This window comes from Lampris incognitus, chromosome 13 (genome assembly GCF_029633865.1).
Source record: "Lampris incognitus isolate fLamInc1 chromosome 13, fLamInc1.hap2, whole genome shotgun sequence".
Taxonomy (NCBI): Eukaryota; Metazoa; Chordata; class Actinopteri; order Lampriformes; family Lampridae; genus Lampris; species Lampris incognitus.
This window is the reverse complement of record NC_079223.1, coordinates 16,933,050-17,005,138: the sequence shown is the minus strand read 5'-3', so window position 1 is coordinate 17,005,138 and position 72,089 is coordinate 16,933,050. Positions and strand designations below refer to the sequence as shown.

Here is a 72,089-nt window from a genome sequence, read left to right as displayed (position 1 = left end):
ATAGTGGGCAGCAGTAGATCAGAGGTAGAGCAGGTATTCTGGTAACTGGAGGGTTGCCGGTTTGATCCTCGGCTCCTCCTGGCAAAAATGTCAAGGTGTCCATGAGCAAGACACCTAACCCCCAACCGCTCCCAACGAGCCTGCTGTTACCTTGCATGGTTGACATAAGTGTGTGTGTGTGTGTGGCATTAATTGTAAAGTGCTTTGGAAAGAAGTGTTATATTAATGCAGTCCATTTACCATAGTTTTTTGTATTTTGATGTGTATACATTCTATGACACTATTCTATTCTATTCTGCTATCACAGGCACAGTATTGATGCAGCAGATTTAGATCACAGATGCTGTTCACCATGTTCAGGTGGACTCATTGCAGGATGCCACTGTTACCGGTCTCAAAAAGAAAGTAGCACCTGAGCAAACAAATGGAAGTCCGACACATGCAGATGTGTAGAATGTTCTGGCTTCAATTAAACAGGTAAAATCAAATATGACAGGTGGCCTAGCGGCCTGTCCAGGATGTCTCCCTGCCTGCCGCCCAATGACTGCTGGGATAGGTTCCCGGCCTCCCTGCGACCCTGAGTAAGGATAAGTGGTTTGGATAATGGATGGATGAAAGTATTTATAAGAAAGGTCTATTAGGTTCTGCTTCAGGTGTGGGAAGATGGCTGCACAAATTCACGTTTGCAGTGGCCTCACCCAATACCGGTGTGGGAAGATGGTGGTGCAAATTCAGGTTTGCAGGGGCCTCACCCAGTACTGTCCATGAAGTGTCTTTGTCCACATCTGCATCTAAGTTTGTCTTCGTTTGATGGTTGGGAGAGCTTGGTCTGCTGCGTCCTGTGGGCCCAGGGACCACGGCCCAGCCTGGAGCTGTGCCCGAAGAGGCAACACTGAGGGTGGTCTGACAGGACGCGGAAGCGGGGCAGGCTAAGCTAACCACTGGCCCATGCAGACCAGCAGTTCCAATAACACCAAGGGCGATCTGGCGGCGGCCTCGCCTAGCCTTGACTGTGTTTTTAGTGTTGTCGTGTGAAGTGCGGGGAGCTGTGTCGATGGTGTCTGGCTGGGAGAGGTAGCGTTGGATCGGCTGAGGGAGTTTTATCTGTTGCATCCTGTGGGCCCAAGGACCACGGCCCTGACCGGAGCTGTGTCCAAAGAGGAAACACCAAGTGCAGTCTGACAGGACGCGGAAGCGGGGCAGGCTAAACTAACTGCTCGCCCATGCAGACCGGCAGTTCCAACAGTCATCCTGGTTAACTAACTGTCTCTTCCTATGTTACTGCTTTTGTCAATGAGTCCCTGGTAGTGTGTGTAGAAAAACACTGTGGACTCGCCTTTTGTCATAATTGAGCTCTGACCCACTCTGCTGAGATGCAAAGAGTACTCTCTCTTTTAACCCCATGGTTGGGTACACAAACTGCTGTGGAGTGTCTCTGTCCTGCTGTTCAGCCTTACTGAGCTCCTGAAAAAGCTCTGTGCTTCTTTTATCTCTAAATGTGACTGGTTTTATAATTTTCAATGAGTGAATGATTTCTGATTCTGAAAACCTCTCTTTCAAACCCTCGCCAATTTGCTTGAAAACACTGCTGTAACTCACACCTGAACCTGAATCTAAGATTACATCACCATGCATTTTGAATTCTCTGCGAGGCACTAGTGCTGCAACATCTGAGTTTAACCAACCCAGGTACCTGTTCTGTAACTGATGGTTCAACAACACTCATCTCTCTTTCATTGCTCACTGTGTCCAAGGCTGGTGTGTCGTCCCTGTTGACCTTCAGGCTGGCTATCGTTTCTCAGATGTTAAGGAGGTAGGCAGTCCCTCATCTTCGAGGCTTGTTAGCTGGCCACTTTTCACGTTGTCGACAATGTATTCAAACAGTTCAGGTTCGTTGCTGCCTGTGACTGCTGGAATGTCCATGTCTCTTCCATCTTCCAGTGATGCTGCAAGCTTGAAGAGCTGCTGTTCATCGAGAAGGTGCAATTGCTTCTGGCTGTCCCACAGTAACACACGACGAGGATTTGAAGACGTCATCTCCACTGGATACCCGAAGCCTCTCAATTCACAGGATGGGTAACTCTCGCAGCCATCCTGGTCACTCTCACCTCAGGTCCACATGGTTCTGGGATCAGTAATCATCCAGTAGGAGAAGCTGAATCCCGGACGAGCCTCCAAAATATTACCGATCTTAAAAAGGAAAGTGGCACCTGAGCAAACAAAACATGAAAGTCCAAAACATGCAGATGTGTAGAATGTTCTGGATTTAATTAAACAGGTAATGTCAAATATGACAGGTAAGTTACGTATTTATGAGAAAGGTCTATTAATGAATAAACATCATCTTAAATGATCAAACTTAAATGTATTGGAAATAAACAAAATATATCGTGTAAAACATTAGTAGCCATTTATCTCTCCTTTATCATGACAGTTACTTAAATGAACAAACAAACGCATTAGAAATTAACCACACATAAACAGAAAGAATTAACCACACACATACACATTAGCAGCCTCATGCTTCGTATGTGTCTCTTACTGAGCTAAACGCGATCAAAATACACGTGACGTATGTTGTACGTCTGATGGCGACGCGCCACTTCGTGCCGGCCACCAAGGAAACGGAGTTTAGCTAGCGGCATAACAGTATACCAGTTAGCAATCTAAAAAAATCCAAACGATGCTTCCAACACTCTCAACATTGTATTTCTACAACTTACAACTACAGCTACACCATTATGCCACGTAATGGCTAATTTCCGAGCATACTTTGCTAGTAACACCGTTAGCTAGCCAGCATACTGAAATTAGTGCCTTAGCTCACCGAATAAACACATTTTACCACTGTTCACTTCACTAAACAGTTTCTACAATCACCACAATAGCTTCTGAATTAGTCTGGATAACACGTGAACGATTATAAGTGAGTTTCACAGTTCACGAACCTGAGCAAATAAATGGAAGTCCGACACATGCAGATTTTCTACCTACTGAACCAGAACCAGAGGCAGTCCATTTGTGGGCGTAGTCTGCCATCTACAGGACTAACTGTGTAATAGCACCTAAACTAGACTGCAGATCTAACCAGTGAATTGTGAAACTGAATTTGGTAAATAAATAAACATACATTAAGAAAGGAAGATAGAAAAAAAGGAAATAGAGGGGTGTCTGTTTTTATAAACTAATATTTTACAGTCCTCTGCACCACCAGCAGAGCGAGAGTTCCTTGGCTGGAGGCACAAACGGTAGACAACCCTTTTCAACAGAGGCCTGATATCTGACTATTTCGCACACATGTCCCCAGACATGTGGTCCCATGGTGTTAAAGCAAAGAGAATTAAGGTAATTTGAAATTTCACTGGAGGAAAAATAGCTTCGGGATCAGTACCATGGCTAGACTGCAATAATGTTGCTGTCTCTCAGCAATAGGGTCCTGATTTTATACAACCCCTTTCATACTCCTTGCATCTTTGCATGGGTTTCATTTAGCTGCTCTAATTTCCTTCCAAAGTCTAAGGATGTGTACTCTTCTAAATGGCCTATAAGTAATGCTTGGGCGTGTGAATAATGTGTGTGTGTGTGTGTGTGTGTGGGGGGGGGGGGGTCAGACATATGATAAACTTGTGATCTGTCCAGACACAGATAAAGGAACTGAAAAGGTTTCGTGTCTCTTAAATAAAGACGACGCTGATCCGGAATCCATCCACATAACTTATAACTAGTGATGTTTTTCACACATTGTCTTGGTGATCCTCCTGCTAATCTGTTACTTATGGGTTATGGCACAAAATAAAGATTGTAAATTTAAATCAAACCATGTCGAATTTATGTTGTTATTCCTGCCCTGTAAATCATAATTATAATGTATGCACTACAATAGACTTAAAGCCAGCTGTTATTGTACTGTGATACTCAGGTACTGTGTGTGATCAGAATCAGAATCAGAATCATGTTTATTGGCCATGTAGGTGTGCACATACATGGAATTTGACTCCAGATCTGTGGCTCTCTCTACTTAACATAGAATAACAACACAACAATGTTCAGATATATGCACAAGATTAACTATGTACAGGTGAAGTAAGAGGCGATAAGGTGCAGTGGTGCAGAGAATATATCAGAGATGCTGAAATAGATGTTAGCAGGTTACTGACATACTACATGCCTGAGGTAGATGGACATGACAGAGCATAGCAGTATACATACATTGTACAGTACAGTATTGTATAAATGAAATGTTTGGATTTATTTGAAAGTGTTCAGCATTCATTTGAATGGCAGCACGTTGAAAGACATTTTTATATCTGGTTGTTTTGGGGTACAGTGCTCTGTAGCGCCTACCAGAGGGGAGTCAAATAAGGTAGAATCAGTTCACCTGGATACAACGTTTATTGACAGTTTTCTGTCAATAAACGTTGTATCCAGGTGAGCTGATTCAACCTTCTTTGATTTTCTTACCTGGATTATTGAGCATGCTTCAAGATACCAGAGGGGAAGAGTTGGAACAGGTTGTGACCAGGGTGTGATGGGTCTACAGTGATGCCGCCTGCCCATTTCCCGAGTCTGGAGGTAAATAAGTTCTGAACAGAGGGCCGGTTGGCACCAATGACTTTCTCTGCAGACCTAACTGTCCGTTGTAGTCTGTCCCTGTCCTGTTTGGTGGCCGATCCAAACCAGACCAGTGACGGATGTGCAGAGGACAGACTGGATTATTGTGGATTATTGCAGTGCAGAACTGAAACTGATAAGGAATCCCGAAGACATCCCGATGTCCCTTTATCTCTTTGCCTCCAGTTTGCTCCTGCTGGAAACACCAGTGAGCTTTGATGAGTATTTTTCAGCGATTTCTGGATTGGCGAAGGTGAGAAACAGCAGTTTATCAATTTCCCCTTATTCTTCCTAGTTTCTCTTATATTTTGAGCAGTTGTGCCAAACATTTGCCATTCGGCCGCACTAATGCTTGGAGGAATGTATTTCCAAAGCGGAGCTTGTGGGTTGAATTTGATGTTTTGCTAAAACCTTTGATGCTTTCAGAAGCTTTCCCGTGAAATATGATGTCTTGCATGGTCCTTGTTATGGAATTATAATAACAGAGTGAGTTTAATTCAACCTTTTCCTCACAAGTCTTATTAACATACACAATGGAGCAATTTGTCCCGAGCAGCTAATACCTATTGTACTCATGTAAAAGTGTACTCATGGTGAAGTTTATCTCCGTCCGATACCTCCATAAACCATGTCAGCCACAAAACGAATTTTACGCAAAAAGTAACGAGTTAAGATTGGTTCAAAGCGGTATAATCCATGAGGAATGAGAGCATATGTGAAAACTAAACAGGGAATACATCTGTTTACACTGTACAAGAAAAAAAATCTATGATAACATGCTGGTTTACCTCTCTGGTCCTTTATTTGGTCTTTATTAGCATCATTGTGAAGTCAATTAATGAAAGCTTTAGAAAACTTCAAGCTTTTCATAAATGTTAGTTTAGGAATAAGATGTTGCATTTGTGTGTGTGTGTGTGTGTGTGTGTGTGTGTGTGTGTGTGTGTGTGTGTGTGTGTGTGTGGAGAAAATCCACCGCACACATGGGGAGAACATGCAAACTCCACACAGAGGACGACCTGGAGTGACCCTCCCCTCCCCCACAAGGTTGGACAACCACAGGATTCAAACCCAGGTCCTTCCTGCTGTGAGGCGACAGCACTAACCTCTGGGCCACCGTGCTGCCAATAATAATAATAATAATAATAATAATAATACATATAGCGCTTTTCAAGACACCCAAAGTGCTTAACATTGAAGTGGGAAACACACTTCAACCACCACCAATGTGTAGCACCCACCTGGGTGATGCACGGCAGCCATTTTGTGCGAGAGCGTTTACCACACATCAGCTTGAGGTGGTGGCCAGGTGGAGACAGCCAGGTTGGGAATTTTGCCAGGACACCGGGGAACCCCCTACTCTGTGCAATAAGTTCCATGGGATCTTTAATGACCACAGTGATTCAGGACCTCAGTTTAACGTCTCATCTGAAGGACGGATGGACTTGACTCCGAAGGACTTGACTTTAAATGAGGTCATTCTTTACTGCGGTGTTGAGTTAAGGTTTGGTTTGACTTTGATATAATGTCACAAAGCTGCTGTGTGATAATGACAGTAATGTTTCGCGGGTACCGCTCATTCCACACAACTAATAATAGATGCTGGTGTACTGGCTGCAAAGTCTTGGATAAAGAAGCATACTGTACTGTGACCATGAAAAAAAATGGCTGTGAGCAAAACAGCAGCTTACTTACGATGAAGTAGTAATTCATTATTACTTAAATGAGTAATGATGCAATTATAGTAACCTTGTAACCAAAAGCAGTGGGCCTCTGCCACCACATGAGGATTTTTAGCATTGTTGAAACCCAATTCCCAGTTGACCAATCAACTTATGACTGCAAACACTCGAGCTATTTTACAAAGTACATAATGTGGCAAAAAAACCAAACGCTTAGGTCCTGCCAAAGAGCATGCAGAGGAAGTTGTGAGAAGTTGTAAGGATTTTTGCATTTCTGGGAAAAACATCTGAGAGATGATGAGATGAGGCCATCGATCAAGTCGTGGACATGTCCACCTTCAGCAACATGAAGACAAACCCCGAGGCGAACTATAATGACTTAGCTGACATCCACTGCTGCACCAGAGAAACCATGCGGAGAGGTGAGCTGCACAATTCTGCTCCATCAAACCGAATTCACATTGTGTGTGTATGTGGGGGGGGGGGGTCTATTGTAGAAGTGTCTGTTGTTTGACATGTAGAATGGAGGTATTGCATTAAAATCAAGGTCCTAAATGAACTTATAAGGATAACTTTAAGTAACATTTTAAAGTGCTGGTGAGGATATAGCACAGTAATGCCACATTACTCTGGCTTCGTGTCTTGTGCTTCCTACTTTTAAGCCAGGCTTTACAAAGCAGGTGGAAGTCTTAGTGTGTGTGTTTTCTCTCTGCGAATGTGTCACAAGAGGCTGGGAGAACTACCTCACAGTGGCCCAGAATGAACGGTTTGATCGAGTGTTCAAGGAGAAGATGAGTGGCTTACCTCTCCCCTTCACCTGGGACATTAAACAGTAGCTTCAATGGAGACCTCCTTACATGATGTGCAACCACCAAAACTCAATTTATTAACATTACGATTTAAGCCATTTGGATTTACTCGATCCTAGCTATGAATCCACATTACTATTGCTCTCGGTAGGGGTCGCCACAGGGGATCATCCATTTCCATCTTTTCCTGTCCTCTGCATCTTCCTCTGTCACACCAGCCACCTGCATGTCCTCCCTCACCACATCCATAAACCTCCTCTTTGGCCTTCCTCTTTTCCTCTTCCCTGGCAGCTCCATATTCAGCATCCTTCTCCCAATATACTCAGCATCTCTCCTCCACACATGTCCAAGCCATCTCAATCTTGTCTCTCTTGCTTTGTCTCCAAACCATCCAACCTGAGCTGTCCCTCTAATATAGTCATTCCTAATCCTGTCCTTCTTCATCACTCCCAATGAAATTCTTAGCATCTTCAATTTTGCCACCTCCAACTCCACCTCCTGTCTCTTTTGTCAGTGCCACTGTCTCCAAACCATATAACATAGCTGGTCTCACAACACCTTCCCTTAAACTCTTGCTGGTACCCTTCTGTCGCAAATCACCCCTGACACTCTTCTCCACCCACTCCACCCCTGCCTGCACTCTCTTCTGCACTCCCCGTTACTTTGAACGGCTGACCCCAAGTATTGAAACTCATACGCCTTCGTCACCTGTACTCTTTGCATCCTGACCATTCCACTGTCCTCCCTCTCATTCACACATATGTACTGCATTTTGTTCCAACTGACTTTCATTCCTCTTCTCTCCAGTGCATACCTCCACCTCTCCAGGGAGAAGAAATTCTCCCACATTTAATCGGCAAGCCAGCCAGGAGAGGTTTGTGGGAGGCTGGACATTTGGATGGTGCGAGCTACAGGTCAGAACAGCAGTGGCCACCAAAAAGAGGTAAAGCAGAGCCTATTTACAAAATCTGAATTACTGGTTGTTTCTGAGAGGCAGTGCGTGGCCGCCTGGCTTAAAGCTACTTGGCCTCTCTCCTAAAAAGAACCAAAAATTATAATTATGTTATCCTCTTTCAATGTTGTATTCTGTAAATTGTGTAAACGCAACATCCATTGTATGTCTCTCCGTCTTGGGAGAGAGATCCCTCCTCTGTTGCTCTCCTTGAGGTTTCTTCTTATTTTTCTCCCTGTTAAAGGTTTTTTTTTTTACGGAGTTGCTCCTTATCCAATGCGAGGGTCTAAGGACAGGATGTTGTGTTGCTGTAAAGCCCCTTGAGGCAAATTTGTAATTTGTGATATTGGGCTATACAAATAAACTTGACTTGACTTGACTTAAAATTGCTAAAGAAAATTGCTAAAGTTGCTGAAGAGTCTGATGTGATGTGTGCATGAGGGGAAGAGAGAGTCAATGTCAACGCCAGAGCACCTTCAGGTGAAGGGGGGGTGGGGGGTGGAAAGATATCAGTGGCGGCTGCTGACCAAAATTTTTGGTGAAGTAACCCCCCAAGCAACCCCCCCCCGCCATTATATTTTTAAAACATCCCTCACTGATTTCAAATGAGCAGCCAGAACATCATCATAGTGGGGCAACACTTGTACCGTCTCTCTGTAGTTTCCTTTAACATCGGACTTTTCACTCCCATCATGCCCCTAAATGCTGCTCCTGACGACCCAATAATGACACCGAATCAATCAACCTTTTCAGAATGTCACGGTTTTCCCGGGCCGCGTCGTTATGCTTTGCCAACTGGAGACGCTTGCCTTCATCAGTCAGAGTATCAATCCTCACATTTCCCAACAGACTTAATGCATTGACATGAAACGTTTAACTTTGACTTGATTTTTTTTTAATTATATAAATAGATTGAAAAATGTTAAGGTACAATCTGGAAGCTCATTGTTTTTAACTCTGCCTGTGACAGAAAGTACCAAAAAGGACCAACGTAAATCTTCAAAATTGTAGTTTTACATGCATCCGGGTAGCGTAGCGGTCTATTCTGTTACCTACCAACACAGGGATGGCCAGTTCGAATCCCCGTGTTACCTCCGGCTTGGTTGGGCGTCCCTACAGACACAATTGGCCGTGTCTGCGGGTGGGAAGCCGGATGTGGGTGTGTGTCCTGGTCGCTGCACAAAACTTCTCGTCAGTGCTAACTGACCTTGGAAAAGTGCAGTTAATGCAAGCATGCATCTCACAAGGAGTTCGTGGCCTTAAAGACATACAAGCAGACGAGCATACAAGTAAGAACACACACACACACACACACACACACACACACACACACACACACACACACACACACAATTCCCAAGTAGTACATCATGACAGTACTTGAGTATAGATGAATCATTGCTTTGTTCATTGCCACATACCTTGCCACCACGGATGTGTTTATTTGGTGGGCGGCCAACATGAAAATGAGAAATCTGGGATGAAGACAAAATGGCAGTTGGTAGACAACAACAAAAGTCTAGAAACAAACATTGAGAGAGAAGGGATAATCCACCACCAACTGTCAAACAAACTGAAGATATTAAGAAAGGGGATTTATGAGGGAGCAAAGCCTAAAACACATCTGCAATGCCACAACAAAATTGAAATCCTCCACCTGAAAATTAAAATCACTGTCTTCTCTGTGAACCAGGGATGGGCAACATGACCCAGAAAGGGCCGGTGTGGGTGCAGGTCTTTGTTCCAACCAGGCAGTTACACACCTGATTCTGTTAGTCAACCAATAGTCTTTGCTGAGGACCTTGATTTGAAGACACAACTGTGTAACTGCTTGGTTGGAACAAAGACCTGCACCTACACCGGCCCTTTCTGGATCATGTAGCCCATCCCTGGTGGACTTAAAGCAGGCAAACCAAGCACAGACTGACCCACCTCAGAGACAACTTGCAGGTGCTGCCAAACCGACTGGGAAGAAGCTCCAAAGTTAAAACCCCACTGCTCTGCCGACTGGTTCACACAGACAGACAGACAGACAGACAGACAGACAGACAGACAGACAGACAGACAGACAAGTGGGCATTCAGACTAACAAGCAAGCAGGACAGTAGATATTTACAATCATATCATGCTTGCGGAAGGAGATAATATTACATAAGTAAGCTCTGATGTTAAAAATTGAAAGTCAATAGCGTGGCAAGAGAGGCAGAGATGGAGGGAGGATGGATGGAGGGATGGATGGTACGGAGGCGGAGAGACCTGGGAGCCATCCAGCCAGGATGGCTCCCCATCTGCACCAATTTACCTCTCCTCTATTAATCAATACACAGTAAGCTGGGGAGGACTGCCTTTGGTTATGAATGCCAGGTTATGGTGCTCAAAGGAGATGAAAGGACAATCATTGGGGTGTGCCATACTTGGCGCTGCCCATTTCCATCTGCAGCGGGTACCTACAGGTGCCGACAGAAGTTAGTACGCTTTTAGTTTTGTCAATAACTGTATTTTTTCTGCCCAATGACAGCTGGGATAGGCTCCAGCATCCCCGCAACCCTGAGAGCAGGATAAGCAGTTTGGATAATGAATGAATGTATTTTTTTCTATTGGTCGATCAGTAGAGAGAATCAAAATAGCAAGTCAGTGTATTTCCTTTTTATTGATTATAATATCCACTCAACAGAGTGAATTCCAAACTACTAATGTAAGGAATATATATGTGTGTCGTTGTGATCTGTTTACATCATAGTTCTGTTAGCGTGGTGACACGCGTTTCTGTGTTATATTGAATGTGATTAAAATGTCAAGTCATCATCAGTATTATTTCTTATTTACAATCTGTTGTACTGCAAATTTGTGTACTTATCATAAACTTATATTCTGTCTGGACCTGGATTCATCGTCACTTGACACGTTCTCTAACAGGAGTTACTATATCTGAGGGTTATTCAGCCAAAATACCTAAAAAGCCAGGAGGTTACCTGCCTCCATCACAGAAACACAGGCAAATTTGAGAAAATAGTAGTATGAAGCTTAGCAGTACCTATTCCTTCTGTCCTTCTGTCCCTCTGCCTCAATGAATTCCCTCTTTTCAAACCAATTCGATTCAAATGTTTGTTCTATACTATCGTGTTATTACTATTACTTAATCTGTATATTATTTATACAATTAATTATTCGATATGTGTTACCTCTGGATGCGGAGTGGTCCCTTGGATGTGAGTGTGACCATGGGAAACTGATCTTGGTGGTTCAGGTATAGCACATTTGGGGGTCAGGCTCCAACCAGGTATGCAGATGTACCGGCTCTGTCATTCCCACTTTTTGGAGTAATTTTTAACAAACAGCTATTGATAACTTTTTTTATGGGACATAAAACTGTTCAATTTGACATATCTGTGTGTTTATAATTATCAAGAATAATGATCTAATCATATGATCGGAGATTTGCAATTTAGCATCATATACTGAATTTACCAAGCATCACATACTGAATTTATGGTGAGTTGTATGACAGGTTAGACACTGAGGAAGGAGAAAAGGACTTGTACCGACTGGCTAGACAGAGGGACCGAGCTGCGAAGGATGTGCAGCAAGTTAGGAGGATCAAGGATAGAGATGGAAATGTGCTGACAAGCGAGGAGAGTGTGCTGAGAAGGTGGAAGGAGTACTTTGAGGGGCTGATGAATGACGAAAATGAGAGAGAGAAGGTTGGATGATGTAGGGATAGTGAATCAGGAAGTTCAGTGGATTAGCAAGGAGGAAGTGAGGGCAGTTATGAAGAGGATGAAGAGTGGAAAGGCAGTTGGCCCTGATGACATACCTGTGGAGGCATGGAGATGTTTAGGAGAGATGGCAGTGGGGTTTTTAACTAGATTGTTTAACACAATCTTGGAAAGTGAGAGGATGCCTGAGGAGTGGAGAAGAAGCATGCTCAAGAACAAGGGCGATGTGAAGAACTGTAACAACTACAGAGGTATAAAGTTGATCAGCCACAGCATGAAGATTTGGGAAAGAGCAATAGAAGCTAGGTTAAGAGGAGAGGTGATGATCAGCGAGCAGCAGTATGGTTTCATGCCACGAAAGAGTACCACAGATGCGATGTTTGCTTTGAGAATGTTGATTGAGAAGTATGGAGAAGGCCAAAAAGAGTTGCATTGTGTTTTTGTAGATTTAGAGAAAGCATACGACAGGGTGCCGAGAGAGGAGGTGTGGTATCGTATGAGGAAGTCGGGAGTAGCAGAGAAGTATGTAGGAGTGGTGCAGGATATGTATGAGGGAAGTGTGACAATGGTGAGGTGTGCGGTTGGAATGACAGATGGGTTCAAGGGGGAGGTGGGATTACATCAAGGATCTGCTCTGAGCCCTTTCTTGTTTGCAATGATGATGGACAGGTTGACGGACAAGATCGGGCAGGAGTCTCCATGGACGATGATGTTCGCGGATGATATTGTGATCTGTAGCAATAGTAGGGTGCAGGTTGAGGAGAGCCTGGAGAGGTGGAGGTATGCACTGGAGAGAAGAAAGTCAGTAGGAGCAAGACGGAATACCTATGCGTGAATGAGAGGGAGGACAGTGGAATGGTCAGGATGCAAGAAGTGGAGGTGACAAAGGCATATGAGTTTAAATACTTGGGTCAACTGTCCAAAGTAACGGGGAGTGCAGAAGAGAGGTGAAAAAGAGAGTGCAGGCAGGGTGGAGTGGGTGGAGAAGAGTGTCAGGAGTGATTTGCAACAGAAGGGTACCAGCAAGAGTTTAAGGGAAGGTTTACAAGATGGTTGTGAGACCAGCTATGTTATATGGTTTGGAGACAGTGGCACTGACGAAAAGACAGGAGGCAGAGCTGAAGGTGGCAGAGTTGAAGATGCTAAGATTTTCATTGGGAGTGACAAAGAAGGACAGGATTAGGAATTATATTAGAGAGACCGCTCAAGTTGGACGGTTTGGAGACAAAGCAAGAGAGGCAAGATTGAGATGGCTTGGACATGTGTGGAGGAGAGATGCTGAGTATATTGGGAGAAGGATGCTGAATATGGAGCTGCCAGGGAAGAGGAAAAGAGGAAGGCCAAAGAGGAGGTTTATGGACATGCAGGTGGCTGGTGTGACAGAGGATAATGCAGAACAAAGGAAGAAATTGAAATGGATGATCTGCTGTGGCGACCCCTAACGGGAGCAGCCGAAAGTAGTAGTAGTAGATACTGAATTTACCAAGCATTGTCATATAATCTAAAAATATGAAACACCTGAAAATATTTATCTCGATATATATTTATTTAATGATCAAATACCTCTACATACCTCATGCAGGGTAGCTGCATGATAGATGCATGAAGGGGACTTCTATCGTATTACATCTGGCATACCTACCATGAAAATAGCAAAACATTGTTTTCCATCTTCACTATCATGTTACACTGGTGGTCTAGAAAAAAGATAAAAACAAGTGTAAACACACATTCAGGTAAGATAGATGTCCACACACAGCACAGATGTGTACTTACTTTCCTATGGAAGGTCAATTCACACACATCGAGAGGTCTCACCCGGGGTAACTTGATGTATGGAGCTATTCCCAGAGGCCTGGCTCAGGTTCGATGAATTGGCAGGCCGAAGCTCAACTCACTTGTTGTCATTTTGAAAACTGTGCAAGACCGTGTTGTGGCTCCACAGCAGCAGGGCCACTAGCAGATGTAAACAAAAGGCACACAAATGTGAATACTTTACACAGGTACCGTTAGTAATATGGCTGTTCTGAAATGATGAATTAGTCACCTTTGCTTTGAAAAGAGTAAACGAAAAGAAAATATCCATACTTAGAGGTGATTCTAGGAAGTGTATGTGGTAGGGCCCTCTAGGAACATCTTCCAGTCTGTACATAGCAGGGAAGGGCTCCCCAAAGGAAGACACAGGGGCACCTCCTGCTCCAAACTTTGGTCTTTGGTTCCTGACCAATAGAGTGTTCTGGCTGGAAATGACAAAGTAATTCTGGGAGATGACAGGTTGAGACAGGACACTCGAATTGACCTAATAACCCTTTCCCCAGGGGTTACTGTCTCCAAGCACATAAGAGAAAAGGTGGAATAGCTAGCTAGCTAGCTAGCTAGCGAGCTAGATACCCATGACCTATCCCCTTTTGTTGAATTTGCAGGAAAGTGTCTGCATGGAGGACAGCTGGACCTCAGGGTACCGACCCCTGTTATGCAAGCATATGGTCAGGGTGTGCAATCGCTGCAAAATGCAATAGTGAGAAAACCATCAGTCAATACAAACAACTAGCTTTATAAAATCTATTTCCCAATGTCTTATAAAGCAATGCAATTAATCGTTTGGGGAAATAGACATTGTACAGAAATAGGATTGTTAGACATTTGAAAACACTGCAAAATGTGCTAGTTGACGCTTCAACTTTCCAAATCTTGATGCTTTAAAACAAAGTGTACAATACAAAACTAAATCTTATTGTAACAACACATGGACGTTGCAAATAAAGCTTTAAAAAAGAAATAAATATTCATTACTTTTCAAAACAAGATGTGGCAAATGAATCACAGATCACACCAGTTTTTGGAAGGAACCCGCAAAGAGCAAAACAGCTCGTTTCCTATCTACATAGGACATCCACTGAAAATTGGCAAGTTAAATAAACCACAAACCATCTGCTGACCTTTTATCTAATCCCCACACAGCGACTCGGGCTCCAGCACACAATCAAAAGACTCGGTAAAGTTTGATGCGACCCCGGGCGGGGCAGCATGTATTCATTTATTTGCACCACCAGATGGAAGCAGCTAACATGTAAGGGAACTGAGTCACACAGAACCACCACACAGGGGAACAATTTCCTCACTTGGTGCTGAAGCTTCAGATGGCCTCAGCTGGCAAACTCGAGAGAATATTTGAGAAGATTTTCTCTAGCTTTCATCCCGTTGCTGAATAACATAACAAATGCATTAGATTAAAGGCCACTTTAAGAAACAAGATATGGCTAATCCTGGGAAAAAACCCCAACATGTTTAATGTCATGCAAGCAGCAACACAGAGGGTTGTAAAACACATAGATTATTATGGGTGGATCATCGAATGGGCCTACCGGGACCAGGGGCCCCTAAGCCCGAGCCTCTGCATTAAGTCGCTGTTATCAACTATGCATCTCTTGTCGCATAGTCAAAGGGCTTAGTCATTCATGTCAATAACAGAGCCCTAAAAGTCCTACTGAAAAACTGAAGGAAACTGCAGGTTAATGTACATCTTAATTAATATGCTGTTGGCATTTACTGTGTGTGTGTGTGTGTGTGTGTGTGTGTGTGTGTGTGTGTGTGTGTGTGTGAGTGTAGGAGGCGGGGGTGGGGGGGCTTTTTACCCATCCGTGCCCAGGGGCCCTTTTTCTCATAATCCGCCTATGGGTGTTGCTGATTTAAGGATTGTCGTGGCAATTATTTAATTCCACTCTGACATTAAATGAGCGAGACAAAAATCTCTTACAGCATTGTCACACGATTTTACTATATGTTCAGTGAACAGATGCAGCCAAGCCTAGATGCTTGAATGTGCCCCAATCAATACAGTGCAGTTTCTCTTGTAGCGCAGTTGTCTGTTCTTCCCCTCCTTATCTCATGTCTTCCAGCTCTCACCCCACCAAGGCCATTTCTCCAATTAGTGTGTACAGACTTGTTACACTCAGTGAGTCTCCCATACATTCCTCTGCTATCAACCAACAGTTAACAATAGGCCTTTATTTGTGCACCTGGAGAAGACACCTTATAAGACTACCTTTGTTCTGCTACACATGGCCTTTAAGCATCTATCTAAGCAATGTAAAATAAAGTTAAACATGGTATAGGTCATACATGGTGAAAGATTAAAAGTAAGCAAACATCAAATATGAATTGCTGTCACAAGGATCAACAGTCAAAAATCTCCTTCTCCAATCAAAAGAGATTGCTTTAAAATCAAAGTATTTAAGGGTATATTTAGTCATTATCTTAAAAACGTGAAAAACCAACAACTTCACCACGGCACATGGTTTTATATCATTAGAAGAATTGCAATTAAAACCGGTGATATGCTGTAATGCTTAAAAACCTTTTTTGCCTTGAAGGATGTGCTTGGTGGATCCCTGTACAGGGAGAGAAGAGAGGAGCAAGACAGAGATGAAAAGTTAGAACAATGGACGCAACACAACACATACAAACGGCCTGTAATACGCACTGTGATATTGGGTAACGACACAGCAGTATTATAAAAACCGTCAACTACCAACTCAGCAAAATCTTAAAATGCCACCTTTGGGTGAAGCCACCTGCAAAATGCTGGGCAATTTATTTGTGGAATCAGAAAGCGTCTGCATCCTTTTTGCTATCAAAGATGATTTGATGTATTCACCTTAATCCATCTCCTTTGAATACAAATCATAGCATGTCTCAAACCTCAGGCCAAGCTGCTTCTATACTTCTGCATGTAATTGTGGACACTTCTGATCATTTATCCTAACGTCCCACCAAGACCTGCTGAGAACATACTCAGCTCTGTCATTTGATCACCACGTACCAGCAGAGAGTGAAGAAGGAATCCCTGACGTAAAGGAATCTAACCTCTTCTCTCGGTGGCTGCTCATGCAATATTTACATTCACTGTTCAACAAGATGGTGACAAAGGGATCTAAGAGATTCTATCATTCCACACACAACTCATCCTCATCATCACCATCGGCGGTCACTCAGGGTTGAGTATAACTGTCCTCCCTCTGGGTCCTTCAGGGTCTTCAGGTGGGCGTAGAGGCCGATCCTGGAGCCGCATAATGGGAGGACACCTGCGTGTGGCAGCGTTTTACATGGAGTGGCTGATGCGCCTGCAGCCACCACACGGTCCTTGGCAGGGGGTGGCCAGAGTCCAATGGTATGGGGAACAAGATGATTGGGGACCAGCCTCTGTTGCAGCCTTCATCCATCTTCACTGCCGTTGCGACCTGGAGACATCGTCCACGAGTTCCGCCGTTGAGGTCTTTGTTGGATTGCACTTCATCTGGAACCTCCCTCTTGACCGATCTGCCTTGGGTGACCCTACCAGGATCCAAGCTCCGGAGGGCATACCTCTTGGGATCATTGGTACACGCAAGCTTCTCCACCATTGTAAGGTGGTGATCCAGGAGAAACCACACACAACTACTTAACAATTAAAAAGTAATTATTTTTTTAGTAGTGACTAGCATGTGTTGACACAATTACCAGTAACAGTGAATGACAGGCATGTTGCATTAGTCACCATTAAATACCTCCACACTGCTAAAAAACCGGGCTCAGTCAATATGAGCAGAATGCAAGTCAGCATGTGACTGTAAAGCCCTCTGAGACTGAATTATGATCTAGGATTATAGAAATGAAATCTGATCTGACTTGGATAATTGTCTCGATGGCTTATTTATTTATTTGTTTGTTTTGCATACTCCCAGTTATATAAGCCATCCACTCCATCAGGAAGCGTCTCTTTCTGCCAACAAACTCATAACTTTGGTGTCCCAAAACCATAAGACAAGGGACACAAACAGCATAAAAGCAAGATAAGAGAAAACACATGGCAAAGCATTACTGAGGGCATAGGCTTTGAGTACGGTAATTATGTTTGTAGGTTAGTGCTGGCGCGGCTGCATAGCACAATTTGATGATTATTCATGATTTTGTTTACAGATTGACTACATTTATCTTTTATTGCCCAGAGTAATGATGTTCAGTCTTGTTTTAGCATTTTAGCGGGTAAGGCAGATGGCTTCACTTTTGCTTGATCTTTCACTTACTTACCTATTAATATCTCTCTCACACGCACGCACGCCCCCCCCCCCACACACACTTCAGTTAAGGGTGTCAAGTGTCAACGACCGAAGCCGTGGATGCTGTCAAAATATGAGACCATACCTTCAGCCAAGGTGTTTTACGCGTGTGTGTGTCTGTGTGTTTTCAAATAGAGACTAACAATCATTTATTTGACTAAAATGAAAAGCGCTCTGAAGTTACAGATTGCATCATCACTTCTGCCTACATAACTGGGTGGAGTACACGCAGCGGACTCGTTACGCACAAGCCCAATATTTCGGAGAACTTGGCGTTTCAGTGGATGTTCTGAAATCTGCTAAACAGACAAAAGGTCGAGGCCTCGCGCAGGCAGACCCGCGGGGCGAGAAGTGAGCGAGACGAACGCGATTCGCGACTGTGTTGAGTAACGCGGGGCCCCGTGTTTGCGTACGCATTTTACGCGGCGCCTTAACGCCAACAGCCCCCTCTCTCGTTACGGCGATTAAAAACCCAAATTACACGTAAAGTACGCTGGCGAGGGTTTAAAAATATATTCGATTTAACGCCAATTCCGAGCCCACCACCACGTGGTGTGTTCAACAGCAAGACGCGTCGTTGGGCGTGGTCTGCGGGAGAGTACACAGAGGCAGAGGAGCCACGGCCGGGAACGCAGCGCAGACATGTCGGAGAGCGGGAGTCAGGAAGCACCGGCGGCGGCCCCGAACGGCGGCGGCGGCGCAGCAGCGACGGGGAAACGCGGACCGAGACCGGCCGTCGGCAATCAAGTGACCGTGGTGTTGGGCGCCCAGTGGGGCGACGAGGGCAAAGGGAAAGTCGTGGACCTCCTGGCGCAGGACGCGGACATGGTCTGCAGATGTCAGGTTGGTTGGTGCGCGGTCTCCATGCCCACGCTGCGACGGGTCGCTCACTGCGGCTAATCGCCCGGCAGCGCGCGCTTTGCTAGGCTAAAGAAGCTCGCCGCGCAACCGCACACACTTCTCACTGGAAGGTTGTCAACACGCGAACTCGCCGATCACCATTGCCGGTCGCCGTGTTGTGCACTATCTCGCTAATGTCACCTTGAGCTCCGCTTGCTAGCGCCTTAGCTGCCGAGAGCGCTACCGCGGTGATGAGCCGTCTCCTGTCGCGTACACATGTTGGGCCAGCCCCTGTCAAGCTAGCTCAAGGTGCTGACGGCACCGGGGTTATCACGGCGGAATTCCCCCTTTCCGGTGACGGGTCGTTTATCAAGGAGGCTTTGACAAACGGCAGCCCGTTAGCGAAATATCTCGATTGCCGTGCAGCGGGGTTTTGTTTGTTCATCCCGTTTAGACGCGTGTGAAAAGGTTCCGCCAATCGACCCGTGCACTCAGATTCCGTGTTTGCAGTTGACACGTTTTGCCGACTGTGCCGTTTTTGTATTGGATACGCGGGGAACTGCCCGGTGGGCCACCCCCCCCATTCCCCCCCATCGTCGTCATCATCATCAATTTTGGACAGCAAGGAGGGGTGACTGCCCGATAGGCGTGGAGAAAAATGTGCCATGGTGTATGTTAAACTCCGTTAACAACCTCAAAACTGAATGTGAATCTGAAGAGACTTAATGACGCCCCCCACCCCCGTTGGAACATCAACATGTGTCCTGCCTACTTATGATTGGAGGTGCCCGCAGATTGTAGTTATGTAACTTAAGTTTGGAAATCCTCTAAAGCAGTGGTTCTCAACCTTGTTGGGGTCCTGGACCCCCTATGTATTTTTGATCTACCCTGAGGACCCCTCCACCTGATCTTGGGGGAGGGGGGTTGCAATTTGATAGAAACAGTAGAAACTGCATTTTAAATTGCATTATAGCATTTATTCACTCTTTGGGGCAAAAATAAGAGCTTTCAGTTGTAACTTGAATATAGTTAACAAAACAGAATATGTATTCAGTAACTTTCAGATATATGTAACAACAGAATTTTTATGCAGTAACTTTTAACAATGCAAACGGGAGCGAGATCTCTTATTAAAATACAATAAATTACACTTGTGAAACAGATGTAATTAGAGAAAAAAGCCCTGTTACCCTTTATAGTTTAGGTAGATAAAGGTCTCAGTCACATTTGAGTAAAATAATCCTATTTCTATAAATGTCATAGGATCTTTTTTTTAAAGATATTTTATTTTCACGGACCCCTTGCAATTACACCACGGACCACTAGGGGTCCGCGGACCCCCGGTTGAGAAACACTGCTCTAAAGGGCTCCTGATCACTTGATGGATACAGTTTTTAAGGGGTCCCTGGGGTGCTGGAAATTTAGACTTGTAATCAATCCGTGGAAAAGGATAAGATTGATCTAATGTCCCGGAAATATTATTGAAGTCATGGAAAATGTATAAAATTAGTTTATGCAATTGTATATTTGCCAGCTGAGAAATCATATTCTTGGCATATTTTTTTAGCTGTGATCACATGTTTTTAGCTGCTGAGATTGCAAATTAGTGCCTGAAGTTGGGGCATATGTTTTGTGTCCAGTTTAAAGTTACACAGTCTATTTAGAGATTGTTGAGGCTTCCACTGATGGTTAATACTGAATAATATGACCTTAACATGAGCAATGGCTGTCACGTATATCCAAATAAAAGTAATGGAAATTGACTTCCTAAAAAGAGTCGGAACTCCAGTTTTGTATGTGTTGTTGTTCCGATTAGAGGCTGTGTAACTACTGTATTTCAGCTAATCAAATGCATTGTAACTGATATTATCTGAAAAGTCATAATTTCAATAACAGTTAGCTTAACTATCTCTGCCAGGCGGTATCCTGGAGAGGGTTATGCGTGTGTATCTGTCTGCAGGTAATCTTGCATACTACACCTATCAGCCTAAAGTTTTATTTTCACAGTTATGACTGTATGATCGAGAACCTCTCGTTGTTGCGGTGATTCAAAACCTTTGAAAAATGTTTGTTCTCACTACCACTGCTGCTCTCTTCGGGCAGCGACAAAGAACAGCATTGGTCAAGTGAGTTACAGAGTGAATGAAGAGAGGGAGCAGCGGTAGCGAGAGCAAACGTTTTTCAAAGTTTTTGAATCACCCCAACCATGAGAGGTTCTTGGTCATACAATAATAACTGCAACATTTTTTTAAATTTCAGGCTGATAGCTGTGTGAGTCGTGAAGGTAAACGAGAAGTCGATTCGTATTTCACAAGTCAGCAAATCATTCACTGCTAATCTTAGCACAGCGGAAATGGTGGAAAACTGGACGAAACAAAAATAATAACCTCTGTCTTTATTTTCATAATATAAAAAGCTGGGTAAACCGTTTACGTGACTTAAATCTACGGTTGACTCAGATTGGGCAGCAACATGATCAAAAGTTGTTAAAAGGATTTTGATAGTCCAAAAAATGCGAACATTGTAAAGGCACAACTTCCTCTGGATTGCAGTCATAAACGGTTTACCCAGCTTTATTATATTATGGAAATGAAGACAGGGTTAAGGTTAGACCAAAATGGTCGCATAGCAAACCCTTTCTTTTTGGAAAGTGCGAGTTCGGTCGCATTCGTGCGAGGATCCGCCTAGAAGGCTGTGTATCCACTGACTGACAAACAAAACGTTTTATTAATTAGATTTTTTAGCTTGGGCTCTGTATATTAAAAACTTTTTTTTCCATATTTCCCATTCAATTGCCTTGGGCACTGGGCAAAAGTCTTATAATAGCAGGAAAAACATTGGTTTTTCTGTCTGTATGCATGTATCCATCCACTGCTAATCTCACATACTACTGGGCCTGTCAGCCTGCATAGTTATGATCAAGGACCTCTCATGGTTGCAGTGATTCAAAACCTTTGAAAAACATTTGTTCTCGCTACTGCCACTCCCTCTCTTCATCCATGCCCCAGCTTGCTTGACCAACGCTGCTCTCTGTCGCAAGTCTGAGCTCCGGAGAAGGGGACATACACCTGGCGGAGATCTGCACTGATTGCACTCTTCTAGTTTGAAGCGGTTTTTGTAGTGAGACCGGGTTGTAGGCAAGGCAGTGAAAGAAAGGCATCCAGTTGTACAAGGACAGAAAATACTCCCCTGCCTTAACAGGTACATGGAGCAAGACACCACACATCCTCTTGTGGAGCTGCTCATTGGCTGCCAGTAGAGGACTGTGATTGTACTGGACAGTTCTCAGTTTGAGAGTCTGTACCTGTCACAGTGGAGAAGCCAAGACATGAAGTGTACTCAGAGTTCACCTACCCAAATTGAAGATAATTGTGAAAACAATACTAGTTTAAACTCTACTTATTTACTTTTGGAAAAACTTTGTTCTGCATTTTGGCTTGAGGTTTACAACTTTTGTAGTATACACCTTCATGTCAAGACAAAAAAGCAATCATTATGTCAAGTCTGTGATTTCCATGTGATGTTTTTTACTGTGCTTGAAGACTGTCTTTTTCGATTGTTGATGATGCTTCTTGTCTGGTGGCAAATGAATTAGACTTTAAAACTTTGCATCTTTGTGGCTCTTGGCAATTCCTTTTCCTTCCTTGACACTATGTTTGGTATTGATAACATGCTAACATAGCTAGGATTCTCCTGAGCCAGGGAGCTGCCATGCTTCTGGTATGCTTTCCAAGGCTAGAGGCATGTAAAAATAAACCACTTATTAGCAATATTGCAACACAGCACCCGCCCATAATGCACACACACCCCCTTCGTGGTTTGGGTGTGGGGGCTGGGTATGTGTGTGTGTGTGTGTGTGTGTGTACATTGAAATGTGTTGTTGGCTTGATTTTAGCCTGTGTGCATGTGTTGGTGTGTGGAGGGGAGTGGTGGGTGTGTGTTGAAGCAGATAGTTTTCATCTTTTTATAAAAATGCTTTGCAAGCACTTTTGTTTGGTGTTCCTTACATTACGCACCTCTCAGAACTGAGAGGACACGGCGTGTGTTGAGGTGGTTGAAGTGTAAGGTGATGTGGATGGGTGAGTTGGGCAAATCTTATGAAACACAACTCAGGAGTATCAATATGTGGAGTTTGAGGTAGTTGCTGGTGCGAAAACTTGCTGATGCGGAAACTGTTTTCCTTCCTTTACTGATGAGGTAGGCGTAAATATTGCAGATAATAATCACTCATTAGCCAGCTGATTTCATGCCACTTCCTGGCTTCTGTTGCTAAGCTTGGATCCCTGGGGTGGGTCCCATGTCCCCACTACATGTTGCATTTCGGTCTTCAAAACCATTTTTTAACCCCTAGCTTTTAGCTACTAACTTAAACCCCTTATCTGCCTGTATGACCAGTACATGTCTGAGCCAGCTGCTGTACCATGTTTCACGAGAGTCCCCCACGTTATCTGTCAGCACCTTCATGACTGGAGAGGCTCCTTTCGAGGCTCCAAGCCTGCCCCTGTCACCCCCCAGCAACGTCATGACTTCTCCTGTATGTTACCACCCCTCAGTCCATATGATTTGTTGCCTAATTTATGTTGCGCTCTCTGTGCACAGTGATGAGATTTCAGACTGAATGTCTTTATACAGAACAAACAGGCTACGTGGGACAAGTTCCCTCACTTTGGCTTTTTACAGTGCAGAGCCAGGCAAAGGTGGCTTTTACCCAAGTTGATATTTTTTTAACATTAATTTTAGTAAGTGAATGCATCCCCAATGGTATTGTCCTCCATTTCCATAATGGTGGTGCAGGTTATTTGTAGATCATGTTAAAACATCGAGGCCTAATCCCAATTCCCTCTTTGGCCCTACCCCTCTGTTTTGCATGTGGCCACATAATGTAGGGTGTCTTTTTGGGCATCGAGGGGTAGTGGTCATCTATCCCTCCAAACAGCCCTCCAAATGGAGCGATTTCAGATGCAGACTCCAAACAGAGTGGTAGATGAAAATTCCAGAATGCTTTGTGAACTGAGGCAGTGTAACATGGAACATGGCTACCAGTTCAGGGAAAGAAACCCATAAATGTGTATATCTTCGCAAATAATCACCAGAATCAGAATACTTTATTCATCCCCCGAGGGGAAATTGCAAATTTAAAAAAAAAATGTGATGGAGTATCTTAGTTTAATGTAGATGCAAGGGAATATGTAATTGGATCGTTATAACCAGCATTTCAGAAAAATCACTATTCATGATGTCAGTAGAACTTTGTGTAAAGGATTTTGTGAGTGACAGTACAGTTATTTCCATGTCCCATGTATGAAGCTTGAAAAATGATCCAGCAACAAATTTCCAGCACTTTCCAGCTCAATTGATATCAGTGTAGACATTTCTATGGGCAGGACTACACTCAAATAGCTGAAGTGTAAACATGCCTCTTGGCTTTGGGAATCTGTCTTGTTCTGTCCTGCAAATTTGGTCAGATTTGTCACTATGATAGTTAAAAATGGTAGCAAGCAAATGTAGAGTATTGTAATGTTATAACCATGTTGTAACATTCCAGGGACTCCTGAGCAAACCAGGCAAGTCCAAGCAGCAGACTTGGTGATGATGGTGATGACGTAATGAGTGGTGTCCCATTTCCAAGGTGAAGTTTTCAAATCCGACGCCTTGTAGCTCTGTTCTGAAGGGCTGCTACCCTATAGGGGTAATCCAAAACTAGGGGTGGGGGCTAGTGTTCTTTGTAGTGGGTAAAAGCCAGTAACTGTTTTCAATAGGCTAAATTACTCGTATGAACGTGGATCAAGTCTTGAAATGGTTGAATAAAATGAATTTTTAGTTATGTCAAAGCACCACTATAACTAGCAGGGATGTGAAGGTAGTTACCATTCACACTATGTCATATTGCTTTCCTAAGAAGTGGTGACAGTATACAGCCATGGTAATCAGCTGTAAGTTATTCATAAACAATTGAACCCTTGATGAAAGGTTGCACAATTGTCAATTTCACAAGCAACAGGGACTGCATCCCACAAAGTTTTACTCACTTAACTCTATTATCTCAACAGAAGTTTCCAACCCCTATGAATTTTAATTTCTACCCAATACAGAGGACATGGTTCAAGTGTAATATAACACAATTTGGGAAGTAGATGCCCTAGTAGAAAGAGACGCTAGCTAGTAACCAACCAGTAATCCTGGTTGGGGTTGGGCTGACAACTGGAGGGTTGCTTGTATCAAGACCCCAGATACAATCAGTGTACCATAGTGCCCATGGGCAAGGCATGGTCCCAGGAGTTGCTGCTGTATAGCTGACACTGTGCTGCTCTAAGTCTGGCAGCAAAATGATAAATTTCTACTGTCCCAAATTGAACAATTAAGTACAAATAAACTTATGGTAATGCGTTTCTATGTAACAAAGTAACTCCTTTACCCATATGGGTTTGTCCAAAACAATTTGTAACCTAAGGGAAGGACATCAAATAGAGTGGGAAGTAGGTGATATTGTGGTGCATTGGTGTAAAGTAGTGCAAAACCCTTGCATCAAAATGAAGAAGAAGAAAAAAAGCAGCGACCCTCCTTTCTCCTCCTTGAACTTCAAATAATCTTGGCAATACTTTGATGTGTGTTTCGGATAACTGTCCTGCTGGAAAATGAATCCTGTTCCACGTAACCAGAAGGGATTGCATGCGTCTGTAGAGTGGTACTTTGATCGGTGTGTAGTTGATCCTGTGCAAATCACAGACTCTGGAACAGGTGAATCGGCTCCAAACCTGAATGTAACCACCAACATGTTTGACTGTAGGTTTCATGTACTGCTGCTTTAACATCATTTGGCGTTGGCAGTCTGTATGTCCCATGACTGCAATCAAAATGTTCAAATTTCGATTCTTCTTTAAACAAAACTCGGCCTTTTATAAATTAAATTTCAGCATGATTTGGCCCATGCTAACCGTTTAAACTGAGGTCGAAGAAGTGGTTTGGAAACTGCCACTCATCCTGCATCTCGCGAGTTGTTTTTGACTGTGGTTTTGCCGGCTGGGATAGGGTGTTCTTTGTTTAGCTGACTTTGAATTTGGATGCGTTCCTGTTCTGTCTTGTAAATGCGTTATACATATTGATTGATATATTGGTCTTCAGATAGTGTGGTTGCTTTAGGTCTGCTTAATCTTGGTCTGGATGAAAGAGATGTGGTTTTTGAAAGTGTCTGCAGTGTGCGTTGTGCTATCGCCTTAGAAGTGTCAACTTTAGCTGGTATATGAAGTGGGGACAATTTGTCATCACTCAGGAGAACAGGTTTACCTCTAACTACTTCACTGAGCTTAACTGATGCAATTACAACAACAACAATGATAACGTTTGCAAAGCAAGTGTCCCTCTTTTAAAATGAAAGCACCTGCAGTAGAAAGCAGCAGTAACACATATAGGACCGTATTAATTACACCAATGTTCTGTGTTGTTATGAGACCAAAACAACTTGCCCTGTGTATTAGGAGTGTCCATGTATAGAAATTTAAAAGGCTAAATAAGGAGTCAACATTTTAAGGATGTAGTGCACTAACAAAATGTTTAGAGTTTTCATTTTCATACTTTCTTTTCTCAAACATTCACATACTCTTTTTTTTTCATTCACGTCGGTGTATTATGACATTCTTGAATAAAATACTACGTGATTAGTATTTTATGATGGCTGTGCGAATTTACATTTGCAGCGGCCTCACCCTGTACCGGTGTGGGAAGATGGCGGAACGAACTTACGTTTGCGGTGGCCTCACCCAGTACCGTCCGTGCAGTCTTTGTCCACGTCTGTGTTAAGTCTGAGTTGTGTCCAAGGAGGAAACACCAAGGGCGGTCTGACAGGACGTGGAAGCGGGGCAGGCTAAGCTAACTGCTAGCCCATGCAGACTGGCAGTTCCGATAACACCGAGGGCGGTCTGGCGGCTGCCTCGCCTAGCACTGACTGTTTTTGGTGTCGTCGTGTGGAGTGTGGGGGGGTGTGTCGAAGGTGTCTGGCTGGGAGAGCTGGTGTTGGATCAGCTGGGGGAGCCTGGTCTGCCGTGTCTGGTGGGCTCAGGGACCACGGCCCTGCTTGGAGCTGTGCCCGAGGAGGAAACGCCGAGGGCGGTCTGACAGCATGTGGAAAAGCAGCAGGCTAAGCTAACTGCTAGCCCATGCAGACCAGCAGTCCGACAGTCATCCTGATGTCCGCTCTGTTGGACAGTGAAATTGTTTTTTTGGGGTTTTTTTTGTTGGATATTTGTATTTTTGTAGTTTTTTTTGTAGTTTGGATATATGTATCCTTGTAGTTTGGATGTGTTTTTGTCTTTGTGTTGCACTGCTGTGGGCTGGGGGGAAACAATAGTTCATTTCATGTGCGCAGGTGCATGGAATGAATGAAAAATAAATGTTCCTGATTCCTGATGATCAAAAATGTTGTGTTAGTTTTCGATGTAATACACTTGGTTGTAGAATCAGACTTTCGGACTCCACTCTAAGAATAAATGAAAATAAAACTAAATGGCAATTTAGTTGCTTTTAATAATCTTGCACCTTACATCTTTTCATCTGTTTCCCATTTTGTGTGTGTCTATTTTACCTCCTTAAGGCATCTCACCCACTAATCTGCTAGCAGCTAGTGAATCCCATCAAGGTGCAGCCAATAAAAACAGTGGCTCGGCATTCTTACACAGAATTGCAGATCTGGCAAAGTCACAGTTGTTCTGAAATTTGAGGATTTTATTGACATGTTCCCCAAAGGTGCCATGTGTAATATTTCGGCTTTCCTGAATAACTTACTGCACATGCTTACTCTGCAGATTACTGCTCTCACAAAAACACAGGCCAGACTGATTTATCTTTTTTTTCTTTAAAGTCCCGCGGTGCCCTGGCCCAAAGGTAGAGTTGGGTAAAATAAGGAATTCATCGATCTCGGTACCGATACTGGTGCCTGGTGCTTGATGATACCGCTGAGCGGCACCTTTTTTGTTATTGGTTAAAGAAATAGTTTATCATCGCTGGCGATTGCCAAATGTCAACTACACACATAATGTGCATAACAGCAGCATACTGAATAATCAAGGCTCAGCATTTTCAGTTTTTATCGGTTTTCACTAACAAATACACAGATTTTTTAAAAGGAGCAGATCGGTTTAAACTGATTTTCACCCGGGTTTTATGTTTCCACGGATCCAAAAGTTGTTCCTGTTCATGTGAGGTTATGTAACAGTGTCCTCTTGTTGCAAAATTCGGCATGCTGGATGGCTTTGAAAATAAAAACTGAAAACGCTGAGCCTTGTGAATAATGGACTGGAACATGCTCAGCAACTAACAGCTTTGAAGCAATAATTGTTTGATACAGACGTTTGACAGTTTTTCTGTAGAAAAAGCAGCATATCATCCCTTTATGGGAGAATGTGTGACCTTTGTTGGCTGATTTTATTGCCCACTGTAGAAAGTCATCTATGTATGCTTGTACTACCTTTACATAGCAATGACAGAAGGCACCATCGATGCAGACATTATTGATCCAGTCGGTACGTCCCACTTTGCCCACTTTGGTACTGGTGCTTTTTTAAAATTTTGGCTTATTTCCCCTCTTTTCTCCCCAATTGTACTTGGCCAATTACTCTATTTTCCTAGCCGTCCCGGTCGCTGCTCCACACCCTGGAGGGCTGCAGACTACCACATGCCTCCTCTGATACATGTGGAGTCGCTAGCCGCTTCTTTTCACCTGACAGTGAGGAGTTTCACCAGGGGCGTGTAGCGCATGGGAGGATCATGCAATTCCCCCCAGTTCCCCCTCCCCCCCGAACAGGTGCCCCGACTGACCAGAGGATGCGCTAGTTCAGTGACCAGGACACATACCCACATCCGGCGTCCCATCCGCAGACACAGCCAATTGTCTGTAGGGATGCCCATCCAAGCTGGAGCTAACATGGGGATTCGAACCACTGAACCCTGTCTTGGTAGGCAATGGAATAGATTGCTATGCTACCCGGACGCCTGTACTGGTGCCTCTTTTTTTTTTAAAGTGTCGGTACTCTAACCATCCCAAAGTTAACTGATCTGACCTGTCTGCAGCCGCGGCGGTTTTGTTTCTGTATTGTAGGGTATTCCTGTCCTGTCCTGCCCCGTCCAGCCGCGTCCTGTCAAGATATTTGCACTTCTCGTCCCCAGTGAACTACGCAGTGATCACAGTAAAATGACACCCACTGAAGGCCTTTGGTATGGCAGATGTTGGAAAATGTGCTGGTTAAAGGCTAATTTTCTATACTTGGTTGTTTATTGGTTGATTTTTGGTTGTTTTTCAGATTGCTGACCAGGAAATTAGCATTTAGGTGGAAATTACAAATTGTACCTTAAATCTAAGCTATAACATTAGGTTGTTTCAAATGTGGAACTTGATTTGAGGGAGAAGCACATAGCAATGTTCAAATGGATTAAAGTGGATGTCAACTAAATTGATTTAGGGGTAGCATAGACTAGACACACAGCTTCCCACAAACAGCCCCACATGATTATTTTATGTAACGCAGAACATTTTTACTTTTCATTAAGTGTTTATGTGCAAATAACTTAATCCTGAACAAACTGGGGTATCACCCTGACTTAAGAAACAGCCATGTCAATGTCTCTAAAATGTAAATAGCTTTGGATCCCCCCCCCCTTTCTCTCCCCAATTGTACTTGGCCAATTTCCCTACTCTTCCGAGCCGTCCCAGTCACTGTTCCACCCCCTCTGCTGATCCGGGGAGGGCTGCAGACTATCATATGCTTCCTCTGATACATGTGGAGTTGCCAGCCGCTTCTTTTCACCTGACAGTGAGGAGTTTTGCCAGGGGGACATAGAGCGTGGGAGGGTCACGCTATTCCCCCCAGTTCCCCTTCCTCCCTGAACAGGCGCCCTGACCGACCAGAGGAGACGCTAGTGCAGCGACCAGGACACATACCCACATCCGGCTTCCCACCTGCATACACAGCCAATTGTGTCGGTAGGGACACCCGACCAAGCCGGAGGTAACACGGGGATTCGAACCGGCGATCCCCATGTTGGTAGGTGACGGAATAGACCGCTAAGCCACCTGGATGCCCCATGGCTTTGGATTTTTGGTATATGGTCAAGGTCTGGCTGGATATTTGCACAATCCTTTGATTTATTAATAAATGTAAAAGGTATGGGTGGCTAAAAAGAGTGGATAAAGAGTGGGATAATTGGCCAAGTACAAGTGGGGAGAAAAAAAAGGGGGGGAATACAAAACACAGATGAAAGGAATGCACCCACATACTTGCTTGAGGACTTTCACCCCTACAACTGGAAATTGGCAAAATTGAAAGAGACAGGGATCGGCGGTTTGAATCCCCATAGAGTTTTTGATCAATTTGCCCCCCCTCCAAAAAAAACTTGATAACCTTTAATCAAAATGTTGTCTTTAACTGATTAGGGTACTCCCCCGGATTGCATATTGATTTCCATGTAAATGCACCAGTACTTTTGGTTCTCTATATTTCCCTTTTGAATAGAATAAGAGTATGATACGACAACCTCATCAGTGTCTACTAAGCCTACTAAATTTCTATTACTGATTTGACATGGCACCATGTGAAGTAGAATCTTTTGGCCCCCCTGGCCCGATTGCAAACACAATATAAAAACTCAGCCCCAAAGTCCTTCCACTGCCATTCGAAAGCCACAGCAGCAGGTGATCCAGAGTCCTAAGTGGCGCTGCCTCGTGGTGGGTACGAGGGGGCCGAACACGAGATGTGTGGGTGGTGGTGAGGGTAAGCCCCTTTGGGAGGTGCGGTGGCTGGCACACCATAAAAGTGTCTAAAAAGGAGAGGCATCTGCCACCCCCTAACCTCCACACCTCCAGGGTACTGCCGTGTCCAGGAATAAACCCATGTGACTGGCGCGCGTGCGCGCACACGCACACGCACACACACACACACAGGACATAAACTCTTTTGATTTATATCCACAGGCTACTGCATTAGTAACACATCCTGGTCACAGGACAGACCCAAGCCGAGTGTGAATGTGAAGTCGGGAACACTGACACATGGGCTGTGTTCAAACGAATGGATCCTCTGTTGCCTTCTCACCAATAAGGGAGGGAGAAAATAGTCTGCTGACCACAGTGGTTGGTGCATGGGAAAATTCACCCGTCACTTTGTCCTTATCTTCACCTACAGCCTTTGCAGTATAGAAAACTGTGCAGTATAGAAAGCACTCTCCAAACGATGGCCGTTAAACTGACAAAGTGGCAGATAAAACAGAAAAAAAAACACATTTGGCTCCTGTCCAGGCGCGTCTTTACCTGCGTATTCATTGCCAGTCTGCTTTTTTAGAAATAAATAATTACATGAATTGTCCCTGCTCACGGCCACTGCTCCAAACCTATGCCACTCTTTGCATACTTCTTTTCCGCCCTTCCTCTATTCCCTCTCATACCCCAGCTCATTCCCCTCCCAACTCCTTTTCCTCCCATTGTTTTTCACCACCTGTTTCTCCTGTTTTTTTTGTTTTTTTTTCCATTCACATTCCCTCTTTCCCTTCTTGGGTTTGAGTTGTGGCATGTGACCCGTCTGCGAGGTAAAAAAAAAAAAAACAGAAAAAAAAGGCGTTGACGGGGAAGGTCAAGTTGTAGTGTCCCTGTCGCAGGGCTGCGTTCCCTCGCTAGGTTTCATTGTCGCATTTTTATCTGCAGTCCATGAGTGGTGGAAACCACGCTGAGGCCTGAACGCCGTCGTATGGCTGTGCGGTCAAACTTTTTCCCTTCGTCAGTCGCAGCTCTGGTTTTGTGGGCCTGTCAGCTGTAGCCCAGTGTGCGCTGTTTAACAATGAACTGAGTGTCCTTACCAGCCGGCTGTCAATGACTGACAAAACCATTTAACCTCGCTTTCGCTAAAGTGCTTGGTGTGACGTCTGAAAGTGGAGTTGCACTTCCTTAGAGGCCGGTAAACTATTTAATTTCTGCCACACACGGCTACATGAAAGTCTGCTGGAAGTGAGGCAACTGCCTACCTAAGTGAATGAGCTGGCGGACTTTCCCACAGAACACTGACAATTCAATTTTCAGATTTCTGTCCTGTTTTGAACGTACACTTCTAGAGAAGTCTTCTTCTCCAGTTTTGAGTTTGGAGAGGCATTCAAACTGCATTGTAACCACCCCGTTTAAGTCTTTTGAATGGACGAACTTCTGACAAGTTTAAGACTCAAGCGAGACCCCGGCTTGTGTTTACATTCGACTGTGTGGTGTGAAGTGTTGTGGAGTCTCGAGGAGGAGAGTGGAGAGAAGCCGCTGCTGGCAGGCGCTCCCGCCTTATTTGTTGCTTGTCGCCACTTGCTAAACTATTCAAGGTCCATCTTTCCCCCTTATCTAAACAAAGACCAGAACTTCTACCAAGTTTGAGTGCCTGTTTTTCTTACTGTGTGTCTCTCTCTCTGTCTCCCTCTTTCATGCAGGGCGGTAATAACGCAGGACACACAGTTGTGGTCGACTCAGTGGAGTACGACTTCCACCTCCTCCCAAGTGGTATCATCAACCCCAAGGTCACCGCCTTTATTGGTGTGTAACACACGCGCACTCGCATAAGTTCACAATTGCTGCTTCATTTTATGTACACCCATGTTTGATACTGAAGTGCACACACACACACACACACACACACTGTATACATGTACATCATTTACAATCATGCATGCAAAGCATTAGAGACATGCACAAAAGTGCACACTGCTCCTCACACACAGACATATGCACACTGGGACTCACTTCAAGAGCCATCTTGCGCTGAACTTTTCTTGATGCATTGAGAAAACTTTTAGCTCTGTGCTTGTAGTTGGCACAGCAGATATTGCTCCTTGTTTTTTTTATTTTTATTTTTTTTATTGGCTGTTACAGTCAGTGATCAGGCTGACTCTGAGCCAGCCTGCAGAAAAAGATCCGCTCATCTGCAGTAACTTCATTAGCTAATGGTGTCCTCTCTCTCTCTCTCTCTCTCTCTCTCTCTCTCTCTCTCTCTCTCTCTCTCTCTCTCTCTCTCTCTCTCTCTCTCTCTCTCTCTCTCTCTCTCTCTCTCTCTCTCTCTCTCTCACATACACACACACACACACACACACACACACAACTGCAGTTTAACATCTACAGCTGTGTAGGCTGTCAGTACTCAATCTGGTCTCTACTTTGAGCCCCTTGTTATGTAACACATTAATGCCATTCTACAGCCCTCTTGTCCAGAGGGGTTCCTGCACAGTGTCGTGTGTTTGGTATGCATTTTCTCAGTGCGTGGCCTCACTGGGATTTGGACCGCTAACCCTAGGAATGAGAACCATGCTGTACCCATGGAGCTGGTTCAAAAGGATTGTGTCACAACGTCCAAACAAATAATATGTGCGATGTATCAAAGGCTTTTACCTAGAATGGCTCGCAGTATTGTGCATACATTTTCAGAAGTTTGAGACTCTGGTGAGGACGGAAGCTGTGTCAGAAATTCCCAAGTGGGACTGAAGGTGTCGAAGAGTACACAAAAGGAAATTAATTCAAATATTTATCTGTCTTTATATTGTTTTTTCCCTTTGAATAATTTTTGTGCCGTTTTTTTGTTTTTGTTTAGTTTTTTTTTTTTTTTAACATTGTGCAGATATTTGGAAGCTGTCAAAAAGCGGTACGAAGAAATGCACCTCTTGAATTCATGCCAGAGATCCATCTCATTTTACATGATGTTTATTGTTTCGTTTTGCATTTTCCATTTTTAAAACATGTGGTGCTTTGAGTTTAAAGGACTCGGCCCAGCTTCGATCATTTCAGTTTAGTTTGAAAATTGTTGGGCATTCTTGCAGTGATGCACATATTGGTTCAGTTTTCAAGTCGTTCTGGTATGATTTAATGACGATTGGGGCGGCATGGTGGCCCAGTGGTTAGCATTGTGGCCTCACAGCAAGAAGATGCTGGATTCGAACCCCAGGCCATCCCAAGTCCTTTCTGTGTGGAGTTTGCATGTTCTCCCTGTGTCTGCGTGGGTTTCCTCCAGGTGCTCCGGTTTCCTCCCACCATCAAAAAGACATGCGTGTTAGGGTTAATACTCCTGTCTGTGTCCCTGAGCAAGGCAATGAAAAGAAGAACTGGAGTTGGTTCCCGGGCACTGCAGCTGCCCACTGCTCCTGTACAATAGGATGGGTTAAATGCAGAGAACAAATTTGTTCCAAGAATACAATTCATTGTAAGAATACAATGAAAAAATAAAGTGGCTTTCTTTCTTCATTCAACACAAAAAACCTGCTTTTCTTCATGAATGGTTGAGAGCAATCATCGTATTCATGATGAGCTTAAGCTGTTACAGTTAGAAAAGGATAGCAAACTAGTCCAGCATATTGTGTGTAACAAGGGCCAGGCCTGGGCTGAATACTATTCACGCTTCAAAGCTTTTTTTGGTAATTTTCCATGAAGCTCCAAAGCTTATATTTTCCAAGCACTCTTAAAAAACAATGATGAAATACTTCTTGTAAGGAGGGTTGGGCGGGACTCGTTTATTTTAGTAACATGCGAATGAAACATTGAGCCATTTCTGACAGCATATCTGGCATTTGACTGTTTTTGAGTTATTAGTGGTAACAATAAAATGTTTCCACATTACATGGCTGACTTTTTGACATCTCGCTATAACTTCACCTCAGGCTCTGTGCAACAATGTGGTGATGAGTCATGTGGAAGGCTGAACCCTGTATCCCAGACTATTCAAAACCTAATAAGGCTGGGCAATTGAAACACTGCCAGGCTTTTCAAAGCCTGATAAATATTGAAAACTTTTTTTTTTTGATGGGCCGCAAAACAAACTACAGACGGGTGACAGAATAAAGGAAAAACCTGAATGCTCTATTTATCTCCATTTATATCTATGCTCTGAATGCTCAATTTACCAGTCAACGTTCGTTCCAACCCTCAGCTATGGTGAGGGTAGGATGGAGCGGGAGATTGACAGGTGTATTGGTGCAGCATTAGCAGTAATGCGGATGTTGTACCAGACCATTGTGGTGAAGAGGGAGCTGAGCCGGAAGGCAAAAGTCTCAATTTACCAGTCAATCTTCATTCCAACCCTCACCTGTGGTCGTGAGCTTTGGGTAGTGGCCGAAAGGGTGAGATCACGGATACAAGCGGCTGAAACAAGTTTCCTCGATAGGGTGTTTGGGCTCAGCCTTAGAGATAGGGTGAGGAGCTCAGACATCCGGAGGGAGCTCGAAGAAGGGCTGCTGCTCTTTTGCATTGAGAGGAGCCAGTTGAGGTGGTTCAGGCATCTGATTAGGACGCATCCTGGGCGCCTTCCTTTGGAGGTTTTCTGGGCACGTCCAACTGGGAGGAGACCCTGGGGTAGATCCAGAACTCATTGGAGGGACTACATGTCCAATCTGGCCTGGGAATGCCTTGGGATCCCCCAGGAGGAGCTGGAGGGCATTGCTGGGGAGAGGGACATCTGGAGTGCCCTACTTAGCTTGCTGCCACCGCAAACTGACCCTCGAGAAGCGGCTGATGATGAAGGAATAAACCTGACCTCTACAGTGAGGGGGGTCCAGGGGCTCTGTTATGCTGTGGGGGGCATTTTCCTGGCATGGTTTGGGTCCAGTTGTCCCATGAGAGGGAAGGGTCACTGCAAATCAATATAAAGTTATTCTGAGTGATCACCTTTATCCTATGATGAGAAATTTCTATCCTGATGGGAGTGGTCTCTTCCAGGATGACAATGCCCCCATCCACATGGCCCTAGGGGCCACTGAATGGTTTGATGAGGATGAAAATGATGTAAATCATATGCTATAACCTTCAGAGTCACCAGATCTCAACCCAATTGAACACCTATGGGATCTTTTGGACCGATGTGTTAGACAGTGCTCTCCTCCACCGTCATCAAAATACCAAATGAGGGGATATCTTTTGGAAGAATGGTGTTCATCCCTCCAGTAGAGTTCAGAGACTGGTAGAATCTATAACAAGGAGCATTGAAGCTGTTCTGGAGGCTCGTGGTGGACCAACACCTTACTAAGACACTTTATGTTGGTTTTTCCTTTAATTTGTCACCCTCCTGTATCTGAATGCAGTGGAATTTGAATCCCAAGCCAACAAACAGAGGGCAGAAGTGTTCAGCTCAGCCTTCTGTGTAGGCTTGTACAAAGTGTACTGAAGACCCAAGTAACAACGGAGAGGCATAGCTTGTCATCCTTCACGCTATTTGGCCATATGTGTGTAGTGATGATCTTTTAGATCTGACTACGGTTATGGGGGGGACGACAAAATAATAAGTTAAGCACACATTTGCCTTTCCTTTTTAAGATGGCATACATTGATACGTTGAATTTTAGCTAGCTATTCTCTTTTCCCAGACACCTACCCTATAATTCACTAAAACTCTAGTGGTCTTTCTGCAAACCTTAAAGCAGGTTAGATAAACAGCTTTTGTCTTTGAAAACGTTGTTGGCATTCCTCATAAGTTTCAGTGGCAAATGCTATCATTTCTCATTCGTAAAAGCATCATAAAACCTGTTTATTTGACTAAAATTCCTTTACAGAAATGTTTTCCCCTAACGTCAATGCAAATGTGCTTGCAAGAAGATTATGCACAAATTCAGAAGTCATTATTTACAGATAATAGTGTCTTGTTCCAGAGTAGAGTCACAGCCATGTTTTGGCTGTAAATGTTTCCTACCTTGCACCACAGTTCATTCATGGCCTCAAGCACTAGAGAACAAACTTGGTTTGGAGTTTTCCTGTTCTTTTGTTTGTTTGTTTTTTTTGGTACCCTATTGTTGGCGTCAGTACCTCATGTTTGCATTTATTAAAAGCTACCACTGTCATGGAAAACATAATGTTCTCCCTTGAGTAAATGAATAAAAATCACATCCTGTTTTTCAAGTCGGTCTCATGGAGTCTTTTTATATACAGTGAGTGCCGGAACCCTGTCATTTGAAACTCATGCTTCCTCTTGGCCTAAGAGCTCTTAAAGCGTTCACGTCTTTTGACATGTGTGCTATCAGTACAGAAAAGGCTCCATCCTCTGTGGTCCTGTTATATCAGAAGCTTAAAATTTATTCACTTATTTGCGATACCCACATCAAAATCGGGGTTGCCGAGGCCGGAACCTCTCCCCGCAGACATTGGGTGGAAGGCGTAGGAACACCCCGAGCAGGCCGCCAATCAGTCCATCGCAGGGATCAGATACAACCTCACTCACACAGTATTCAACCCAATGGGCACTTTTCACCCTACATGCATGTCTTTAGACTGTGGAAATAAGCGAACACTAGGGAGGACATGCAAAGGCTACACAGAAGGGTTGAGATCCAGCCAAAAGGGTCCGTTTGCTGTGAGGAAACTGAACTACTAAACCGCCACACCTGCTTTAAACTGATATTTTCTGACCTAAGGTAATGGGGTGGTGATCCATCTCCCTGGCCTGTTTGAAGAGGCGGAGAAGAATCAACGCAAAGGAAAAGGTGAGTAACATGCATTTTTACCTCTGTCAGCGTTTAAGGGACAGTAAGCTGCATTTTCATTCAGAGATGTGAAATTGAGTTTGTGTGTTTTACAGGGTTAAAGGACTGGGACAAAAGATTGATCATCTCAGACAGAGCGCATATTGGTAAGTCCTGAGAGATTTTTTCTATTTATTTTGGGGTTTTTTTTTTTTTTGGACGAATGTGTGTGTTTGAGTGTACACTTGCCTGTGTGTGTGTGTGTGTGTGGGTGTCTGTGTGTGTGTGGTTAAGTATGTGAAGGTGCATGCCCCCCTGCTTCCTTCAAGGTGTGTGAGTGTGTGTCCCCTCTCTGCCTCCTCCACAGTGTTTGACTTCCACCAAGCGGTTGATGGCGTGCAGGAGCAGCAGAGACAGGAGCAAGCAGGCAAGAAGTAAGAATCCAGTCATTGCAAAATGGCTGCACCTAAGACCCTGTGCTTCCAAACAGGAATTTAGCACCAGAGTAGGTCTAAAACGTCTTGTCGATGTGATTCATAGTTTGTTTGTTTTTTGCAAGTGGCCAGGCCTAGTACTTTGTCATAACTTCCTGTTTGTCTGCAATGCCAGGAAGTAGTTGCCTCATTTCCCATCAAAATCTCATGAGTCATGACAGAGAGGGAAAATGATATTCAATGCATATTCATTTGACTCTGTCCCTTCTGTTCACGTGCACAGAGTTGTCGCTGCGCACACACACACGCTCACACACATGCAGTATCATAACTCTTAGGAGACTCGTTAAAATGCAGGCAGAAATGTAGTGCAGCTGCCCTGGAGCAGATGAAGATTATAAGCATGGGGTTGGGGGGGGTGGGGTAATGATGCTTCTCTTGTATGAGACCGGCCAAATCTACAGAAGCCCATTCAACTGACTGGAGCTTAAATAAATTGAGTCTTTGAAACAAAGTAAGTGTCCTTCATGCAGCGACTCTAGACTGTCTTGTCACTACGTGTGGCCTGTTGCCATAGCAACCCTTTTTGGCCAATATGTGTCAGTGTTCTGCTTTATTCTGTTAGTTGTCCTCAACCCAGACAATGACGTTTACCCATGTATGTGAGGAATTTTAAGCCTAGCTTGTGTGTAATGATCAGGGAGATAAACCAAGAGAGACCCCACAGCATTCTTGTTCCTGGCTGGGTTATCTTTACTGACAAGAGAGAGAGACCGAGAGAGAGAGAGACCGAGAGAGAAAGCATGTATGTGTGTCTATTCATGTGTGAGAGAGTGACAACAAGCGTACTTTACCAGGGTGTCCTAATGGCGCAGTCATTATAAGCTTTCAGCAGATTACTCTTGAGTGGCTGCTGCATTTTCAGCACTGCCAGGCATGCCACCAGTTATGCCTCTACAGGGGGGTCAAAGTCATAGAATTAGTTTAAATGGCCAACGTTAGTCTGGAGCATGAAACTTGTGATATCTGGGCATTTCTGTTATCTGAAGGCTAGAAATTGATATTGTTATGAAGATCTCCTGAGTCATAGATCATGAAAGGGAAAGAGACTATCACAATTTTAGGGTTGGGTATGGTTCAGATTTTATTGATTTCAATTCCGCTCATTGAATCTGGTTCTTAACAATTCCTGCTTCCATTTTTTTCCCCTCTTTCAAGGAAAATAAAAATCAAAAATATTTCAATAGATTTGGGCTGCTACAACCAGTAAATTGTCAGCTATGGCATAATAAGGTATCTTTCCCTTCATTTTGGTTGGAAAAAAAAAGTTTTTTTTGTTTTTTTTATTTAAAGAAGAAGGTTATCCTCACGTCAAGTAATGTTAAACACAGGTATTTACATACATAATAGTAAGGAAACAAATAATGAATAATGGTGATTAACTGGAGCAAGGGTTTTGTCACTCTGGGAGCTCTTATCCTAGAGAAATCCATCCATCCATCCATCCATTAGCCGCTTATCCTGCTCTCGGGGTTGCGGGGATGCTGGAGCCTATCCCAGTAGTCACTGGGCAGCAGGCAGGGAGACACCCTGGACAGGCCGCCAGGCCATCACAGGGCCCTAGAGAAATATATGTATAACCATCATTCCCCATCTTGGCACGTAAAGGTGGGTTGTATGCCATTTTGTGTGTTGCTGTACCTGGGTGTGAGGCACTATTGGTAGTGATGCTGGTGGATCTGGGGTGTCGTGATGACTGGGAAAGAAATCAGAAATGGTAAGGTTTGAACCATGCCGAACGTAAAGGATTTTATCTTCCTGCAGTAATCAGGATTTTCTGTGTCTGATTTCTTTCATGAGACTTCTTTCATGTTTGCACTGCTCAGCCTTTTTAAATTCAGAAATTCTGGTATCGGAAGAAGCATTAAAGTGACATTCATATATCCATGGAATGAAGAGAATTATACATCAACTAGGGGATAGAGAAAATGAGTAAAAATTAGATTTTCTTTGGAAAAAACAAATGGTAAACAGATACATAAATGAGAAAGTATGAATAAATAAAACAACAAAAATAACTGATAAATAAATAGGTACACCATTTATTATGAAACCTGTAGGAAATGTCTCTATGAGGTTGACAACAGAGTGGTTAGTATTAGGACAATACTGGAGCAGACTGTCTCACAAGTCGGTTGTTGGAAGAGTCCATATTTAGAAAAAGATACGAGACAAAGTTTCGCCAGAAGAAATCAATGACAGCCATAGAACAGATGAACCAGGTCATCGCCACAATTTCCACACAATCGGCATATATTATCAGTATTGATTTTGGTAGTTGGTACAACAGAAATATGTGGATATATTTTATCAGAGAACCTTAAAGTACATTTACTTGAAATTTGTCACATAACAACTAGGGTTTTTCCAATAAATATTAGGTTTATAGGGATTTGGGAAAAAAAAATCCCCTTATAGATAACCTTATTTGCCGAATGTAGCATTTTTATGTGTGTTTATAACATGACTTTTTGAGAAAAAATACTTTATTTCCAAAATGGTACCTCTGAACTCGATGGCATTTCATTATTTGTGACAGACGAGAGGGAATGGCTTTGATTAGACTATTGAAATGTTGAAAGTGGATGGTAGAACTATATATCCTTTCTCCAGTCAGTCATGTCATACATCTACATGCAGTGTTGGTGCACAGCATAACCAGTGATGTGGATGTTCGTGCACAAACAGCACCGACACTTCCTGTCTTTCGAATAAACCTTTTTGATAACCATTTAAAAAAAAAAGATTCTAGTTTTGGGAATGTGACCAAAAATAAGCTTTCTGGCTGTGATAAACGGATCCTAAACTCATGTCTTAATGAATACCCAGTTCTTGGAAACGTGCAACTGGTTTTTGACACCCAACCCCAGTAAATTATAATACTAACCACATTGTGGAAAGCTACTGTGAAACAAAGCAGTTGTTTCAGTTCTTTATAGCTCAACACATTTCAGCTGTTGCAACACAGCACATAGAAATACCATGACGACTATTTGATGGCAGAATGTGCTAAACCGGGCATGTTTACGAAACGTAGAAAGAATCACCTAATACAGATTAACAAGAAGTGTTGCCGTTAAAAATATCCTGCACAAGCAACAATAACCAAGACTGCAAACTAGAAGAGTGCACTCAGTAGAGTGCAGATCCCCGCCAGGCATACCTCCCCTTCTCTGGTATTCGGATATATATAGGCGAAAAACCAGCTGAGGAGTTAGCACTCAATTGCGGTATAAAACAGGTTTTTCAAAGGTTTTGAATCACCACAACCATAAGAGGTCTTGGTCATACAGTCATAACTTTGCATAAATATTATTGGGCTGACAGGCCCAGTAGTATGGGAGACTAGCAGCAGATCGATACACACATGAACAGAAAAAACTGTTTTTCTTGCCATAATAAGACTTGCACAGCGTCCAAGTCAAGTGAACGAGAAATATGGGGGAAAAAATTAAGTTTTTAATATGCAGCACTCACGCTAAAAAAGTATACCCAATAAAAACATTTTGCCTGTCTGTCTGTGGATGTGCAGCCCCCTAGGCAGACCCTCGCACAAATGCGACCAAGTCTAATATGAACTTGCACGTTCCAAAAAGAAAAGGTTTGCTATGCAACCATTTTGATCTAACCCTGACCCTGTCTTTATTTTTATAATAAAGTTAGTAAACTGTTTACGCGTGCACACATCTACGGTTGACTCGGATCGGGCAGCAGCAACAAGAATATGCAGCACTTCCTGTTTTGACTGCAACTTAGAGGTCGTTGTTCCTTCAGTTCTCCTGTGCTGAGATCAGCAGTGAATGATTTGCTGACTTGGGAAATACAATTGATTTCTTGTTTACTTTCAAGACTCATACACTGGCGCGTCCCGATCTAAGTCAACCATGCGCATGCGTGACTCACATCTACAGTTGACTCAGATCAGGCAAGCAACAGAGAGCAGTGTTTGTCAAGTGAGCTAGAGAGTGAATAAAGAGGGAGTGGCAGTAGTGAGAAAAAGGTTTTGAATCACCACAACCACAAGAGGTTCTTGATCATAGTCATAACTGTGCACAACATTTTTTAGGCTGATGGGTCCAGTAGTATCCAAGATTAGCTGTGGACATATATACACCACACACACAGAGACACACATGACCAAATGCATAATCCCCTCTGGGCTACTGCCTAGTGGAAATAAAAACAAAATTAAATATTCTAGATTATTACCCGACTATGCAAATCCTACTAGGCTAATGATTGAACCACAGGCTAAAGCTAGAGTGTCCACACCCATCTGTCCTCATGGGATACAGTGGGTCATGCTAGTTGTTGAAGAATTTTGCATGACTTTGCCTGTGATGATGACAGACTATGAAATTACAATGAGTCATGTGGTACTTGTGACTCAGTTTTTCATTTTATTATTATTTTTTCTCCTTCCTCTCTCTCTCTTGCTCTCTCTCTCTCTCTCTCTCTCTCTCTCTCTCTCTCTCTCCCTCCTTGTCTCTGTGCTCTGTCCAGTTTGGGAACAACAAAGAAGGGCATTGGTCCAGTGTACTCAGCCAAAGCAGCACGCAGTGGCCTCAGGATATGTGACCTGCTCTCTGACTTCACCCAGTTCTCTGAAAGGTTTGTTCCAATGCTCCAGGATCACTTTTCTGGCTTGTAGCAGGAGTTTCTGCTTAAAGCAAATTAAGCCCAGCACTCTCCATTGAACATCCAGTACCAATCAAACGTTTGGACACGCCTACTAATAGTAGAGTTTTTCTTGATTTTTACATGAAACAATTCGGGGTGGGGGGCATTTCAAAAAGTATGTTTTTTAAATTTCAATTCGTTTTGGAAATGTATTCAGAAATAGGCATTGACTTCAAGGTTTTGAAAAACATAGATTCAATCAGGTGTGTCCAAACTTCACTGGTACTGTAGGGCAGTGCACAATCCTCTTCACTGCCATTACAGTTTGTAACGTGTCTCTCGACATACTCGGTAAGAAGTGATTACAACTGCAGTTAAAGCTCTCAAGTGATATAATTAATTATCTCATTGGCATTAAAGATATTGTCTGTAATGTTATTCCTGGCACACCTCAGGTTTTGATCTTTAAAGCCTTGAAAACATGGCAGTGTACTCTATACCCTATCTGAGTTTTTTTAGCGATAATTTTGTTACAAGCAGCGGCCAACATAGTGTATACATGTAGTGGCACAAAAAGTGCATGACACTGAAATACATTTCACTGTGTATATACTCTGTATTTGCAGGTACAAGGTGCTTGCCCAGCAGTACAAAGACATGTACCCCACTTTGGAGATTGATATAGAGGGAGAACTAGTCAAACTAAAGGTACTTAAAATCGAAACAAAGAGCGAAGAAAACAAAAATCAAAAAATGGAAAGATGCAACTCATTTGTCTCACTTTTTCATAAAACCACATGTTTTTGTACGTGTGTATCTTTGCGTTTGTGTTCAGGACTATGTGGAGAGGATCAAGCCCATGGTGAGGGATGGAGTGCACTACATGTACGAGGCTCTTCATGGCCCCCCAAAGAAAATCCTGGTTGAAGGTGCCAACGCAGCACTGCTGGACATAGACTTTGGTCAGTACTCCATGAAGTTTATGTATGTTAGTGTGTGTGCCCGCATTTCAACATTTTTTTCTATTTATTTGTCCTTTATTTAGCCAGGAAGGTCCCATTGAGCTCGCTTCTTCCAGGAAGTCTGGTCAGGACATTAGCACAAACAGTTCCACATGAAAAAAACAATTTCACATGATAGAACTCGTACAATACATAAAAAAAAAATAAACAAGAGAAATAGTTAAGAAGAGAGGTACACCGGCCATACCAGAGATATTCATAACACAGTCCACCTCAAACCAGGGATTATGTAAAACAGCAACATGTTTCCTTCAGGGCAGTTTGTAAAAGACCTTTAAAAGTATTCAAAGAAGGGAGTGCTTCTAAGGTTATGGTATTTTGCAGCTCGTTCCATGCCCAAGATGCATAAAAGGAGAAAACAGTTTTACCGAGCTCTGAGTACACCCTAGGAACATTTAAAAGAATGCAAGTAGTAGATCTAGTGCGATAGTTATTTGTATGATAGGATAAAAGGTTGGAGATATGAGTAGGTAGTTTGCCTAACAATGTCTTAGCAATAAATAGCAAGATGTGTATTTTTCTCCTCTGGTATAGAGAGGACTATCCTAAAGATGTGTGTAAAATGCAATGGTAAGTGTGTGAACCTGCACTTTTTACAAAACGTAATAAAGCGGGATATTCAGAATCCAGTTTTTTAAGTAGGGATGAGGTTGCAATATGTAAATCATATCACCATAGTGTAATACAAATAGAAATGAGCTTTGCACAAATTTCTTTCTGGCTTTAAATGGAAAGCATACTTTTAAACAGGAAAAAAAAAACAATTTAGGCCTAAGCCTTTTCAGAAGATTTTCAATATGCACATTAAAAACCAACTTTTCATCAAGCCTAGGTATTTGTAAGAAGCAACTCGTTCGATACATGTACCTTCTAATGTCAAGATAGTGTGATCAGCTAGAGTGAGAACAAGTGAAGTTCATATTTGGTCTTTTTTTTTTAATCTAGGACCAGTTTTAATTTTAACGGTAAAAGCTGCAGTGATTGTATAGCATCCTACAAGAGCTCTATGGCTTGATTCAAAGAGGGTGCCACTGTATAAATGATTTTCATCCGCGTACAAATGAATCTTAGCTGGATTTATTCCATGACCTAAGCCATTTATAAAAATAGAAAATAAAGAGCTAATAGATCCTTGAGGGACACCTTTGTTTACTGTAAGTGAGGCTGAGGTGTAGTTTTCTACCGAGACACACAGTTCTTTTGGATGGATGGTTCGTAAATCAGTTCAGAGCAATTTCACTAAGGCCTATACAGCTGAGTCTCTTATGATCTACAGTCGAATGCTTTAGACAAGTCCATAAATAGAGCTGCACAGTGCTGTTTACGATCTAAAGAATTGATGATATCATTAGTAACTAGCATAGCTGCTGTTATAGTACTATGGCCTGATCCTAAACCTGACTGAGATTCATTTAGAATATTATTATCAGATAAAAATTGTTTTAATTGGTCATTAACAAGGGAATCGAATGCTTTGGCCATAACAGTCCGGAAATGGGATGATACTTATTCAAGTCAGAAGGGTCTCAAAGGGAGAACCATAGCTGATTTACAGGTACCGGTTATGATGTTGGAGGATAAGCTGAGATTAAAAACAGAGGCAATAGGCTCTGCAATAATATCTACAGCAATTTTTAGAAAGTAAGGCTCGTTTATCTGGGCCTGAAGATTTTTACACTCTAGGCTCATTAGAGCGTTGTATACTTGTGAGGTTAAGGTAGGAATAAAAGTCAACAGTTGAGCGGGGCGACATGGGACAGGCTCAAAGTTTCCTTTCACAACATGTACCCCTGCATTACTGGAATCAAAGAACCAGCAGAAATAAAATTACTATTAAAGGTATCTGCAATATTGGTTCTGCCCTTGTTTACATTTTGATTCACTTTATATATATATATATATATATATATATATATACATAAATTTATTTCTAGTTTTTCCCCTTATCCCACCCGATTAACCCAATGGCATATGGCCGGAACTCTTGTTGAATAACTCCCCTGGCTCACGTTTCCACAGGAAGGAGATGGTCGTAACACCAGCTTCCTTCAAACTCGTGTCGGCTGCTCTCGCTATTGTACACGCTGAAGCCTCACATGGATTGCATCACCTTCAGGCTGCGAAAGAGACGTAAGGGAGAATGCTTTCGGTTGCTTGGCTGCAGGCGCCCGGATGGGCCAGAGGGGTTGCTGGAGAACGACGAGTCCCCGAACACTACACCGATCTACACCCACTATCCATTGGGTAAGGGTGGCCTAATGAATGCCTTACCCCGTGGACACTCTGGCCATGACCGGTTACGGCGAGTCTGGGATACGAACCTCCCAGCCACATGACGAGCGGACTGCAAGAACTGCGGTTTATTCCGCTCGGCCATCAGAGCAGCCATTTTGATTCACTTTTAAAAGATCAGGAAGACTAGTTGGCATAATAAAACCTGAGGATTTGACTTGCTTCATTCAAGATTTTCATTTATCATGGTAAGATTATAGTCACATTTTGAATTTTTTAGTAATTTAGTGCATTAATTTCTTAATGTTCTGTACAGAGGCACGGTGGTGCAGTGGTTAGCGCTGTCACCTCGCAGCACAAAGGTCCTGGGTTCGAACCCCGGGGTTGTCCAATCTTGGGGGTCATCCCAGGTCGTCCTCTGTGTGGAGTTTGCATGTTCTCCTCGTGTCTGCGTAAGTTTCCTCCGGGTGCTCCGGTTTCCTCCCACAGTCCAAGGACATTAGGTCAGGTGAATCGGCCATACTAAATTGTCTCTAGGTGTGAATGTGTCGGCCCTGTGATGGACTGGCAGCCTGTCCAGGGAGTTTCCCCGCCTGCCACCCAATGACTGCTGGGATAGGCTCCAGCATCCTGCGACCCTAATTAGGATAAGCGGCTTGAAAAATGGATGGATGTTCTGTTTAGATTCCAATCCAAAGGGTTATTCGTTTTCTTCACTTTGGCCCAGGCAACATCTCTGTCTAATAAAAGAGGAAATAAATTCATTAAACCAAGGGTTGTTATTTCCACCTATCCTTCTAAAAGGGGTATGTTTATCACATATAGCCAAGAAAGTGGATTTAAAATAATCCCAAACTAGATCAATATTAGCCATTTGTGAGACAATACCCAGGTCACTGTTATAAAGATCGTGCAAAAAGGCTTGTTCATTAAAATGTTTAAATTGTCTTTTATAGCTAAAACATGTTTTACCCTTAGGAATCTTACAGTTTCTCACACAGACAACAGCACAGTGATCACTAAAGTCACTACAAAAAGTTCCAACCGCAGAGAATCTCTGGGGTGCGTTTGTTAAAATAAGATCAGATAGTCTAACCAAGTCTTTTTGGTTTAACCGGGTTGGCAAGTTTATTAGTTGCACCAGACAAAGAGAGTCACAACTGTCCTTAAATGGGTCTGAGGATGATGAGAACCAGTCCCACTTTTAGGTCTCCAAGTAAAATCAACTCTGATGTAGTCCAATTATGAAGAAGGTTGGGAAGGGTAGTGGCCGCTTCACTTAAAGCTGAAGGCGGGCGGTAACATCCGACCACAATATCTAAACCATTTGGGAGGGATAATTTAATTGCTGGGAGTTGAAAGCAGTTTGGTTTGCTGATGGACTGGATGCAAGTGCAGTTTAATTTAGATTTGACATAAACTGCAATCCCTCCTCCTTGTGTGATGCGGTCTGTTCCAAAGACATTACATCCCTCTATTAGTCATGTCATTTGTTATCAGGGGCAGCACAGTGGTTAGCGCGGTTGCCTCATCACAAGAAGGTCCTGGGTTCGAGCCCCAGGGTAATCCAACCTTGAGGGCCGTCCCGTCGTCCTCTGTGTGGAGTTTGCATGTTCTCCCCGTGTCTGCGTGGGTTTCTTCCAGGGGCTCAGTTTTCCTCCCACAGTCCAAAGACATGCAGGTCATGTGAATCGGCTTTACTAAATTGTCCCTAGGTATGAATGTGTGTGGGGTGTGTGTGTGTCGGCCCTGTGTGATGGCTTGGCGGCCTGTCCAGGGTGTCTCCCCGCCTGCTGCCCAATGACTGCTGGGATAAGCTCCAGCATCCCCGCGACCCTGAGAGCAGGATAAGCGGTTTGGATAATGGATGGATGGATTTGTTATGAGGGTTGGGTAGTAACGGGTTGCATGTAATCGGGATTACATAATCAGATTACAAATAATAAGTAACTATAATTGCAAAGATTACATTCAAAAATGTGTAATTAGATTAGTTACATTGGTCAAGGATTACTCGATTACATTTTTTATTAATCCTTTAAAATATGTCAATTATAAAATTATGAAATTTTTCGTGATAACCAATGCTTTATTTGACCCATGAAAAGCGCGTTTGACGTATGGGGTTTTTATAGACAAGCGCTCCACTTTGTGCCAGTGGCCGGTGTTGAGTCGAGACGGAAGGTTCAAGCAGCAGAAGTCCCTCTAAAACAGCCTTCCATTCCTGGCAAGACCACCATCATATTTGTTTTTTTAATAATGATTTATGGATAATGGAATTTTTATTCCTTTTTTTACATTGAAAATGGAAGATAAACGGTTTGAGAAAGTGCTCCTCTTGCATTACAAGAGCAAAGGCCTTTGATTAAAAAAAAAAAAAAAAACAGCAGCAACAAAAACTTGCAGCGACCAGGACACATACCCACATGTGGCTTCCCACCCACAGACACGGCCAATTGTGTCTGTAGGGACGACCGACCAAGCCGGAGGTAACAAAAGGATTCGAACCAGCAATCCTTGTGTTGGTAGAATAGATCGCTACGCTACCTGGATGCCCCAAAATGCATTTTATTTGCATTTGCAAATGTTGATAGAGAAAAAAAATATTTGGGGGGGGGGGGGGTAAGCCACAAACAAAGCACAGGTGCATTTTGCCTATCCTCAGCATCAAGGGACACGCCAATCACAGGAATCCGCAACGCCAGGTAGCCGAAAAGGTAGAGTAGCAGAGACGATATCAACATTTTGGAGCAGTTTCATAACAAAAGCAATGAATGCCCCAGAGGATTAGTGAAAGGACTTAGTAGATGTGGGGAAAGAGAGGGAGTAGCCAACATCAGAAAGGAAATATTAGACATAAAACTGGATAGGTAGGAGACAGGGCACACAACATTGACTTGTATCATACTGGTTTTATGCCATAGGCTGGATTTGCGGTCATATCTCTTATTTCTTTGGTATGTGAACAGTGTGTGTGTTTCCACTAAATCTGTTCTGGGCTGGAGTCATTTTAACTTGTCAAGTGCTGTAATGTTCATTTAGACTGACGATGACGTTACTGTGATAACACTTGTGCTACGTGATGCTCTTTACAAAAGCCTGCTTGGAAGTGTTACTTGTGAAAATGGTGAGTTTATTTAGTATTTCGGCAGAGTTCTTGATATCTAGGGTTGACATGCACGCTCACGGTTAAGACCACAATACACCATTTTACCGTGCATGAGCACAATGGCACCTTGCACCGGCATTCCCGGCAATTCAATCAACTAGTAAGGCATGGTAAATTTCATAGATGTTGATACAAAAACATAGATTATAATAAATACATTGTTAAATACTGAGATTCATTAAAAGGGTATGAATTGTTTTTAAAAAAAGAAAAGTTCTCCATGTCTCCAAATAGCAGTTTATTTTGTTCTGAGACATCATGGTATGTCACAGTAACTTCATAACAGACGTGACATTTGCGAGATGGTGACTTCAGCAGCAATCAGATTGAATTACAGTAAATGCCGACACTGTGTGCCATTATAACACTATGTGTGTACAACTATTTCTGATAACGTGACTCGGGTATACACTTGAACACAAAATGACAGCCAAAGCAATCTAATCTCTCTTTTCCCTCTGTTAAGCAGCCACATTTCTAAACCTAGTTTGAACGTGAAAAATTGTTACTGATGCATTTGGCCTAAACTTTTACCTTTTTCATCCTAGCATTAACAATGCCCCATTTCCAGCATGTCTTACAATTGCGACATAGTCGTCAGGCTGTTCTTATGAAAATTTTAGTTAAGCGTTAAAAAAGCTGAACGAAATACAATTTAAAAAAAAAAAAGCTCTATTGCAAAATGTCTTTATGCATGCTCAATAACCCAGGGAAGAAAATCAAAGAAAGTTGAATCAGTCCATCTGGATACAGTGTTTATTGACAGAAACATTCCATCACTTATCTGAGTGACCTGTTCAGTCTCAGCTTACTGCAGGTATCCCCACCCTTATAACAATACAGTACAATACAGTTGCATAAGGACAAAAAACAACAACCAGTTTCACATGCAAATATGGGTGTGACCATTAACTAGAGTTACAATGGCCATGTGTACCATTCACAGAGGATTTAGGAGTGTTTGCAATCACAGCATCGTCAGATGGTGACAGATTTACTCTTAGCCCCCCCGGTTCAGGGTTGGTCATTCCCTCTTCACATAGATGGCCAACCAGCGTTTCTCCCTATCAGGGATGTGCACATCCTCATCCTTGAAAGAGTGGCTACTGGCCTGTAGATGGGTGTAGACTGTGGAGTCCTAGCCTGATGTGTTAATTCTCCTGTGTTGTGCCATCCTCTTGGCCAGCGTCCGTTTGGTTCCCCCAATGGCACTTAACAGCGTACACTATATTGCTCTGTTTGTGCCAGGGGACCCGGTCCTTGGGGTGAACCAATTTCTGGCACAGTGTGTTTTGGGGTTTGAAAGCAACTGAGACGCGGTGTTTGGAAAATGTGCGTCTCAACTTTTCCGACACCCCCGCCACATATGGAATCACCACTGGTTTACCTCAGGGAGCGGTTGTCCTTCTCCTCTCTTCAATTGGCTGGTGCATGTGAAGAGGGAATGACCATCCCTGAACCGAGGAGCTGAGAGTATGTACATCCTTCACCATCTTACAATGCTGTGATTTCAAACATTCCCAAATCCTCTGTGAATAGTACACATGGCCATTGAAACTCTAGTTAATGCTCACGCCCATATTTGCATATGAACTGGTTGTTGTTTTTGGTCGATATGCAACTGTGTTGTTTATAAGGGTGGGGATACCCGCAGTCAGTTTAGCTGAAGAGGTCACTTAGATGAGTGATGAAACGCATCTGTCAAACGTTGTTTCCAGATGAACTGATTCAACCTTCTTTGACTCATCGCAAAACTGAATCACAAAAAAAAACTTTTAGGCTCAGGCGTTGAGGTGGAAACATTGATGTCAGTTAGAGAGTAAGCATATTTTTTTCCACATATTTCCAGTAGCGTTTTATTTTTATTTACTTTTCCGTTTTTGTTTTTTTTTCTTAGATGTTGTGCATACGGAGCTTGTTTGGTTGTTTGAAAACAGCCTGTAGAAATGGTGCTGATTCACTACTGATTGACTGTTGACTCACCGAAGTCACATCCCTGAAGGTTTACATGCAAACAGGTGTCCTTTGTGATATTCAGTATTGTTAGTGAAAGGCAATAAGACGGTAGTTAATCATCAAATATCCAAATCACGAATAGTTTGCGTGTAGTTTCTCATTTTAATAGGCACCCCGACAAAACGATTCGGCGCATAGTGTTCTGCATCTTTAGCATAGCAGCTGAATGCAGAAGAAGTATGTGGGTTTGAAGAGGAAGGGAAGTCATTGCTAACAAGCAGAAATGGCAGAACAAGGTCATAAAAGACCGCAACCACTACAACTTCAGTTGCTTGGTTGTCAGTAGGGAGGGTGCTGGAATAGCGCTGGCGACTCCGTTACATGTTGAATTCCTCGCTTAGAATTTGATTGCTTCAACACCAATGCATTCACTATGCGATACCATAGGTGTCAGTTGGTTAAACACAGACGATGATCTTCAGTACTGTAACTTAAAGAAGCATGGCCAAGCACCAAGTAGGTTGGGGTTCAGTGCATTGGTCGTGGGCGTTTGAATAAACTAGTAGACCAAAGATAGATGAAGATGGACAATATGGCTGTTGCAGGGATCGTACCAGGGCTGATTGACAATACTTCTTAGGATTATATGTTGCAGGTTTATCGAAGGGATCTTAACTTCAATATTGACCAGCTATGTTGACTCTTGTCTCCATGCTACATCAAGTAACAAGATTCCTATTGAAACCAGTTTTTAAACATGTTCAGCAGAAACTCCTTTCACTGTACTGCACAACTGTTTAAGTGGCTGTCACCCTAGGCACCCTGATCCAAATTACTCTTAATAACACTAAGCATTTTAAACTGCCTGAGAAAGACAAGTGTGCAGGGGGCATACTTGTCAGACAGCTTTTTGAGGTGTTGACAATGATCTGCCCCAAGCTACCCAAGCAACAGGAAGGAATTTGAGAGCCTTCATGAGGTTGATTGAGCTCATCATCAACAAACAGGGCTGCACAAAACGTTCTGCACAATGTTTAATAAGTAGGGCATTGACTTAAGTCTGGTGGACAGAGGGATGGGTCAGAGATGTGCTTGACATTCATTGGAGATGGGCCAAGACTTGACTAGCCAGCCACAAAAAAAAAAAATCTTGGACAGATGCTGAACTGTCCCAAGATTTTGGAAAACTGTCACCATTGACTGTTGGCATGGGACCTCATTTGAAAATGACCACCCCTCACCTCCCCAAGCCCATCAGCCAGAAAACAAGCACACATTCGACAATAGAACGTGATTTTGTAACGCTGCCTTTCCCTATTGACTTCCAAGAGACATCAACCCAGATGAACTTGGTCAGTATGAATTGGTGTGACAGCCATGAACTGCCGTGCATGTTTGCAGGTACGTACCCATTCGTGACATCATCCAACTGTACTGTGGGTGGAGTCTGCACAGGGCTGGGCATGCCTCCCCAGAATGTCGGAGAGGTGTACGGCGTTGTCAAGGCCTATACCACCCGGGTGGGCATTGGGGCCTTCCCTTCAGAACAGAACAACGTATGGACACACACAAACACACACACACACACACACAATCAAATTAAAATCTTGTCCCTCAAGCAAAAAGGATAAAACACACAAACACAGGACGTAGAATAATTTGAATGGAAACCTTTCTTCATGCTCCAGAAGACAGGCATCTTTATTATTATAACCTCAGTGGACACAACCAGTAGCTCCAGTAACAACAATGAATAATTTGGATGCCGAGAACTTTGGAAAGCGCATTAGTTTTCTGTTCCTTATTCAGCTAACTCCTGATATTTTCCACATTGATGTGTCATGCAGCACTGCTTGTGATACATCTATAGATTACCCAGAACCGTCTACGAAGTTATGTTTTCAAAGAGCACCACCTACAGGAGGTTTTATTCCACTGCCACCAGTGACCGGCTTTGGACTAGTGTATGTTGATCAGTCTGCTCTCGTTCACTAACAAACTGGTTCACTGCATATGCAAAAACAGTTATATAATGACTTGATCAGCAAGTTCTCCTGATTGTTTGCAAACCAATATGTTCAAAGCTTGGCAATATAAAAAAAGGAAGAAAAAAACGAGACATATAGAAAAGAGTGAAGAAGAGACATGGCCACAAAGGTGGATGTGGGATACAGACTTTCTATAGCATATGAAGCAAAATGGTAACTGTCAGATCATGTCGTCTTTCAGATCAGACTGAAGCTTAAATCCAAATATGGGTTCCTGTATCTAGCATTATAAAATTGTCTTCTATGAGTTAATTACCATCACTGCACAGAATGATGGATAACCTCCTCATAAAAGTTTGGGCGCTGATAAAGTTGAACAAATTCTCAAACAGCTTACTTGATTATAGCGCCACCACTACTACTACAAAGGATTCAGACATGCAGACTGTCTTCCCTTGTTTCTTTCTTTAGGAGATCGGAGAGCTGCTACAAACCAGGGGGAAGGAAGTAGGCGTAACCACAGGGAGAAAGAGGCGATGTGGTTGGCTGGATCTGGTGCTCATCAAATACGCCCACATGATTAATGGCTTCACCGCGTGAGTAACGTGTACACTGTGCATGTTTGCATTTGATCAGACCCTCTTTATTCATGTTCTTGTGTGCATTTTAACCATCTCGCACCACCTGTTCCTCAGCCTAGCACTTACCAAACTGGACATCCTCGATGTGTTCTCAGAGATCAAAGTAGGCGTGGCATACAAAGTGGATAACCAAACAATACCTCACTTTCCAGGTGAGTTAGTGAGTCGCCGTTTGTGTGATTAGATCTTATCAACTGAAGGCCTTGTGTTGGTACATGGCCACTGGGTACATTAAATTTGCCCTTGAAATTTAAATTCCTTTTCGTAGTGAAAGAACAATAATATTGTGAGGATAGAACACCTGCTGTATTTTTCTATATCCTTCTCCCTAATTTTGTGGGGAGGCAACTAGAAACATGGAAAATAGGTGTTGCTGACTTGGCTGCAAGCTCAATACTTCAGTTGTAGTGTAGTACAAACTGCTTAGTGAATTGGGTCTATAACTTTAGGAATAATATGGTGTATAAAGTATATAGAGAGAGGCCACACAGCAGACAAGGTGCTTCCTGAATATTTTACAGCTCTAGGGATTGCTTCATTGCAGGCTTTACTGTGCTGTGGCTATAAGGTTGGCTTTACCAGACCCATTCCCAGTCACTTGTGTGACATTGCCTCGATCTGCTTTATGTAACTTTATGTACTAGCCAACCAGGAGGTGTTGCAGCGCATCGAGGTCCAGTATGAGACACTGCCTGGCTGGAACAGCGATACCTCAGCTGCCAGAAGCTTTGCGGAGCTGCCCGAAAATGCCCAAAAATATGTCCGTTACATTGAGGAGCACGTGGGAGTTCCAGGTATTGTCAACACTGCATCTCCTCCCAACACACTTTTGACATTACCATTTAGAGCTAAGACATGACGGCATAATGAGCATGATAATGATTTATATAGTACTATTCTAAAACAGTTTATAAAGTGCATCGCAAGAACACACAAAAGCAGGCCAGGACAATGAAGCAGACAATTCAAAGGTATAGAAAAATACAATTAAAATTAATAAGCATGGGGGGTGTCTGGGTAGTGTAGCGGTCTATTCCGTTGTGTACCAACACGGGGATCCCGGTTCAAATCCCCGTGTTACGTCCGGCTTGGTCGGGCATCCCTGCACACACAATTGTCTGTGTCTGTGGGTGGGAAGCCAGATGTGGGTATGTGTCCTGGTCACTGCACTAGCTCCTCATCTGATTGGTCGGGACACCTGTTCGGTGGGGAGGGGGAACTGGGGGGAATAGCGTGATCCTCCCACGTGCTACATCCCCCTGGCGAAACTCCTCACTGTCAGGTGAAAAGAAGCAGCTGGCGACGCCACATGTATCGGAGGAGGCATGTGGTAGTCTGCAGCCCTCCCCGCATTGGCAGAGGGGGTGGAGCAGTGGCCAGGATGGCTCGGAAGAGTGGGGTAATTGGCCGGGTACAATTGGGGAGGGGAAAAAAGTGTGAAAAATCGAAAAAATAAATGAATAAATAAAATGTAAAAAGTGTAATAGAAGATAGAGAGTTTACCGGTTTAACTCTTCTGCACAGACAGACCAGAGAAACATTAAACAGAATGAAAGAAACTTTATTAGAATGCTTTTCTAAAAAATTAAAATTAAAAATTAAAAGTGTAAAGTTAGCCTTAGTTGCTCAGGCATGGTGTACCATAGAATGGGGACTGTAATAGCGAAGACCTGGTTACCTTTAATACAGAACGGTGACTGAGGAACAGAGAGGAGAACCCTGAAGATCTCAGGCTTGTATTTACTTAAACAATAGAAAAACCTCTAATTCTTATGTCCCCAGAATTACAGCTAACCTTAAATCTGGAGTTCACAGATCCTTACCTCAAAGCCCTTTCTGTATTCATGTACCCATAGAACAGCCATGCAAAAAGTGCTAGAGAAAGAAAATGCTGAAAAAGGAGAGCAAAAAGAATGAAGAGAAGTAATCCCCCCCCCCCCCATTGGAGGAAATTGAGTAAGAAGTGAGCCGATATCGTTTTCAACAGAATGGCCACTTCTGCTTCAAGCATCTTCTTGAAGAGGCTAACATTTGTGTCTGTGCTGGAAAGATGGGTTGTGTGAAAAAAGGAAAAATGACATCTCCCATTCAAAATGTAATCTCCCATGTGCACTTTAAACAAGCGCTCTTTAGCTGCAACAGTCACGTCACTGTTAAAGAACCGGTTCACTTTTTAAAAAAAAAATCAAACCTCATTAAAACACCATCTTCTCACTGGCCTTCAACTCGGTCCAATGAGATATTTGCGTAAGCCTTCAACAACCATATCTCCTTTTTTAAAAACGGAAAGCTCACAGGACGGTCACGCTTGTTTTAATTTATTTTATGTTTATTCAGAATCTGGTTTGAATAGGAGCAGAATCCAGTTTGATTTGGAACTGCTTCTTACAGTGGACACAATATGTACCAACCATCTGTGAACTTATTGTAAGAGCAGCAAGTCCCGTATAGCCTGGCCCCAGAGCTGGATGAGCCAGTAAGCAACCTTTGCATTGGACCCGAGGGGCCCCACCTCCCCCCTCATGTCAAAGTAGGGGTCAGTGTTTACAACTTCGATGATAGGATGAAGCAGAACTATCCTGGTCACAAAAAGCGGAGAAGAAAAAAAAACCTGCCACGAGAGTGTATTGAAGCCTGTAGGGGACTATATTAAAATGGGAATGAATTGGGTGTTTGTGTCGCGTGGCGGTCTTTTCCGTTGCCTACCAACACGGGGATCGCCCGTTTGAATCCCTGTGTTTCTTCTGGCTTGGTCGGGCATCCCTACAGACATAATTGGCCGTGTCTGTGGGTGGGAAGCGGGCTGTGGGTATGTGTCCTGGTCGCTGCACTAGCACCTCCTCTGGTTGGTCAGGGCGCCTGTTCAGGGGAGGGGGAACTGGGGGGAATAGCGTGATCCTCCCACATGCTACGTCCCCCTGGCAAAACTCCTCACTGTCAGGTGAAAAGAAGCGGCTGGCAACTCCACATGTATCGGAGGAGGCATGTGGTAGTCTGCAGCCCTCCTCAGATCGGCAGAGGGGGTGGAGCAGAGATTGGGACGGCTCGGAGAGCGGGGTGATTGACCAGGTACAATTGGGGAGAAAAAAAGGGGGAAAAATCCCCCCAAAAAAACCTTCCACTTGTTATGGGTACTGATGTGTAATGATCCTCTCCCTGTCTGCCTGTCGTCTGTTCCCGCAGTCAAATGGATCGGAGTTGGGAAGTCTCGGGAATCCATGATCCAGCTGTTTTAGATGGAGGAGGGAGCACAGAGGACACACAGCAACAAATCAACTGTATCCTATTTACACACTCTCCACAACCAGTACCTTCGTTTCTCAGCTCTCTACGTTTCATCTTCCATTAATATATCGCCCTCTCGGACCACCATGCCCCTGCATATTGAACCCTGCCCCGTCGGACTCCTTCAGACCGAGAAACAGTTACAAGTGGCCTCTCAACGCCATCCCAAATGGACTGCAAGCAGTCACGAATCACAAACTAACAGCACCACAGACTGTCGCGTGCATACCCCCGGCCTGTCGCCTTTCACCTTTGTTTCCGTCGTGTGCGAATCATAACTGTTGAATGCAGATGCGCTCTGCAGGAAGTCCTCAACAACAGCGAGCGCCGTGTTATCTGAGCAAGGACTCAATTGAAGGAAGACACACACATACACACACAACACACACGCACACATCACGTCATGTGGGCGCGTGTGCAGGATTACTGTCCCAGAAGAGCTGTCCTGGGAACCCCGGCTTTGTTGAACCGCCACTCGCGAGCATAACTGATGTGTTGAAAAACCAAACACATTGTGCCAGTTTATTGTAATTCACTTTTAATTGTTGATCTTGGAATTTTAGATGCTTTGAAACAAGTTTTTGTCCTTATGTAAAAGTTACCAAGATCCCTTGACATTTTTTTTTTTTTTTTTTTTGTAATTTGTCAGTTTGGGTTTGTCATGTTGTGCATTAAAAGTGGATGTACTTTTGCTCGGAGGTGAGTTGTTAGAATTCCCTCGAGCTAGCAGCACTTTCCCCCCATTTAAGAAATGCTTTTTAACGTGAGCAAATCTGCCACAGGGTTTGAACTGAGAGACTTGCCTTTTTTATGTTGTGATAAATGACTGGCAGAGGCGATGTTGGGCTGAAATGTACCCGCTAATGTTCAGGTCGGTGTCTCGCCAGGTGTTCGGATAAATCATAGCTGCGTTTCTCATTAACCAATACAAATGGTCTGATGAAGTGATCACTTGTGGTAACTGCCTCGAGAGCCTACATAGGTTTGGATGTATGTTGTCGAGCGGAAACCTCCCGTCGCACACTTTTCGCTGAACGAAAAACCCCCGTAGAAGAAAACATTTGCGGGGACGTCCGGGTAGCGTAGCGGTCTGTTCCGTTGCCTACCAACATGGGGGGTCTCCGTGTTACCTCCGTCCCTACAGACACAATTGGCCGTGTCTGCGGGTGGGAAGCCGGATGTGGGTATCTGTCCTGATCGCTGCTCTAGCGCCTCCTCTGGTCAGTCAGGGCACCTGTTCGGGGGGGGGGACTTGGGGGAATAGCGTGATCCTCCCACATGCTACGCCCCCCTGGCGAAACTCCTCACTGTCAGGTGAAACCAGCGGCTGGCAACTCCACATGTATCGGTGGAGGCATGTGGTAGTCTGCGGCCCTCCCCGGATCGACAGCGGGGGTGGAGCAGCAATCGGGACCTCCGAGACCGCTCTGCGTGGGTGATTGACCAGGTACATTTGGGGACAAAAATGGGGGGTAAAAAATCTCCCAAAAAAGAAGAAAACATTTGCACTAGGTTTCCACCATCAGTGGAACAGAGATGGGGGTTTTCAAACCATGTATTTGCTCCACTTAATGCGCTACACCAGCAGATTCTAGTCAACACCACTCCTCAAGGAGGTAGGGAAAACTAGCTAATGAAATCAGCTGGTTTAGTAACGTGGTTGGAGCAAATACACAGTTTGGACATTTACTTTCTGGACCTGGTTTTTACACCTCAGGGTAGTAGAAGGTCTTGGCTTCATTATAAGAGGGGCAAAAAAAGGCTTCGATGTCCCGTTTTGAGGCCATCGCTTTGGTAGGACTCGGGTGTTTTCAGTTCAGGCAGTCGAGTCACCGTCGCAGTACACGTGGGCCGTTCTCAAGGCCGCATGCCATCGAGCCGTGTAGCCCACTTCCATGTCGGACCTTGTCCCCTTTCTTCCATAGACCTCTATGTTCTTCCAACACACAGAGCTACAGAAATAACTTTTCAACAGTTTTACACAAGAAATAACACTGGATGAGCTGGTAGAAAGTAAGCAGGATGGTACGAGAGCTGTGACGGCCCTCCGCCATGAAGGAGTGACTGGAGTCGGTCTTTGTTACGATAAGGCGGCTGATTGTATTATTGTATTACTATAATTTTTTTGATATTCCTCAGTCACATAACAGTCAGTGCCACAACATACTGTAGATCTTTGAGAAAGGGGAGGTTGCCATCTTTGTGACAAACCACGTCGATGGCGCACGCTTTCCTGAATGCATACCCGCCATTCCTCCTCTCTGTCCGCAGAGGCAGACTCGCCGGTGCAACACCACCCGGTGGAGTTGGTCTTCTAGGGGCTGTTTTATATTGCCATTCCTCACCGTGTTTGCTTAAGTTCAAAGTTTAACGTGTGCTTTGCTGTAATTGACAGGCAGGCGGCATGGTGCTTAGCGCGGTCGCCTCACAGCAAGAAGGTCCCGGGTTCGAGCCCCGGGGTAGTCCAGCCTTGGGTGGGGTCGTCCCGGGTCGTCCTCTGTGTGGAGTTTGCATGTTCTCCCCGTGTCTGCGTGGGTGTCCTCCGGGCGCTCCGGTTTCCTCCCGCAGTCCAAAGACATGTAGGTCAGGTGAATCGGCCGTACTAAATTGTCCCTGTGATGGACTGGCGGCCCGTCCAGGGTGTCTCCCCACCTGCCGCCCAGTGACTGCTGGGATAGGCTCCAGCATCCCCGCCACCCTGAGTAAGGATAAGCAGTTCTGATAACGGGTGGATGTAAATTGACAGTGCTGATAGGTTATGTGAGTGTATTTGACACGGTGAGCAGCGACTGAGGAAGCCCATCTCCTACGTGTGAAATCCCGGACCCAGCAGCCGGTCTTCTAGAAATCTCCACTCAGAGACTTAGTCCTTGTCGAAGAAAGCAGTCCTCCAACTCGCAGTGACAACTGCAGCACTATTTTGCTCTTGAGGACGATCTAGTTTTCATGTCTGTTCCTGGTTAATATTACAGGTACGAGTCAATCTCAAGCCCCCTGTTACAGTGCCTGGTGGACAGAACTGGTAGTGCAATTCATGTATTTCGTGATACTTATACATACCTCATGATGATTATTTAAAGATTTGTCTCGTACCGTGGACGCAGGAGTGCTTTGTTGTGGTCTGAATCTGTTCTCATTCAAACTGATGTTGAATATTGGGAATTCTTGAGCCACGCTGGAGTGACAGAAAGTTCAATGTTTTTGCAGAAGTATATCCATTTCAGAAGGAAGTTGTGCCTGAAATTCGTCAAAATTTTGTTTCAAGGTTAACCGAATCCTAAACAGCCCATAACTGCTAATGCATTTGTTTGTAATGGTAAACGTTGCTTTTGATTTTTTTTTTTTTGCCCATAAGGTGGATGTCTAACAATGTATTGAACCTCTCTCTGCTCAAGATAAGAGATATCAAATGGTATCTAATTTATGATATTTGTTTGGTAGCTGACGCATACCTTATACATGGAGTTTAAGGTGTTGTGTGGCCAATTAAAAAACAAAAAACAAAAAAGGCGCTAGATATGAATTAAAAGGGATTTTAAAAGTGTTACCTTCCCATGATGCTTTCCTTTTCTTGTGATAGCAGATTGTCACCCGAAACCCCTTGTGACGTCTGCCAGTTGCAGAATCGATTCTGTAGGATCAGGAGCACATGGTGCGATGGCAGGCGGGTCGCTCTCATTAAACCCTTTCACCTTTAACATTACGCAGCATTAAGCTCTACGCTCAGCCCACACACCCTCATAAGGCCGCTCCCTCCTGACGAGAGACTGGATTCACAAACATCAAGGCAGGGCGACCGGGTGGCGTGGCGGTCCATTCCGTTGCCTACCAACACGGGGATCACCGGTTCAAATCCCCGCGTTACCTCCGGCTTGGTCGGGCGTCCCTACAGACACAATTGGCCATGTCTGCGGTTGGGAAGCCGGATGTGAGTATGTGTCCTGGTCGCTGCACTAGCTCCTCCTCTGGTGGGTCGGGGCTCCTGTTCGGGGGGGGGGGTAGTGTGATCCTCCTCACTGTCAGGTGAGAAGCAGCGGCTGGTGACTCCTCCACATGTATCGGAGGAGGCATGTGGTAGTCTGCAGCCCTCCCCGGATCGGCGGAGGGGAGGGGGGGGGCAGCGACCGGGACGGGCTCGGAAGAGTGGGGTTAATTGGCTGGATACAATCGGGGAGAAAAAGGGGGGAACCCCCCTCCCCCCCAAAAAAGAAACGTCAAGGCAACCAGAAATGTGTTAGCATCCTTCTTTTTTCTCCTTTCCTTTCCCTCCTGCAGTCTTGTCTCCTCACTGTTTTTTCCTCCTCCTCTGTGAGCTCCTCCCTCCTCCTGCTCTCTGTGTCTTCAGGGCAGATGTTGCCTTTGCAGTTAGTTAAGACTAATGAATGTGTTCAGATGACCTTTATGTGTTATAAATGACCTTTACACACACACACACACACTTGCATATATGCACACTTCAGCTGACTAAACTCTGGGTTGTTTTACTCTCTGTGAAGGATGTGTTTCTATCAGTCATGATACCGACACATTAAAAGTGTGTTTCCTGTGTGTGTGTCCGATCCCTTTACCAGTCAACTCCAACCAAAATGGGGTACGGTACAGTTGTGTGCAAAGAACCTTTAAATGTGTGTGTGTGTGTGTGTGTGTGTGTGTGTGTGTGTGTGTGTGTGTGTGTGTGTGTGTGTTTTTAATGCTATTGCAACAACTGTTGTTAATGTGCGACTGGAAGAGTACAAAGCCTCTCCAGCCAGGAGAGCTGTGTTTCGGCTGCACACGTGTAGTGTAGTGTAGTGATGCCTGGAAGGAAGCGGAGGTATAAATAGCTTTATTAGTTCACTTGGTCAGATTAGTAACATGTGGCCTGCAAACCAGGTTTGAGTCTGTTCGACATTATGTGCGTTGGTGCCAAAGAGCAGCGTTTCCTCGCTGCGTCTTCTCAGCTGCATGACCTCTGTGTGGTCTCCTTGAGTTAAATTACATGCTCCCCCGTCTTCCGGATAGGCTGCATTTATTTTAACTGGTGCTGCATCTGAGAAGGTTCGGACTACCTGCAGAACGGTAATCAAAACCGCCAGCCTGTCAGTTCTTGACATAAAACCCGAGTAGTTGCCATGTTTGTGCAAGTAAACTGGTTCATTTTATCGCCATGAAACAAAGGGGTGCTCTGGTTGAGTTTGAAATGCTCCCCTAAAATAAAGGAGCCCTTATTTGGGGGGGGGGCACTTTACGGGCTCTGCCGGAATAAGAGGCCGTATGAGAGTTACGAGGTGGGTTGTGTGTGTATCATCCAGACAAACGGAGTGCATTATCGGACCGGACTACTTGTATCTCGGATCACCGGGCAGACGGTGCGCGGCCTTATCGGTAAGGAGGCGGGAGGTGGAGCAGTTTGTGGAAGAACCAACTGGCTCGGAGGCGACTGGGTAACGCAGTCTTTAAGGATGGAGCGCTCACAATCATCACAATCTCATTAATTGTGTTATTGCTGATCGTGGTAGTGAATGCTTATTTGCACAAATGTGTCAGTGCTCCTCCTCCTCTGGATGTTGTGGTACTCCGATACACAGACGAACAGTGGGTGCTGCTATTTCAGGCCTGTACATGTGTGTAGACTCGAATCGGTACCATTTTGCTCTAATTGTAGACTTAGTCACTAGTGGTGTTATGTATGCTTAGATATTGAGACGCGTGTGTGTGTGTGTGTGTGTCCATGATAATTCAAAATTGCTCGTTACAGTACTGTTCTTGCTCTTTGTAATTATGAGTGAGTAATTTTAATATCAATCTGAGCAATATCCACGCTGGAACAAGATTGCAACCAGTCAAAATAAACAATGGGAAGTTTGATGGTGTTGCCCTTATTTGAGATTTTCTTTCTTCTACATTTAGCCAAATGATCCTCTTTGTCTTATAGCAGTTTATAAATGGATGTTATGCGATGGCGGCATGTCATCTTTCCTTGTACCACCATGACCGTGAGTTATTCAGCAGCTGGATTTTCCTGTACCAGTGGAAATTTTTACCACCCAACTATGTTTCTTTTTACATTTCAAATATTGAATTGTGCAGTAACATTACTGATGAGTGTTCAGCAAGCTTGGTACAAATATTGGTCATTATTGGGAGACTTATTCTCCTAGTTGAAATATGCAGTTCTCTATATGAACAGTAGAGGGAGACATTTAACTGTAAATGAGTATAAATGGTGCGTCGTTCCTGGTTGGGTTGGTTTGACCGACCATGAATCCTCATACATGGGTGTTTGGAGAAAGTGCCCTCTGGAAAACCAAAAAACACTCTTTAACAGACCAGAATATATATACATATCTGGCTTAGTTGTGTTTGTATTCATGAGGATCTGTCAGCAGGGGTTAATGAACTGGTATTTATTATAGTTGTCCATCCGCTCCAAAGCCCATCAGACTTTCTCTCTCTCTCGCTCTCTCTCATAATGTTCTCTGTGACCACATGCAGGGCCTGACCACAGCCTCACCTGGAGCTCATTTCCCTGGCTTTACCCAGCTTCCTCTCCTATTTGACTATATCTGAATGTGCATACAACATCTAAAGACAAACTTAACACACACACGGGTGACTATTTTAGATGCGTCAGGTGCTCAGAAGAGGACAATATGATACAACGACATCTCTACTTATTCCGGTATTGGGGAAGGGTGTGGGGGGGGGCGTAGGTGATACTGAGGATACTGTCATTGTAAAACTGGGCTTTTAAGAGCCTGGTGTAATGAGGTCACCTTTTTGAATAAAGTATCACCTTAAATTGCAAACACACACATACGCACACACCACACAGTGGCAGCTGGCATGGGGCCCGGACTTCCTCGGTTTTGTGTGACTATGCTGATGAGAGGTAGGACCGCATCGCAGCAGGCTGGTGGGCGCCGTGGCCCTGCTTCTGCCAGACCAGGAGTTAACTAATTGGGGCTGGAATGACCAGCAGACCTCTCTCTCTCTCGCTCTCTCTCTCTCACCATAATCCATCTCCCCCTTTAGTATTTGGAACTCACATAAACTCCCCCAAATCAACTTCTCAACCCTCCAAAAAAACCTAATTCCCCTCCTTCCCCTGCCACCTCCCCTGGTCTATACACACACACACACACACACACACACACACACACACATATACTCCTTACCCACTGCCTCCCTCCCAACACACCCACACACCAACATTTGAATCCCACAGTAAGGCCTCTTTGTCCCACAGCAGCCGCTGCATTGTGCTGGAGGGGCAAGCTGAGTAAATGGACAACCAAATGAGCTTCATCCCTTTTAGCGGCCCACAGTATAAGGACACACACATTCTTTTGAATGTACATACACATGCACATGCGCAGATGTGCGCACAAGCCCGTCCTCCCCTCTCTCGCTCTCGCCGTCTCCCTCCCTCTCCTGCGGTGTTTTATTGTACCCAGCATGCTTGTTTTGTGGGCCTTTGACCTTCGATATAAACACAAAAGGCCTCTTTATGAAAGGGAAATGTGTTGCGCAATCAAAACCTTGTGAGTGGGCATGCAATGCACCGCGCGTTCATCGCTCACCTCGGCGCACACCGCTTCGACTCCGGCACTGGGAATCGAGTTCGGTAACTGACAACTGTGGTAAAGGTATATCATAATCAAGGATTCGTATTACTGATAAATGCTGTGCCAGTGACGACTAAAAGAAAAGTTAGCCTGGCTAGCTGTTATGTTGTTAATGTGGACTTTATTACGGTCCTGCATGTTCCATAAGGTGATGGTTTGTTTTCTCCTCAGAGGGAGTTAGATGGTTGAGGTGACATCACTTTCTCAGTAAAGACAGGTGGCTATTATATCTATATATTTGTATCTATCTATCTGTATCTATCTATCTGTATCTAGCTATCTGTATCTATCTGTATCTATCTGTATCTATCTATCTGTATCTATCTGTATCTATCTGTATCTATCTATCTGTATCTATCTATCTGTATCTATCTGTATCTATCTGTATCTATCTATATCTATATATCTGTATCTATCTATCTATCTATCTATCTATCTATCTATCTATCTATCTATCTATCTATCTATCTATCTATCTATCTATCTATCTATCTGTATCTATCTGTATCTATCTATCTGTATCTATCTATCTGTATCTATCTGTATCTATCTATCTGTATCTAGCTATATCTATATATCTGTATCTATCTAGCTATCTGTATCTATCTATATCTATATATCTGTATCTATATATCTATCTGTATCTATCTATATCTATATATCTGTATCTATCTATCTATCTGTATCTATCTGTATCTATATATCTGTATCTATCTATCTGTATCTTTCTATATCTATCTATCTGTATCTATCTGTATCTATATATCTGTATCTATCTATCTGTATCTATCTGTATCTATCTGTATCTATCTGTATCTATATATCTGTATATATCTGTATCTATCTATATCTATCTATCTGTATCTATCTGTATCTATATATCTGTATCTATCTATCTGTATCTATCTGTATCTATATATCTGTATCTATCTATCTGTATCTATCTGTATCTATGTATCTGTGTCTCTTGGTCTGGCTTGTCGGTCTGCATTTCTGTCTCACTTTATTTTGGTCTGGCTTGTGGTGTGTGCAAAAGTCATCAGTGGCATATAGGTCAAAGGGGTTTTGTTTTAAGCGTCGAGACCGTCACATTTTCCTGCATTCTTGAGTTTTAAGAGGAACGTTCCACCTCAAAGCAAGATGGCAGCGTCAAGGCAAATATGTTTACCTTAAAACGGAGCTGGGATCGTTTAGCTCCAGTGCACAACATCTGAGCTGCTGCACACACACAAGCCCAGAAAACCAGCTGTGAAATAAATAATGGCGTTCGCACGGCCAAATGTGTTTGTAGCCAAGGCGAGGACATCCGAATGCTTTATCTGTGTTCATGGCAAAACTCGGATCTCCAGCCGTCTATGCATGTTTCATCTGGCCTCTGTGTTATCTATCAGAGCCAAGGGGTGCCACTAATAGAGTTGCGGACTCGCGTCACATGACTTGGACTCGAGTCAGACTCAAGTCACAAAACTGATGACTTTAGACTTGACTTGATAGGATGAAAAAGACTTGCAACTCGACTTTGACTCATGACTTCAAACGGACTTGAGCCTTTTGACCTTAAAGACTTGTTCCTTTGTTCATTTCCATGATCACAGATCCACTTTGATAAATACAAATCTCAAGAAGCATTCATGATATGTGTACATTTAATATGTTGGCTATTGTGCTGTTAACATTTTCAAATGGCAGGCGTCCGGGTGGCGATACAACTGGCCGTGTCTGTGGGTGGGAAACCGGATGTGGGTATGTGTCCTGGTTGCTGCACTGGTACCTCCTCTGGTTGGTGAGGGCGCCTGTTCAGGGGGGAGGGGGAACTGGAGGGGAATAGCGGGATCCTCCCACGCGCTACGTCCCCCTGGCGAAACTCCTCACTGTTGGGTAAAAAGAAGCGGCTGGCGACTCCACATGTATCGGAGGAGGCATGTGGTAGTCTGCAGCCCTCCCCGGATCAGCAGAGGGGGTGGAGCAGCGACCGGGATGGCTCGGAAGAGTGGGGTAATAAAAGGGGTAAGATCCTTAAAAAAAAGTGCCGTCGATCGACACTTCATTTCCATTATCATGATCCACTTTGATTCAATCCGTAATAAATACAAATCTCAAGACATTCACGATATGTGTAAATTTAATATGTTGACTATTATGCTGTTAAAATTTTGCAGTGGCATCCAGTTTGATGAAGAGCGCATAACGACTTGTTTAGGACTTGGGACTTGTCCGTCTTGACTTGGGACTTGAGTGCCAAGACTTCAGACTTACTTGTGACATGGAAAACAACGCCTTGGTCCCACCTCTGGCAGCCGGTAGTAAGACTGCCGGTTCGCTTATGCTTGTAAGAGGGGCGTGTGAGGCATTTACAACCCCTGGGGGCATCGCCGACGTGCTCTCAAGCCAGGCAGTGATTCACTCTCAGCCGGTCCAGCAGCACCGAACTGTAGTTGACCCCCGTCACTACTACAACCTGCCTGTTGGGCGCAAATGCGAGGGGTTCACGTGAATGTAAGAGACTGTAAAGTTGGTTTCGCCTCCCCCCGACCCCACCCTCCCCTCGACCCTCCCTGCCCGCGGCCAGCCCAGGCTGCAGCCATTTGGCAAGTAACACAGCCCGAGCGCAGCAGATGTGTGACTGCTGCTGCTGTTGTTGTGTGACTGCCGAGGCGGTTAACAGCTGTCTCCCTCTTTAAACCCCCCCCCCACCACATCGTATCCCAACCCCTCCCCGGTCACCACCCTCAGCACAACCCCAGACCAGCCCACAGCCCCCCAACCCGTCATCACCACCGCTTGTGCCCAAGAATCTCGGGACCGGCAAAGGATCAGGGCCGGATCTAGGCATAGACAAACTAGGCAGCTTCCTAGGGTCTAATTGCCATGGGGGGGGGGGGGGGGCAGACAGACAGATAAAAACATCAACTTTTGGTCTAAATTAAAAATATTTAACATCAAATATTTTAAACTATAAAGAGATAATAATAAACAAAAGTATATACCTAACTAATTCACCATAATAACCATGTGGCAGTTAAAAGTAATATTTTTTGTTTACAAAGTATCAAAATGTGCTTGTTTGGGGGTGGGGGGGCCCAAGAAAAATGCTCTGCCTGGTGTCGTCTATGCGTTTAATCCGGCCCTGCAAAGGATGCTGCGTGAGAGCGATGACAATTCGTGGAAAAGTTCCTGCAACGCATAGTTAAGTGGACGTTATGCCGCCGGTGACGAACCTGCTGCCAGGACAAACCTCTCTGATAATATAAACGGGTCATCATAGCAGGCCCGAGGTAACGAGTCATCTGTTTGTGACTAAGCCCCGGATCTGAGCCATTCCCTCTCACGAGGAAACATGGCGCTCGGGCCCAAACCACATTCACGTTCCACCAGACATCGATTCGAACTTTTATCCAGATTCTTAAACCGAGCCACTATACTATATCCATGCCCAGACTCCAGAAACTTCCCTCAGGTCTCTTCCGAATTTGGCTCCTATCCTGAAAAACCCTATCCCCAACCAGCTTCCACCTCTTCATCAACCCAAACGTGTCCGTCTACCGACTGCGAAGATGCGATTCGTCTAGTATTTACCGCCGAAAGGACACATTTTTGGAGCAAAGCAGGTACGGTATTGGCATCGGCCTCCTTGGTGGTGCAGGCTTGCCAGCCTCACTAGTCAGGCGGTTATCCGCAGCCGGTCACGTGATAAGTTGTGTCGCCTTGCTAGGGACCTGTCTTCATGTGTGGTCCCCCTGGCTTTGTTTAAATCTTCATACCCAACATCTGATGGTTAACAGCATAGAGCAGTAGCAGCTATACCATATTCATAATGTAATGTTTTTCACTGTGCGTCCATTTTTTTTAATCATTTCTTCCAGAGGGTACATAACACCTTTGTATCCCGTGCCCCAATGCCCGCCTCTGGGAGTCACCCTCACTAAAGCCCCTGTCTGTCCAAAACCTGACCCCGGCCAATATCCGTGATCCCTGCAGCTTCTTTTCTCCCTTCCGAGACCCCCTCCCCTCTGGCCTTTATTCATGCCCGGAGCCCATCTCCAACCCCGCTGGCCCCTGAAGCCTCGGCTCTCTCCCCAACCAAGCTGCCGCAGCCGCAGCATGAGAAGCCCAGCAGCTGTTGATCAAGGGGGCAGCCTGAGCCAACGCCTGCCTGCCCCCTCCCCTGACCTCCCACCCTTCAGAGAGGGAGAGACACACACACACACACACACACACACACACACACACATGGACACAGACACAGACAGACACAGACAGACACACACACACACACACACGTACACACTGCTCCCCAGGGAGGGAGCAGATGGGGGTCAGCCAGAGGAGCTGGGTGTGGTGGGCTACTCTGGGCCGGGCTAGGTATGAGTTGTGGGTCTGTTTCTTTGTGTTTGTAATCTGGATGTGTGCACGAGAGAGAGAGAGAGAGAGAGAGAGAGAGAGAGAGAGAGAGAGAGAGAGAGAGAGAGAGAGAGAGAGAGAGAGAGAGAGAGAGAGTGTGTGTGTGTGTGTGTGTGTGTGTGTGTGTGTGTGTGTGTGTGTGTGTGTGTGTCAGATAGCCCATTTCAGATAGACACAGACAGACAGACTGCACATGTAACCGTTGATATACAGTGAGGTAGATCCATTGTGTGTTTTAGGTGTGTAAATTCTGGCTGTGAGCGTGTGTTGAGTTTGTTTAGTGCTTCTACACTACATATGTGCTTTTGTGTTGTGTGTGTGTGTGTTTTGTGTGTGTGTGTGTGTGTGTGTGTGTGTGTGTGTGAGGGAGAGAGACTATGGGGCTACGGCTGGACATTTGCTTGCCGTGTGTCTCCAGTATAGACAGGTGTTAGCGTCAGCAGTGTCCAGACTCGTTTCAGCAGCTGCTGCCCCCCCACCACCACCTACCCCCATTTCATTCCTCCCCCCCCCCTCTCCTCACATCTCGTCCCCCCCCCCATCCCCCCTGACAGATGTAGCCACACTACCACCACCACCCAGCTTTTTATGGGCCCAGCCTGTTTTGACTTTAAATATTTGCCCAGGAGGCGCTTGCTCTGTTTGGGGAGGGGGGGGGGGGTCTGAGGAACCACACACACACACACACACACACACACACACACACACACACACACACACAAATACATACACATGTGTGCCCGAAATACATGTCACACATATCAGGCGATACATAAATTTCACACGTATATTTATGCACACACACACACACACACACACACACACACACACACACACACACACACACACACACACACACCTGTTTGGGCAGAGGTTGAAGGCTGTCTGTGTCTGGTTGCATCACGTTGTATAAAAGTCCCAGCAGGCAGAGAGACAGCTGACAGCGGGGGCAGCGAACACTGTCCTGCCGCAGAGTGTCCCCTCCTATGTCTTCCCCCCGCCGCCGGAAGAGGGAGGAGCCAACAACTGGACAGGAAACCACGAGTTAATGAACATCAGGGAGCGCGGCCTGAGACGATCTCAGGTCTCGGCGCCGGTCCCCCCCCCCAAAAAAAGCACACCGCATCTCCTGAAAGACGGGCATCGTCCCGTTAAACCAGGGGTCGGGAACCTTTTTGACTGGGAGAGCCATAAAAGCCAAATATTTCTAAATATATTTCATTGAGAGCCATATAGTATTTTTAACGTATAATAAATTAAATATGTCTTACTTTTAATGCGACTTCTGGTGCTGCATGGTTTTGCTGATGGCCTTGTAGTCTGGTTCATACGTGGTGAGGTTGAGCTTCATGCAGGCGTTGAGGTTTCCATCAGTTAAACGTGAGCGTAGGTTGGTCTTAATGTTCCTCATATGCGAGAAAGACTGTTCACATGCATATGTAGAGCCAAACATGGTCAATACGGCAATACTCACACGCTGCATTGTGTGGTATGTCACAGGAAGCTCGTTCCAAGTTTTAAGAATCAGCTGGTCTTCAGGTTGAAGATTTTTAATTTCTGTCCACTTGTGTTCCCTCGCCAGCTCTGCTCGCTGTCGCGCAAGACTTTCCAACTCTCCATTAAGTGACTTGAACTTACTCATCCACATGTCTGATGCCTTCAGGTCAGCAACTTCCAGCTCAAAGTCTCCGATAGAGACCCCGGGGATGCATGTCAGGTCGATTTTGTCCACTGCACACTCATGTGGATGAGTGATGAACTTGAAAAGACCAGTGCGCGCACGAAATTCTCCAAAACGTGCTTTGAATGACTGCAGGAGATTGGACGTAAAGCCAGCTAGCTGCTGGAGATCCAGATGTTGAGTGGAGTCACTTGCTAAGCATGCATCTCTAAATTGTTGCAGTCTTTCAAAGTGCAGAAGACGACCTGTTTCAATGTCCCTGAGAAAGACTTCCAGCTTGCTTTCAAATGCAAACACTGCTTGTTGAAGGGATGAGATTGTATTTCCAATACCTTGCATTTTCACATTGAGCTGGTTCAGATGGCCAGTTATGTCCACGAGATAGTGAAACTGCAGGAGCCAGTCAGTGTTGTCTAGCTCAGGATGCTTGACGCCTTTCATTTCAAGAAAAGTCCGGATTTCACTCAGGCAAGCTGCAAAACGGCTGAGCACCTTCCCCCTTGACAACCAACGCACGTTGCTGTGTAAAAGCAGACCGGGATAATGATTCCCAACTTCTTCTAACAGAGCTTTAAACTGGCGATCATTTAAAGCTCGGGCAACAATAAAGTTGACCACTCGAATGACCAGAGACATCACCTCGCCAAGCTCCTGGCCACACGTCTGAGCGCAAAGCGCCTCCTGGTGCAGGATGCCATGAAAACTTAGGATGGCTCTCTTTTCATGTTCACGGAGAAGCGCTACAAATCCTTTGTTCTTCCCCAACATACAGGGTGCACCATCAGTACAGACAGAAATAAGTTTATCCATCGGTAGTTTTTTTTCTTTAGCAAACTCCATGAAAGACATGAATAAATCCTCTCCTCTTGTTGTCCCTTTCATTGGCAAAACAGCCAAGCTTTCCTCACGCAGTGTGTCACCTGCAGCATACCTGGCAATGATACTGCACTGAGATAGATGGCTAACGTCTGTTGACTCATCTAACGCGAGAGAAAAGTATGTCCCGGCGTTTATGTCCTTAATTTGGGTTTCCTCGACTTGATTTGCCATCATGATGCTACGATCGTGCACAGTTCTTGCTGACAGGGGCATGTCTTTTATTCGTTTGATTATCTTGTCTTTATTTGGGAAGTCATCAAACAGTTCATTGGCCACATCAAGCATGAATGTTTTGGCATACTCGCCATCTGTGAATGACTTTCCATTCCTTACTATTGCCAAAGCCCCCGCAAAGCTAGCGGAATTCCCGTCACCTTGCTTGGTCCACACACGTGGTTGCTGCTGACTCGTCTGCACTCTCCGCTGTAGCTCCTCGCGTGCCCTTTTCCTGCTGTCTGTCCCCCGCTGGAGATTTCGATGCAAATGAAGCATGGTGCGTATCGAAGTGCCGCTTTATATTTGACCGTTTCATCGATGCAATTTTATCATTGCATATTAGACATACCGCAGATCCTGCTCTCTCCACAAATGCAAATTCCTCTGTCCACGCAGCCTGGAATGCACGGTAATCATCGTCTTTTTTTCTTTTCGCCATCTTTTCCGTTACAAGGGTTGAAGCGGATAAACTAGTTGGCTATCTGATAAAATTGATTTCTTCACCTTTACAATGACCCGGACATGCTCGCGAGCCATTGGTTCCCGACCCGACCCACGGGTGACCCTTGACCCGTGAAATTTATCTTCAAAACTAATTTCTGTTTACTTTAAAATGACACAGTATTATTAAGAAATATCACAAGTATTTTAAAATCAGTTCCAAACTGATTTTTTTGAAAAAACAATAATTTTCAACTCAAAATTGTCTGGGAGCCATATGCCGTCACCGGAAGAGCCATATATGGCTCGCG

General features: G+C 44.3%; 1 protein-coding gene across 2 annotated transcripts; it reads left to right on the top strand.

Annotated features, from left to right (window-relative positions):
• The first annotated feature begins 18,315 nt into the window (after positions 1 to 18,315).
• Positions 18,316 to 62,449, top strand: adss2 (adenylosuccinate synthase 2). Of its 2 annotated transcripts, XM_056292360.1 has the most exons (13): positions 18,316 to 18,708; positions 32,149 to 32,251; positions 37,099 to 37,167; positions 37,263 to 37,313; positions 37,514 to 37,580; positions 42,144 to 42,251; positions 42,887 to 42,968; positions 43,096 to 43,222; positions 52,041 to 52,195; positions 53,099 to 53,223; positions 53,323 to 53,420; positions 53,913 to 54,062; positions 56,452 to 62,449. In XM_056292360.1, the coding sequence occupies exons 1-13, from the start codon at positions 18,508 to 18,510 to the stop codon at positions 56,502 to 56,504; spliced, it is 1,389 nt and encodes a 462-aa protein (XP_056148335.1). In that variant the 5' UTR covers positions 18,316 to 18,507; the 3' UTR covers positions 56,505 to 62,449. The 2 variants fall into 2 exon arrangements, with proteins under 2 accessions (XP_056148335.1, XP_056148336.1); XM_056292361.1 differs by lacking the exon at positions 56,452 to 62,449 and having other exon boundaries at positions 53,364 to 53,420; positions 53,913 to 54,049.
• The last annotated feature ends 9,640 nt before the right edge of the window (positions 62,450 to 72,089 follow it).

Coding starts and splice junctions, on each gene's coding strand:
- adss2 (XM_056292360.1), top strand. CDS start 18,508: ATGTCGGAGAGCGGGAGTCAGGAAGCACCGGCGGCGGCCCCGAACGGC. Junction 42,969..43,095: donor GAGAACTAGTCAAACTAAAG/GTACTTAAAATC, acceptor GTTTGTGTTCAG/GACTATGTGGAGAGGATCAA. Junction 53,421..53,912: donor AACAATACCTCACTTTCCAG/GTGAGTTAGTGA, acceptor TTTATGTACTAG/CCAACCAGGAGGTGTTGCAG.